The sequence below is a fragment of the Haematobia irritans genome, chromosome 2 (assembly GCF_050003625.1).
Source record: "Haematobia irritans isolate KBUSLIRL chromosome 2, ASM5000362v1, whole genome shotgun sequence".
Classification (NCBI taxonomy): Eukaryota; Metazoa; Arthropoda; class Insecta; order Diptera; family Muscidae; genus Haematobia; species Haematobia irritans.
In genome coordinates this window covers 143,868,843-143,940,931 of record NC_134398.1, presented here as the reverse complement: position 1 = coordinate 143,940,931, position 72,089 = coordinate 143,868,843, and the positions used below count along the sequence as shown (strand labels likewise).

General features: G+C 34.8%; 2 protein-coding genes and 1 long non-coding RNA gene across 3 annotated transcripts; 1 reads left to right on the top strand and 2 right to left on the bottom strand.

The window, feature by feature from the left end:
• Positions 1–3,605: 3,605 nt before the first annotated feature.
• Positions 3,606–4,308, bottom strand: LOC142224145 (uncharacterized). The gene is made up of 2 exons (XR_012719053.1): positions 3,902–4,308; positions 3,606–3,836 (listed from the first exon to the last, which is right to left on the bottom strand). It is a non-coding gene; the product is annotated as an uncharacterized LOC142224145 (long non-coding RNA).
• Positions 4,309–20,091: 15,783 nt separating this feature from the next.
• On the top strand, positions 20,092–43,426 carry LOC142226421 (short-chain dehydrogenase/reductase family 16C member 6-like). Its single transcript, XM_075296438.1, has 6 exons — positions 20,092–20,263; positions 31,171–31,370; positions 36,730–36,883; positions 39,432–39,586; positions 42,647–43,007; positions 43,074–43,426. The coding sequence occupies exons 2-6, from the start codon at positions 31,345–31,347 to the stop codon at positions 43,329–43,331; spliced, it is 954 nt and encodes a 317-aa protein (XP_075152553.1). The 5' UTR covers positions 20,092–20,263; positions 31,171–31,344; the 3' UTR covers positions 43,332–43,426.
• Positions 43,427–47,451: 4,025 nt separating this feature from the next.
• LOC142226422 (WD repeat-containing protein on Y chromosome-like) lies at positions 47,452–71,067 on the bottom strand. Its single transcript, XM_075296439.1, has 10 exons — positions 70,327–71,067; positions 69,929–70,257; positions 69,669–69,863; positions 64,132–64,307; positions 61,203–61,739; positions 60,617–61,146; positions 60,358–60,556; positions 48,242–48,442; positions 48,000–48,174; positions 47,452–47,937 (listed from the first exon to the last, which is right to left on the bottom strand). Exons 1-10 carry the CDS (start codon positions 71,009–71,011, stop codon positions 47,467–47,469), a joined length of 3,498 nt encoding a protein of 1,165 aa, XP_075152554.1. The 5' UTR covers positions 71,012–71,067; the 3' UTR covers positions 47,452–47,466.
• Positions 71,068–72,089: the final 1,022 nt, after the last annotated feature.

Here is a 72,089-nt window from a genome sequence, read left to right as displayed (position 1 = left end):
AATAAAATCGGTTCGTGAATGTGCGTGAATAAAATTTCTGCAAAATCACGCTCACGAAAAAATCAAGATTTAATTCATCAGGGCTGTGGAGCCGGAGTCGGAGTCTTGGAGTCGGAGTCAGAAGATTTTGCTGGAGTCGGAATCGTAAAAATTTTGCTCGACTCCGACTACGGCTAAACCAAATTTTTTAAACTAAGCAAGTTTTTACGCAAATTAGTTTCCATTGCGTTATTCATTCGATCATTGTACAGCATGATTGTAAATGAAAATCAACATCCAATTACGACTATCTTTTTATGTTTCCTAGAATGTTAGACTATCAGATGGCCTGGATCGATCCATTTTAATGCCCATATCAATTTATTTAAAATATTTCGAACAATCGATATTATTTTTATTTTAATTTTATTTTAAGGCCATATACATATGTGGAATATTGACAGAAAATTTTTTCAAAGTTGTTTTTTATAGAAAATTTTGTCAAAATGTTATTTCTATAAAAAGATTTGTGAAAATTTTATTTCTATAGCAAATTTTGTGACAATTTTATTTCTATAGCAAATTTTGTGAAAATTTTATTTCTATAAAAAATTTATTCAAAATTTTATTACTATAGAAATATTTTTTTCTATAGAAAATTTAGTCAAAATTGAGTCAAAATTTTGTTTCTATAGAATATGGTGCAAAATTTTATTTCTATAGAAAATTTTGCCAAAATTTTATAGTACTAGATTTTTTTATTAGAAAATTTGGTCAAAATTTTATTTCTATAGAAAATTTAGTCAAAATTTTGTTTCTGTAGAAAATTTTCCAAAATTTTGTTTCTATAGAATATGGTGCAAAATTTTATTTCTATAGAAAATTTTGCCAAAATTTTATAGTACTAGATTTTTTTATTAGAAAATTTGGTCAACATTTTATTTCTATAGAAAATTTAGTCAAAATTTTGTTTCTGTAGAAAATTTTCCAAAATTTTATTTCTATATAAAATTTTGCAAAATTTTATTTACTAGACAAAAATGTTTCCAAAATTGTATTCAGTGAGCATACAATTTTGGAAAAATTGCTGCTAAGTCGAAAACTTGTAGAAATGACTCAAATTTTCAAATTTTTCAATGAATGAATCATAAATGCATTTTTGCGAAATTGTCTAAACAATTATAAATATTTCCCAAATATTGCCCGAGTTTTGTAGAAGTCTGATTTGAGATTTTATCAAAATGTAGATCTAAATACAAAGTTGTGTATATTCTAATCGGCCCGCCCGAATTTAGACTTTCCTTGCATTTTTATTTTTTGTTAAAATTGTGTTACGTCCCATAACGTTAGATTTAAATTTTAAGATTCATGTTAATTCCAAGTTAGATTTTGTAGAACTATATAAAATTTTGTCTAAATCGATTCATATTCAAATTCATGCATATGGGAATATAAACCTTTATATACACGGATGAAAAAGACTGTTTTTCATATGTTTGGCTATAAACATTATATGTTTGGAACACAAATTGTTAAACACAATATTTTTGAGTGCAAGCATATAATGTTCATAAACTAGCATAACATGTTTGGGACATATATGTTAATATGTTAGAACATATTATGTTTGGGACATAAAATGTTTGTAAATATAATATGCTTGGATGCAAACATATATTAATTTAGAAATAGCCTATAAACATATATGTGTTTAGTAGCTTGGAGCGCTATTTAACAGGGAGCGATATTGAATTAAGTTGGTGGTTGTTGCTTGTTATTACAAAATAAACATTTTATTTTTCCTTGGGCAATTGATCAGCTACTTCTTTGATCCTTACAAACTGTGTGGTCTGCTGTTCGAATCCCCGTCCGGCAAAAGGTAAAATTAAAATAAAATAAATCATACAATTGAATAATTTCTTCTACAATGTTTGTATTACAGAAAAATGTGCTAAGAACTAAAAAATCTCGTGGAAGTGAGAAAGATGTGAGGGAATATACAATTAGGCAGAAACAAAATTTTGAGCATTCAGGTCGAAAACCTATGTTGTTAGCACCTATATTACCTGTTTATTTTCATAATTCATTATGATTGTAAATATATAAATAAATAAATAAAATTTTGAGCACAATATTGTTTGGGAGAACTTTTTTTAAGCATATAATATTTTTGGGTACAAAATGCTTCCAAACATATTATATGTTCACATAATAACATATTGTTTTTTGGAAGACAACATTATTGAATTTGGATGCAAAAATACAAAATGTTTGGAACTTAGACTACCCAAACATATATTGTTTAGACCAATATGCTTTCAAACATATTATATATTGGAAGAGATCAAACATATAAATGTTTGGGCAATACCCAAAAATGTATATGCTTGAAGCAAAATATGTTTGGGAGTATATGTTACAGAAGCGATTTTTTGTGAGGGTGTAGCTCGCAACAAATTTAAGGATTTGAGATAGTATCAATAATTTTAATCCACAAATACATATACTCTTGGTATCTTCTCATATTATGATAGGTATTTATATCATTATTTTATTTATTAAACATTGCCCTAAATTTGAAATATAGAGTTCAATTGGCATCTAATGTGAAATTAAGACCTTTTTTTGCACACATAAATAAATACGATACTTTATATCGATCCACTTACGGTACCCCCACAATAGAACTACAAATTAGTGGTATTAAAATGAGATTTAGTTATATTACCCGGAATCGACTACGGAGTCGAACTGATGAAAAATGCTGGAGTAGGAGTCGGAGTCGAGCAAAATTGGCTCGACTCCACAGCCCTGTAATTCATACTCGTATGTTAACTGAAATTAAGCTAGCTCTCGAACTATATTCCATTTTTGAATTTCGTTACCTTTGCTAATGCCCGTTTGGAAAATGTCATGAGTCTCGTGAATTTGTCGTGAATTGTCGTGAATCGTGCGTGAGCGCGAGTCTTTAAAAGTAGTTCGTGCATGAGCGTCCGTGAGTACTGGTTTACATTTCGTGAATGTGCGTGAGTGTGACTGAAATTTCAAGTTACGCGCACACCTCTAGGTATAAGCATGTCCGTCTGGCCCTCTGTCTGTCTGTTGTAATCACGCTACAATCTTCAATAATGGCGCTATGAAATTTGGCATAGATTCGTCTTTTGTCTGCACGCAGGTCAAGTTCGAAGATGGGCTATATCGCTCCATATAAACCGATCCCCCGATTTGGGGTCTTGGGATTCTAGAAACCGTATTTTTTATTAGACACCGAAATTTTTATCCGATTTACCTGAAATTTCAAATCTGGAGATTTGACCTCTTAAGTGTGTAGACATCTCAGCTTTTATGCGATTTGCCTGAAATTCAAAATCAAGAGATATTTTGGGCCTACACACACAGAGAATACAGATTGATTGTGATAACCGAATTTATTGCCAACCTCCTTTTGGCAGTTGCAGCAACCTTCTGTTAGCAGTTGTGACACCCGACAAATTCGGTCGACACAATCGAATTATGGAAAATCCAACTAATACTATATATAGAGTTGGTTGTATTAGACGATAGAATTGGTCGTTGCTCCTTTCTTTATATGGTTATATCACCCACCTTAACCGAATTAAAAATGATTTTTTCCTTCAGAATATTGTATTTTATTCATATTTTTTTGAATAACAGAAAAGTACATAAAATTACAATACATTAACAATTAAAAAATATACACCTTTGAAAGTACACCCTCCAGCATTGATTGCAGAATTGACAGGCAATGGTAGTTAAATCTTTGGAACTATTAGTATACAAGTATTTATAAGTGGCGTCCGAACTGAGCACATGATAAATGGGATGACATAGCCAGTCTAAAAACGCAACAAATTAAATCAGAAAATTAGTGTGGAGTTTTAAAAAATAAATAAGAACATACTCGCCACCATTACTTCCTTATGTGTTCCATAGATAAAGACAGACGTGGAGATGAATTTTCCCATTAGAGCCGCTTTAAATTTGTAACATGGTTCAAACTTTTACCTTTTAACACTATAAAATTGTTCCACATCTAAAACTCGATCCCAAACAATTGAAGATAGGAACTGTTTATATGACTCGTATCGAATATGGTGTACTTAGAACTTTCACACTGCGCGAGTTGTTCATGAAATATTTGATAGGCAATCCACCAAGAGTTCAAATAAACTGAAGCTGAAGATACTCTGATTTCAGTAATTTTTATTGTTTTAAATTGAAAAAACACGTTTTCCTTCAACATTGAATAATTTTTAATAATATTAATGACATTTGAGAAATATTTCCAAAGGAATTCGGTTGTGAATATCAATTGTAAGTTCGGAATACTAAATGACAGTTATGAAGGTTTTTTAAGGTTGGTTGCGCGTATCGAATTCAATCAAATTTTTTAAAAAGAGAGACATTTAGTTCAGACAACTATTTGACTTGTATTACAAACAAAACTCTATAATAATAATCGTCAAATGGTAGTAGGAACGAATTAAGGTTGTAAATAATGTAAATTGATTGACACAACTGTTTTTTCATTGTAGATGCAGAATTTTTATTACAACAATCAATTTTCAACTAATATGTTCTCTGTGTGCATAAGTAAGCCGAATATGTGGCGAATCGATTTTGATTACACATATATACCGATCTCCCGATTTGACTTCGAGACACCGCAATTTTTATCCGATTTGCCGGAAATTCAAAATTTTTAGGTCCGTAAATAGGTTTAGCGAATATGGCGTGGATCGGTCCATGTTTTGGTATGGATTCCATTTCTTTAGTCTCCCGATTTCTATGTTGGTTTATATGTTTGCTTGGAAGAGTATCTGTCAAATCCACCTGATATAGTCGAAGCTCTGTTTAAAGAATATCCTATTTAGCGAAAATCCAATTTAACGAACGTTCAAATTCTTAACATTGAATATTCTAAATAACGAACGGTTGAACAAAATTTACTTTTAATTTAACGAAAATGCTTTTAATCTTAAGAAAATAAACACCAAGAAATCAAATATTGTGAGGCTTGAGCCTTAGGAAATGTCCACAAATGTATGGCATTCCAAAGATATTTAAATTCCCTCAAATGTTTGGAAACACATATTCAATGGTAAAGTTAGACCAAGTACATAGTAGAAAATGTTCCAACTGACACCGGTATAGTAAAGTGCAAAATTGAGTACATGCGAGTATTTTTTGTTATGTTTATTTATCTCTCTGAATTCCTTACTTTTTGTTTTGAGCTTTTTGTTGTTTTATTTAGAAATGAAGAAGGAATAAAGGAAAAATAAAATTATTTTGAGTTTCCTTATTACTGCTTATTTTATTCGTTTAGATATGAAAAAAAAATAATTATGTACTCATTTCTGCACGCCATTGTATGTATTTTCAAGTAACCTGAGGAAGAGTTTTTTAAGGAAACAATTATATTTTTTGATTCATGGTGATTGGTATTTAAGATTCGACCCGGCCGAACTTAAGTCCGTATATACTTGTTGTAAATATAATATGTTTGGATGCAAACATATATTAATTTAGAAATAGCCTATAGACATATATGTGTTCAGAAAGAGAGACCTAAAGAGTAAAAGAATGGAAGCAACCAATTGGTGCCTTAAAAAATGTATACACAAAGGAAATTTCATTAAAATTTTTTTCCACCAGTGTGTGCTTATGGTAAAAAATAACATGTTTGAACAATACAAACAATATTTTGTTTGGACTAACCTTGAAAATATATAGCTATGACAAACCTATGTCCAGATTTGATTTCCCGCGCTTCCTACAGTTGCGTATTCATTCGAGATTGTTGAAATTTCGCCCTCTAATTACCATGTGAAAATTGGTTCATATAGGTTCATTATTATGTATTGACTCCTCTATATAAACCGATCAAGAACTTAATCTGCATCCATGTGAACTAAACAACCCAAGTAATACTATTGTAGATGACAGTCGTTAGCAGAACTTTCTACGCAGTCCATGGTGGTGGGTACATAAAATTCGGTCCGGCCGATATACTTGTTTTTATGTAAATAGCTTTTGTTTGTTTTTCTTCATCTGAGTTCACCCAAATAATTAAAGTACTTGAAAATTTTAGCCTTGATAAGAATGTGCATGCTATATTATAAACTTATACAATGTTCAATCTAATCTTTGTGTTTACTATCATATTTTCCAAACTAACCTTTTTGGCCGAGAAAAAGAAATTGTCGCTATAGATGGTCAACCGTTTACGGAGAAATTGAATAAACAACAAATCACACAATATTTAAATTTAACATAAATTCTTGAATATTTCAAGTACTACAGGGTAGCTGATATGTATTGCAACCAATTTCATGTTTACTATCATTTCTAAAACGTTCATCTGACAGCGGACAAATTTATTCCAGTGACAGGTTATTTTATTGTTTGCAAGCTTATAAAAACGATACAAATTATTTAAATTTTGTCCAAAAAAAATGCTAACTCCATTCTAGAAAATTGCTAATTTTTAAAAATATTTGATTTCAAACGTTTTAGATAAGCCTTAGAATGCATTAAAAATCATAAAAAAAATTATAAAAATTATTTATTTGACCAAATATTACATTTTTTTTAATTCACATCCAAAGCATTGAATTCAGATCCCACTGTAAAAAAGTGATGCAATTTCAGTGCAGCGCTGTTCGTTTCGGTCTCCCGATCAGTGTTGTCAGATTAGGGGATTTTCCCCAAACTGGGGATTTTTTCTCGTCGTTGTGGATATTTTTTTCACTTTGGGGATCTGGGGATTTGACTGGGGATAAAGTCGTGATTTGGGGATTTTTCTAGGGATATTTCCACTCCACAATCGCAGTATTAAATTTGTTATAGAAAGTATAAAAGCGAAGTACAATAACGTTTATGGGCTTTGGTAGATTTTGCAAAATATTCCTCTCCAACTAAGAGGTAATTCACAAACTTTCTATAGAAATAAAATTTTGACAAAATTTTCTATAAAAACAAAATTTTGATAACATTTGTTGTAATTTTTTTTTTTTAAATTTTCTATAGAAATAAAAATTTGACAATATTAGCTATAGAAATAAAATTTTGACACCATGTTCTCTAGAAGTAAAATTTTGACAAAATTTTTTAAACGTATAAAATTTTGACAAAAATTTTTATAGAAATGTAATTTTGACAACATTTGCTGCTATAGAAATAAAATTTTGACTACATTTTCTATAGAAATAAAATTGTGACAAAATTTTCTATAGAAATAAAATTTTTACAAAATATATAATTTTCTATAGAAATAAAATTTTCACAACATTTGCTATAGAAATAATTTTTTTAAACATTTCTTGTAGAAATAAAATGTTGGTAAAATTTGCGCTATATATAAAAAAATTTTGACAACATTTGCTATAGAAGTAAAATTTTCTATAGAAAAAAAACAACAACAATGAAATAAAATTTTGACAAAGTTTTCTATAGAAATAAAATTTTAAGAAAATTTTCTAAAGAAATAACATTTTGACAAAATTTAATGCTCTGTTGTACTTTTTAACTGCAGTTCACGAAATTATACCCTCTTATAGAAGAAGAAATGAACTAAAATTTAAGAATAAAATCAATGGCGGCAAATCATGACCATTTTAACCATACAGTAGTTCATTCTAAATATTTTTGGGAATCGTACGAAAATTTTCATTTGCTTTAGTTCATATTGAACTTATATGTACGGTCACCGAACTTTATACGTTTAGTTCATAAAATATTTGAGACATACTTAAAAAAACGAAAATTTCATTGGTCTGTGGAAAATTTCGCAAAAAATAATAAAATTTAACTACTAACAATTAGTTTTTTACAATAAAAATAAGTTAAATTTAGTGTTAGTTTATACCCTAAACCACATAGTGGTCAGGGCATAATAATTTTAATCTGCAAAAAAAAAATGTGCCTATCACAAATATTAAGCCCCATAAAATATAAACCGATCGACTCAGAATCATCTCCTGAGTCGATCTAGCCGTTGTTATCCGTCCGTCTATCCATGTATATGTTGTTCACAGGATTCCAGTCGCAATTATTAACCGATTTTTACGAAATTTGGTACCGGGTGTTTTTGGGCACAGGGACGATGCAAATGAATTTGGAGAAAATCGGATCAATTTTAGAAATTTACACTCAAAAAAAAGTGAATCCTCTATTTCACTAAAGCCAATTTAACTTTATTTTAGTTCACGGAATTATTATGTTTGGAGAAATTTTAGTTTACTCTAATAATTTTTTGCGTACGTTAGTTAAATTAACTAAAAAAACGAGAAAAAATTATACACAAATGAATTATAAAAATTTACTAAATTCGTACTTCTCACAAAATAGTTCACTATTTCTTTAAATTTGTAAATTTTACTACAAATGACAATGACAGACATTCTTGCAATTTTGAACTACAATTTTTCCTTTACAAGTGAAAAAAAATTAATTATGTCTAATAACACTAGTTTACACTGAAAATGTAAATTTGATGAGAGGTGACTTTTCTTATGTATTTTGATCTGCTGAATTCGCAAAAAATGTAAAAATTGTTTTTTAATGAACAGTTTTTGAGATATCCCGTTATTTTTAGTTTTTCGCTCTTTTTTCACTGAACAAATTATGTTTATTGACGAACAATAGTGTTTATTGACGAATCCACTGACGTGAAAATGTGCCTCATCACCGAAGATGATTTTCTTCGAAAATTTATCATCCACTGTTGCCATTTCTTGGAACCATTCTGCCCATTCACGACGTCCATGGTTCAAATTGAGTAAGTCTGATATAGAGAAATGTCAAATAAAATTCGGAAAAAAACTTGGCGTATAGGTGTGGTTCACATTCAACATCGGCCCTTACAATTTAACCACCCTTTATATATCCAAGCAAAAAAAATTGGAAGTTGTTCCACAAACATTTCTTTTAAAGCCCATCCCAGAATCCCCCATCGAGTTTTTTTCAACTTCCGATGCAGTCCTTTTGGACAAGTCCACAAACATTTCTTCTAAAGCGCATCGTGGGATCCCCCAATGGTTTTTTTTCCACTTCCGATGCAGTCCTTTTGGACAAGTGCACAAATATTTCTTCTAAAGCGCATCTTGGGATCCCCCAATGATTTTTTTCTACTTCCGATGCAGTCCTTGTGGACAAGTATTAGAAAGAACGCAATCAGGCTATTTTAAGTGCAAATTTTGTACAATTAAATTTTACAAAAAATAGAAAACTTATAAAAAACTAAAAAAAATAGAAATTCATAAAAAAGTAAAAATATAATTAAAAAAATAAATTTCATCCCCGCTGGGATTTGAAACTATGCCGTTTGACTTTTTCGCTTCCATGGAAGTACTTTTGAGAAGGTTTTAAATTACGAGAATTTTTAATTTTTTTTTTGTTGATTTTTAATGGAATAAATATATTTATACGAAAATATATGCTGAAAATAAAAAATGAAAACGATGCATGACATAAAAAAATATTTTTTTAGAAAAATATTAAAACAAAAATTGCCGCTGGTGAGAGTTGCACCTGCGTTTCTTATTTTTTCGCTCATACTAATAAAGAACATCTCGAGAAGCAATTAGAATGTTATTCCTTGGTGCCTTATTACAATCGTATCACAAACATTTGAATTGACCTTTCGACGCTTTATGTTCAATGGCGTTTGTGGCTGAGTGTGCTAAGGCGTTCTGTTATGGTGCCAGCAAACCCAGGTTCAACCCCTGGTCGGAGCGAAAAGGTTTTTCAAATTGTAAAAATTAGATATCAGGAAAATGATTGTATAATAAAACATATGGATGAAAAAAAGTGAAATTGGTTGAAAAAAAATTGTATTTCTTCGCTTTTTAAATTTCTTCATTCAAATTAACTTCTAGGGCACAACTTCTAAAGCAATGCAAAGGATCCAAAAAGGGAGTACTTCCGTCCTATGACAAGCCCATGTAAAATTCATTGGAGATGATCCAAGTTTGCACTACTTCCGGATCACAGATTGGGGATCCAAACTACTTTTTAGGAAGTTATTTTTTTGCTGGGATGTATCGATCTATTTTCCCCAATGCGGCCGTATTACTCTTATTTATTAATCAATGTTACTCAAATTTCATATTTTGATGTATTAGCCGATCTTCCACATATGCTTATATTTACTAATTCAGTAGTGGTGGTTAGGGTATGATATAGTCGGCCCCGCCCTACTTTCTACTGTAATTACTTGTTTTTATCCAACATAGAAGGAAAGAACTGTTACCACAACCCAAGTAATTCGATTGTGGATAATAGTTTCTAGTAGATTTTTGCACGCAATCCATGGTGAAGGGTACGTAAGATTCGGCCTGGCCGAATTTTCGGCCGTATATACATATTTAGTTCATTTAAATAATGTACAAAAAAATCTTAAATTCAAGGAAACTTTTTCATAAAATACCTTTTCACCCTTTTCAGAGTGTATCGTCTACTACTAAAGTTTCCCCACACGGAACGATACCTCACACAGAACGAAAAAATAATTTTATTTGATAAAAAAAAGAAGGATCCAAATGAGTTTATCGGGGGAAAGTTGATAAATATAACTTTCCCGCAATAAACTTTTTAAACGATTCAACGACCAAAGTTGTAGTTGCTTTAACGTAAATATTCTATAATTTTAAAAAAGATCCACTATTCAACAAACATGTCGTAGGTATTTTATCACTTACAAAACCGTTAACGAAATTCAATATTCAACAATTATATACCAAGCAAAACAAAATTGGAAGTTCTTCTAAAGGCACAACTTTAAAGGCACATCCAAAAATGTCCTCTCGAAGATGTTTTTTATTTTAACCACTCAGAAAGTTGTTTTAATACAATTTTTTATAACTCTCTCTTTTTATATGTTCAATGGGTAATTTTAAATTCTTTTGTTTCAAATAGGTTTAGAACAGAGTAAGAATTAATAAAATGAGCCAAATTATTCAAGTTTTGTCGAAAAAATGCTAAATTCATTCTAGAAATATTGCAAATTTTTGAAAATATTTTAGGTTAAACGTTTCAGACAAGCGTTAGAATGCATTAAAAAATCATAAAAATTATTTATTTGGCAAAATATAACAAAATTTTTTTAATTCACATCCCAAGCCAAAAAGAAAAGTTTTATTAGATTTATTTAGAAATATTTTTTAAACCAAAATTAAATAAAAATAATAATAATAATAAATTAATTGGGCCTTTGCCCAAATAAATTTGACAAGCATACTTTTCCTCTGTTGGTTAAGCTACACTTATAGTTTAGCCAATGCACGGTTTTAAGCTGAAATCAAAACAAGTAAGTAAAGCAGAAAGTCGGGCGGGGCCGACTATATCATACCCTAAACCACCCTTACTGAATCAGTAAACATAAGCATTTGTGGGGTAACATTGATATAGGTATGGGAGATAAACCGCAGTTGCATATTTAAGAAAATTAAGGGGTACATGTTTATGGGTGCCTTGTATCAATCTGACTATAGCTCATAGTCAGTGTTGCCAGGGAAAATGTTCGGTTTACCCTACAAGGACAAAAAAAGTCCTTGTAGGGTATACATTCCCAAACAATTTTCCCAAGTATATTTTTCGTTAGATTTAAACAAATTTTACTAAACAAAAATGGTTCTAAGTACTTTATTATCTTAAAACATGACTATGCAACGTATATAACTTTGTATTACCACCACGGTTGCCACCGTTGGTAGAATTCTACCCAAAATAGTATTTTTTTTTGTTAAATCTCTATAAAAATTAAATTTTGGATAAAGTTTCTATAAACAAAATTTTTGTGAGAAATTTTTCTATAGAAATAAAATTTTGACAATAAATTTTATAGAAATAAAATTTTGACAATAAATTTTATAGAAATAAAATTTTGAGAAAAATTTTTATAGAAATAATATTTTGAAAAAAAATTCTATAGAAATACAATTTTGACAAAATTTTCTATAGAAATAAAATGTATGTATATAAAATGGTAAATTTGTGGTAATCTTCAAATTTTGTTAGATTTTTTTTTTGGCACGAGTGGTAACTGTTGTTACCACACATTGTTAAAGATCAAGCCTTGCCGTCTTCTAATTTCCTCCTCTAGAGCCACCAAAATGTTAAAATTATTACAAATTGTGTAGAGTGAAAATGTCTCTACATTGTGGCCCTACGTCCCTACAAGACGCTAAGTATTAGAAAAACTCTACATATAGGGAATTTCCCCTACTTCTAGCAACACTGGCTGTAGTTGATATTGCACCTACGGAGTTATTATGCCACTAATATTAAGCCCATTATTAAAAAAGAGCAAATCGTTTAATTAGGGTGGGTAATAAATCCAAATTTGTAAAAATCGAGCAATATTCTTATGTAAGAGCATAAAAAATTTAAATTTGAGTAACATTAGTTAATAAATAAGAGTACTATGGCCAAATTTGGGAAAATCGAGCGATGCATACATATATATGGAAGCTATATCTAAATCTGAACCGATTTGCATAATATTTTGCAGGTTTGATTAATACCACAAAAGGTTACCTTGTGCAAAATTTGAGTAAGATCAGTTAAGAAATGAGGCCTGTATGGTCAAATATAAGGTTATTAGGGGCGAATTTTTCAAAATCGGGCGATACATATATGGGAGCTATATCTACATATGAACCGATTTCGATGAAATTTTGCACATATAGTTAGTACTATAGAGGACTGGTTCTAGCCAACGTTGAGTAAGATTGGTTAAAAAATAAGGATTCTATGTCCAAATTTAGAAAAATCGGGCGGTACCTATATATGGGAGCTATAGCTAAATCTGAACCGATTTCAATGATTTTTTGCACATATAGTTAGTGCTATAGAAGATTACATTTATACAACTTTGAGTAAGATCGGTGAATAAATAAGGGGTTTGTGGCCAAATTTGGGAAAATCGGGCGATACATATATATGAGAGCTATATATAAATCTGATCCGATTTGGATGAAATTTTGCAGACTTGAAGGGTGATGAAAAAGATTACCTTTTGCCAAATTTGGTGACGATCCGTTTGAAAAAAAGCTCAACGTGACCCCATTTGTCGAAATCGGGCGATACATATATATGGGACCTATATCTAAATTTGATCCGATTTCTTCCAAATTCAATAGCGTTCGTTCTTGTGCCCAAAAAAACTCCCTGTACCGAATTTCATCAAAATCGGTTAATTATTGCGACCGGAATCCTGTGACCAACAAATACATGGGCAGACGGTCGGACGGACACCAAGCGCTACATCGACTCAGGAGGTGATTCTGAGTCGATCGGTATATATTTTATGGAGTCTAAAATCAATATATCTGGTAGACACATTTTTTGGCAGATCAAACTTATTATACCCTGACCACTATGTGGTTTAGGGTATAAACAACAATTTTGAATATTTTTAGAAAATTTTAACTAAACAGTGTTACAAACACTGGCATCACGCCGATATCACAAAAGAAGTATGTTAAATATTTTTCGACAAATTCAAGAAAATTTATTAGATATAAATAATTTTTTCACTTGTTAAAGAAATTTTTGTAGTTTGAAGGAAACTATTGGAGTTCAAGATAGCAAGAATGGTTATAGTGACATACGAAGTTCATGATGCACGCAGAGAAGAAACATGATTGTCACAATCATATTCGAAGAGCAAAATAATATGATAGCAGCTATTTTTGCGGCGACCATGTAACATTTTAACCTGCAACCATGTTGGCTCAGTGAACATGGTTCTAAGAAAAATACTATTGTCCTCATCTAAAATGTTATTATATTGATAAAAAGAATTTTGTTTCCATTAAAAGACAATGGTCACGATCTAAAATGTTATGTTATTCGTCAAAAATGTTTTTCTTCTAGTTAAAAGAATGTTTTGATTTTTATGAAAAAACTTTTTTCGTCGTCGACAAAAGGACGCCACTTGAGAAAAGAAAACACAAAATCAACTTTGTTTATTTGTTTTTATATATTTATATATTTATAAATTAATTCATTGTTTATTTGTATTTATAATGTCGTGCACACAAACATCACATATTTTTACACACTCTAGTTTGGTTCAATTTCAACAATAAGTAATCATTCCATATTTACTTCGTGCCCATCAAATGTACAAACGCAGACATTATGTAACTGCAAATAAAAATAAATTATACCATATATCAAAATGCAGAACAAAAACCAGATACATTTTTTTCAATTACACTTTCCTTTTTTGTATTCACATAAAACCACGTGCCATTTCTGAATAAATAAATTAACACAAAACACAATAATTCCGTATTCTCCGTCCATTCCAAGAAACAATCAACACACGACTGACGCGCAAAATGAAAATCGTGTGTACCTTTTTTTTTATAAAATTCTTGTCGGTGCAAAAAAATTAAACAATTAAATGGTCACGAAAACAATGTACATGGTCTTTATGGCCATGTAATGTTTGTAGACATGTCTATACGTAAACTATAAAAATACTTTTTTCTCTGCAAAAAGTAAAAAAAATTGAATGGTCAGGTACATGATTTTCCTGACCATATAATGGTGTCAAATTATATCATTTAAATAATAGAACATGTTTGCGGCATTTGAGAACCATTTAAATGCTTATTGCCAACATATATTTTTTTCCGCTCGAAAATTATTTTTACAAAGACAAAATACATGGTTTTCGCGACAATTACATACTCTAAATAAGCATTAAATGGATGCGGCAACCATGTCCAAACATGTTTTTCTGTGCGTGTGGACGCATTTATAGTAGAGGTGTGCACGTGAGTAATAGTTTACTCACGCTCACGCACACTCACGACTGAAAAATCATACTCACGCACACTCACGCACGATATTTTTTGGTAGGACTCACGCTCACGCACACTCACGAAAAGAAAATTTGTACTCACGCACACTCACGCACGAAAACATCGTGACTCAGGAAAAATACCGTGACTCACGAAAAATATCGTGACTCACGAATAATTTTATGACTAATTTACCTTACCGAAGTGAGCATTATTAAAATCGAGAGTGTTATTAAACTCTTAACATCCCAGGTGTCACTAAAATTGTAATTGAATTTAACTCTTAAGCGTTTTATGTTAGTGAGCAGGAATATTTTCGTGAGTGTAATTCGTTACTCACGCACACTCACGAAGATATTATTTTCGTGACTCACGCTCACGCACGACATTTCGGTTTGTTAATCACGCTCACGCACACTCACGCTGTTGTCATGAGTGTGACTCACGACTCACGCACGAATCACGAAAATTTTCGTGAGTCGCGACAATTTCGTGTCACCTGCACACCTCTAGACCATATACTATACATATACATACCAAATTTCAACCGGATCGAATGTATTTTGCTCCTCCAAGAGGCTCTGCAAGCCAAATCTGGGGGGTCGGTTTATATGGGGGCTATACGTAAAAGTGGTCCGATATGGCCCATTTGCTTATGCCAAGTTTCAAGTCGATAGCTTGTTTCGTTCGGAAGACGGACGGACGGACATCGATCATTTCAAAACCACGCTTCATCGGGAATAGGTCAAAATACCGCAGAGCAACTATCGTTCAGCGTGTGATGCTTATGTCGGCCATTTTTAAGCCATTATTCGTACCAAAGATAAGGTAATTCTAAAATTTAATGTTATTTTTGCTGGCGGGGGTCGAACTTGCCTTACGATCATTTGCCCGACTTACATACTTTGGACAAGAATCTCAGTTCTTAGGGTTCAAAATTTCACCATTACCCCGTTACCAATAGTAGACCTTTTTAGCATTTACGCATTACAGCATCCCATTGTGCGACACAATGGCATAAAACTCGCTTAATGTTAAGTTTTAGCCATTGACGTTGCTATTGTGTACAGATTCCTTTTCTTTGATGCATTCATTTTGTAAGTTGTCGATGTCAAGGTTAAGGTTCAATATTCGCTTTGTTTAAAACAACATCATCCCATTCTACATGATTACGATTATGCCGGCTTTTGTTTGTTTATATCAGAAGGCTTTGTTATGAAGAAGTTTTTGTTTGAGTGATAAACCAGTTCAGAGATCTCATGTTGTTTGTTTAAAATTGAACTTCCTTTATGCTTTCATTACAATACAGATAACAGGATTTCTTACACGTAGTAGGTTCTCTGAATAATTTTAAGTGAAGGTGTAAAACACTTTGTATTAAGAAAAAAAAAATAAGTTTTGTATTGTAAAAAAGCAGGAAGGAATTATGCACAGAAACAGAAAAATATACATTAAAAATATATAACATTTTGATAAATACAGTCAAACAAAAGTGGAGTCTCTATTTCACTAAAGCCAATTTAACTTTATTTTAGTTCATGGAATTATTATGTTTGGATACAGTTTCCTTAACTCTAATAATTTTTTGCGTACATTAGTTAAATGAACTAAAAAACGGGAAAAAATTATACACAAATTATGCATAAAGATTTAGTAAACTCCCATTTCTCACAAAATAGTTCATTATTTCTTTAAAATTGTAAATTTTCCCAGCAAAAAAAGCGTCGCCAAAAAAGTAATGAAAATGTTCTTTTTGGATACGGAAGTGGTGCAAAATTGACGCAGAAGCGATGATTTTATCATGGGCTTGTCATAGGACGGAAGTCCTCCCTTTCAACAGCCGTTGCACTGAATTTGCATCAATTCTTTAGGTGTGATCCGAATTCAATGTTTTGGATGTAAATAAAAAAATTCTGTTATATTTTGTCGAATAAATAATTTTTATAATTTTTTTATAATTTTTAATGTATTCTAACGCTTGTCGGAAACGTTTAACCTCAAATATTTTCAAAAATTCACAATTTTTTCAGATTGGATTTAGCATTTTTTTCGACAAAACTTAAATGATTTCTACCATGTTATGAATTCTTACTCTGTTTTTACCTATTTGAAACAAAAAAGTTAAAATTACCCATTAAAAGTATGAAACAATCATGTTATAAAAATTGAATTAAAAGAACTTCCTGGGTAGTTAAAATAAAGAACATCATTGGGAGTGCATCTTCTGGAAGTGCTTTTAAAGTTGTGCCTTTGGAAGAACTTCCACATTTTTTTGCTGGGTTACTATAAATTAGAGGTGTGCACGTGACACGAAATTGTCGTGATTCACGAAAATTTTCGTGATTCGTGCGTGAGTCGTGAGTCACGCTCATGACAACAACGTGAGTGTGCGTGAGCGTGATTAACAAACCAAAATGTCGTGCGTGAGCGTGAGTCACGAAAATAATATCTTCGTGAGTGTGCGTGAGTAACGAATTACACTCACGAAAATATTCCTGCTCACTAACATAAAACCCTTAAGAGTTAAATTCAATTACAATTTTAGTGATACCTGGGATGTTAAGAGTTTAATAACACTCTCGATTTTAATAATGCTCAGGTTTTCAGGCACTTCGGTAAGGTAAATTAATCATAATATTATTCGTGAGTCACGATATTTTTCGTGAGTCACGACGTTTACGTGCGTGAGTATGCGAGAGTACAAATTTTCTTTTCGTGAGTGTGCGTGAGCGTGAGTCCTACCAAACAATATCATGCGTGAGTGTGCGTGAGTATGATTTTTCAGTCGTGAGTGTGCGTGAGTAAACTATTACTCACGTGCACACCTCTAGTATATAGTCTCTCATAACCAAGCAAAAATTGGTCCATATTGGTCCATAATTTATATAGCCCCATATAAACCGATCCCCAGATTTGACCTCCGGAGTTTCTTGGAGGAGCAAGTAAATGGTATTTAAAAACCATGCCACAATTGATCCATATCGGTCCATAATCATTTATAGCCCCCATATAAACCGATCCCCAGATTTGGTTTTGGAGCCACTTGGCTCCAAACCAAATCTGGTACATTGGTACATTGTAGTATATGGCCACTAACAACCATGCCTAACTAAGTACATATCGGTCTATAGTTATATATAGCCCTCATATGAACCGATCCCCAATCACACAAAAATTGGTATATATAGCCCCCATATTTCAATTCTGGCTCTCAAATTACCGCGCAAAAATTCATATCGGTTCGTAATTATTTGTGGACTTTCCTATATGTAGCGGCCAAGAACTGAATTATATACGTATTTAATCTGCCTTTTTTGTCTAATATATACCACGTATGGACTAACTTACAATTTAGAAGACGGTGTTAAGAAGTTTTAAGATACCTTGCTATCGGAAAGTGTTGCCGCAACCCAAGTATTTCGATTGTGGACGACAGTCTTTAGTAACAGTTTCTACGCAATCTATGGTGGAGGGTGCTTAAGATTCGCCCTGGCCGAACTTACGGCCGTATATACTTGTTTTTTCATTCATACTAATAAACAACATGCCGAGAACTAGTTAGAATGTTATGCTTTGGTGTCTCAAAACGATCATAACATTGTAATTGACATTTTGACGCTTTGTTTTCAATGGCGTTTGTGGTTGAGTGTGCTGTTATGGTGCCAAAAAACCCATAATATATATAATTAAATATAAACAAGTAAGACCAGAGTTAAGTTCATCCCGGCCGAAGCCAACATGGAAATGCATAGAAATTATATTAACATTGAGTTTTTGTTTATTGAAAAATTATATATATATATATATATATATATATATATATATATATATATATATATATATATATATATATATATATATATATATATATATATATATATATATATATATATATATATATATATATATATATATATATATATATATATATATATATATATATATATATATATATATATATATATATATATATATATATATATATATATATATATATATATATATATATATATATATATATATATATATATATATATATTACATGTTAGCCTGAAACCGAAACAGGCAATTGACGTCCAAATGCATTATATCTAATTATACAATTATTATTCGAGCTTTATGGACAGATATAGATTAAGGAACATGGTTAATAGAGCAATTGAAAAGAAAACGCCAGATACCAATCTATACACGCCTGGACTGTACATGTTTCGGTTCGGGCGAATGAACCTTTCCACAGCCTTTAGAATAGATCTGGCTGGGAGAGATAACTCAATTTTGGGCCCTTTATGCTAACTCCTTATGGAGAAAACATTGAGTTATCTCTCCCAGCCAGATCTATACTAAAGGCTGTGGAAAGGTTCATTCGGCTGTGGAAAGGTTCATATATATAAATGTTTGTTTATATTTATTTGACATTTAAGAGCGCAGCTCAGGTCAAATGTTAAGCAAATCGGATGACAATGCCCACAAGAAGTTTAATCTGGAGACCGGTCTATATGGGAGCTATATAGAAACATGGACTGATGTATACCAAATTGTATCGGTTTATATGGGGGCTATGTCGCAACATGGACCGATATATCCTATCTTCGAACTTGACTTGGCTTGGAGACAAAAAACGAGTTTGTACAAAAATTAAGCAAGATAGCTTTATTTTGCTGTAAATGTGATTACAACACACATCTAGACAGCCAGACGGACATCGTTATATCGCGTTGGAATTTCTCCCCGATCATATATACTTTATATAGTCGGAAACCGATATTTCGATGTGGTACAAACGGAACGGCAAACTTATTATACCCCCATCATTATCCTATGGTGGTGGGTATAATTAATTGTTGTAATTGATTTTTGTTTCAATTAAAAAATTGAAACAAAAATCAACAAATTGTTAAACAAATTAAATTTTTAATTGATTATTTTTATAAAATTCAATTAAATCTAAATTTCAAAAGTAAAGGGCATATACTGACATCACATACTAAATTTCAATCGGATCGGATGAACTTTGCTCGTCCAGGAGGGTCTAGAAATCAAATCTCGGGGTCGGCTTATATGGGGGCTTTTCAAACTTAAAAAAAAAATCAATAGCAAAATTCCATATATCCCACAAATGAGGATACAATACCACAAAACAAAACACAATTACCAACTTTATCAGCCATTTTTATGTTTGTATTGGTAAACGATGATATCGTCATTCAAAATACATAGCTTTCAGCTTTTTATAGATAGATGCATTCATAAAAATCAGTCAGTGTTTAAAAGCGAAACGATACGGTTGAGTTTTTTTGTTTGCAGGGCAATCTCTAAAGCAACTCGTAGTAATCGTAGTACAAAGTGTTCCTTTGAAGATCGTGGTAAACAATTCGAGTAGACGGTAAACGGCCAAAGTGCAACTAATTCGGTACAGAGGCTAATATTATTAGCCAACGTAAAAGGTAGCTGCTAATGCCACTTGCAACATTAGTTTGTTATTTGCAAAATATGCATTAAGTTGCGATGCAACATGTGTTGGAAACCATATGTAACATGTTGCTGAAAGCAAGGCCTATATTGTAGCCCATATTGTGATCATCTCATAGTTAAAGCAAGTGAATTTTGTTGCCCGTGTAGTGTGGTTGTTGTTGATTTATGTTTGTGGTACAAATGAAAATGAAAGTAGACTGTGGCACAAAAATACTGTATATAAAAAAAATATTCAATTCCGCAATCAGTCGTTGTTTGTTTTGTTGCAGTTGCATTTTATGGAGCATTACATACCGATTATGAATGTTGTCAATGACCTCTATAGTTTATACACAGGAAAAAAACGTCTGTAGTTAAACTAACGTCGATTGTAACTTATTTTTTAATTGCAAAAAATTATTTGTTTGTAGTTAAATTTTATTATTATTTGCGATATTTCGACAGACCAATGAACTAAATGTCGGTATAAAGTTTAATGACCATACACATAAGTTCATTATGAACTAACACAGAAGAAAAATTTCGTATGATTCCCAAAAACAGTAAGAAAGAACTACTCTATGATTGAAATGGTCATGATTTGGCGCCAATGGTTTTTTCTTTAATTTTAGTTAATTGTTTCTTCCATGAGAGGGTGTAATTTCGTGAATTGCAGTTAAAGTAAATATTTTTCGACAAATTCAAGAAACCTTATTATACATAATTATTTTGTTTTTTAACTTTTTGAAGAAAATTTCGTAGTTTGAAGGAAAAAATTTGAGCTCAAAATTTGCAACATGCCCAGCAAAAAAAAATCGTTGCCAAAATAGTGAAAATATTCTTTTTGTATACGGAAGTGGTGCAAAATTGGCACAGAAGCGATGAATTTAACATGAGCTTGTTATAGGACGGATGTCCACCATTTCAACAGTCGTTGAACTGAAGTTGCATCACTTCTTAAGGTGTGATCCCAATTTAGTGTTTTAGATGAGAATTAAGAAATTTTGTAATATTTTGACAAATGTAGATTTGCCTTTCAACCTACGCGTTATAGATTGAAAGGGCTTATGGGGGTTTTATATTGAAATGCCTTATTTCACACGTTGATGAACGTAAGGGCTTTTGAGTTTGGTTTCGTTTGGTAACAAAAAATGAAATTTGATAAACTCAAAATTGAAGCAACAAAAAGAGATCTCTCGGAGAGAATGCTGTTCATATAAGATTGAAAGTAAAACATTATTAAATAAGAAAAATCTGAAAATCAATGTAAATTTAATGGATTATTTATATAAGGTAAAAAATATAAATTCGAATCTTAGCACATTTTGATATCGAATCATTTTAATGCAATACGCGTGTCTGGAACGTTTAACATGAAATATTTTCAAAAATTCGCAATTTTTCTAGAAAGGATTTAGCCTTTTTCCAGCAAAATTTTAATAATTTGTACCATTTTATTAATTCTTAATCTTAATGTTTTTAACCTATTTGAAACAAAAAAATTAAATTTCCTATTAAAAATATGAAAAAAAGCGAGTATATACGGCCGTAAGTTCGGCCAGGCCGAATCTATTGTATCCTCCACCATGGATTGCATAGAAACTTGTACTGTCATCCACAATCGAATTACTTGGGTTGTGGTATCTTAAAACTTCGTAACCTCGTTTTCTAAATTGTGAGTTAGTCCATACGTGGTAGAGAGCCAGAATTGATATTTGGGGGTCGCTTATATGGGGGCTATATACATTTATGAACTTGATATGGACCAAGTTTTGTGTGATTGGAGATCGATTTATCTGAGGGCTATATATAACTATAGACCGATATGGACACAATGTACCAAATTTCAACTGACTCGGATGAAATTTGCTCCTCCAAGAGGGGGCTATATATGATTATGGACTGATATGGACCACTTTTGGCATGGCTGTTAAATATCATATACTACCATCACGTACCAAATTTCAACCGAATCGGATGCTATTTGCTCTTCCAAGGGGCTCCGGAGATCAAATCTGGGGATCGGTTTATATGGGGGATATATATAATTATGGACCAATTTCGACCAATTTTTGTATGGGTGTTTGAGGCCATATATTAACACCACGTCCCAAATTTCAACTGGATCGGATGAATTTTGCTCCTCCAAGAGGTTCCGGAGGTCAAATCTGGGGATCGATTTATATGGAGGCTATATATAATTATGGACCGATATGGACCAATTTTTGCATGGTTGTTAGATATCATATACTAACACCACGTACCAAATTTCAATCGAATCGGATGAATTTTGCTCCTCCAAGAGGTTCCGGAGGTCAAATCTGGGGATCCATTTATATGGGGGCTATATATAATTATAGGCCGATATGAACCAATTTTTGCATAGTTGTTAAAGACCATATACTAACACCACGTACCAAATTTCAACCGAATCGGATGAATTTTGCTCCTCTAAGAGGCTCTGGAGGTCAAATCTGGGGATCGGTTTATATGGGGGCTATATATAATTATCGACCTATATGGACCAATTTTTGCTTGGTTATTAGAGACCATATACTCACACTAGATACCAAATTTCAACTGGATCGGATGAATTTTGCTCCTCCAAGAGGCTCTGCAAGCCAAATCTGGGGATCGGTTTATATAGGGGCTATACGTAAAAGTGGTCCGATAAGGCCCATTGGCAATACCATCCGACCTACATCAATAACAAATACTTATGCCAAGTTTCAAGTCGATTGCTTGTTTCGTTCGGAAGTTAGCGTGATTTCAACAGACGGACGGACATCTCAAATCGACTCAGAATTTCACCACGACCCAGAATATATATGGGGTCTTAGAGCAATATTTCGATGTGTTACAAACGGAATGATAAAGTTAATATACCCCGCATCCTATGGTGGAGGGTATAAAAATTAAATTTCCTATTAAAAATATGGAAAAAGCGAGTTGTAAAAAATTAACTCAATTGAACTTCCTGTGCAGATAACATAAAGAACATCTTTGAGAGGACATTTTTGAAGTGTTTTTAAAGTTGTGCCTTTTGAAGAACTTCCAATTTTTTTCTGTGTGTCGTTAGGGCCTTACGATGTTCACGATGCGCGAAATTGTAGTAAAATTTACAAATTTAAAGAAATAATGAACTGTTTTGTTTTTACAGTGAAGAAAATTTTCTCCAAACATAATAATTCCATAAACTAAAATAAGTTAAATTTGCTTTAGTGAAATAGAGGGTTCAATTTTTTGAGTGAACATATCAGCCACACTGTGCATACAATGAAAAAATATTGACCTAATATTAAAGATTACGCAACCTAAATTTAGCACACGCAATCCTTAAGGAAAGGTCAAAATCTCTGGTTCCAAGTAATCTGTTTATTTGAGTGTACCATCTAAGTGGAGCATACAAAGTTCCACTAAAGACTGTCATACACAATCGAAATACTTGGGTTGTGGTCACAGTTGCCGATGGTAAGGTATCTTAAAACTTTTTATGATTGTCTTTTGAATTGTATGTTAGTCCATATAGAGTCTATGTTAGATAAAAACCCGATTAAATACCTCGCACTCTCGCCAAATTTCAATCGGATCGCATGAAATTTGCTCCTCTAAGACGTTGAGGAAATAAAATATGTTCCAAATTTCAAGCATATCGGATGAAATTTGCTCTTCTAGCAAAACCTTTCAAGCCGATAGCTTGTTTCATTCGCACATAAAAAATTCCATATTTGGGCTAATGCTAAATTTAACTTATTTTCATTGCAAAAACAAATTATTTGTTTGTAGATAAATTTTATTTATTTATCTGACTAATTTTATTTACTTTAATCACGTTAAATAAGATTATATTGAACAAAAAATATATATTAAATTTAATTTAATTAAACTTCATAAATTCTTTCTCAAGAATTATTCTTATAAGGTATATACAACATTTTGTAAAACAGTGTTATTACTCAATGATTATGCCATGTCTGCCTCTAACAATATGACGTAGTCGCGCCCCATGCTCGCTCTACCCAATATTATCGTACGCTTATACAGGTCCCCTTGACCGGCAAAAACCAGCAAGAAAGCATGTTACCAGTATTAGCAAATAAAAACAACAACACAAACTTACATATGACAACGAAGAGGCCTACGACAAACGAAAGTGCAAGTATTTTTTGTTTGTTGCAATGATATCTGCCATTTCCTCTTGCCATTTACAATTACCATAGGGATGCCGTAGTCAAATGGGAATATAATTAGCCCACGAAGGGAGCCACCGTGGTGCAATGGTTAGCATGCCCGCCTTGCATACACAAGATCGTGGGTTCGATTCCTTTAGTTTAATACTCGAACCAAACGCGTATACGACAAGTATTGACATAGCATTAAAATGCAAATAAAAAGAAATTAAGAGCACGAAATAAATTTCCATAAAGGGGAAAATTTAATTTTTTTGTTGTTGCCTAAAATGTAACATTGTTTCATTAAGAAATTTAATTTTTTCATTTAAAAAATAAAAACGAAAAACAACTAAAAGATTACAAACATGTATTAAACTAATCTGGTAAATGCAACATTTGGTATGACGCAAGCCAATCTCCCATCTTCCTCAAATCTATAATCTTTGGATTATCCCACCTCAGTAATGCTGGTGACATTTCTGAGGGGTTCAAAGCTTCTCTAAGTGGTTTCACTGGAATGTGGAACGCCGTTCGGACTCGGCTATTGAGCTTAACATGGAGCTTAACATGGAATCGGGCAGCACTCAGTGATAAGAGAGAAGTTCACCACTGTGGTATCACAATGGACTGAATAGTCTAAGTGAGCCTGATACATCGGGCTGCCACATAACCTAACCTAACCTAACCTAACCTAGCCCACGAATTCAATGAATTAAATCAGAATTCCTTTTTGGATATAAAAGATTTTGATAAGTACACAGAAGTAAAAAATACTTTCCTCATGGCCGAAATTCTCCTTTGTCATAGGAGAGTAAACGAGAACTTATGAGATGTGTTGAAACTTTTGTCTCCAATTGTATTTAGTTGCTATAAAAGAAAATTAATTACAGTCAAAAGAAACTTTTGGTTGTCTAAATTTCCTACGTCAGAAAAGAAAAGCCTATTACTTCCCTGGTATTTAGTCTCATGACATAATAATACATTTAGTCTCACGACATAATAATATCACCAAAATATTTCCAATTAAAATTTTAATTGAATTGTAAATAATTAAATTCCAATTTAATTGGTTCAACAAATTTTTAATTAATCACAATAATTCATTTTATCTATTAATGTTTTAATGGGAACAATTAATTTTTTTATTGGCTTTGGTGATTGATACTATAATTTCTGTGACTGAAAACATTTCAATTAAAAATTAATTGGTTCAATTAATTTCATGATTGAAAGCAAACAATATTTTTTCTGTGTACACAGAAGGCACGTAGGCAAATGGGAATATAATTAGCCCACGAATTCAAGGAATTAAATCAGAATTCCTTTTTGGATATGAAAGACTTTGATAAGTACACACAAGTAAAAAATACTTTCCTCATGGACGAAATTCCCCTTTGTCATAGGAGAGTAAACGATAATCTATGGGAAGTGTTGAAACTTTTGTCTCCAATTGTATTTAGTTGCTATAAAAGAAAATTAATTATTAATTATATTAATTATATTTTTTATTAATTATATTTTTTTCTGTGTACACAGAAGAAAATTTAACGGAAATATTTCCAATAAAAAGATGTTTTAAGCTGAAAAATTTTTCAATTAAAAAATTATTTGATACAATTAACATTTTAATCAAACTCGGAAGACTTAGTAAGTTTAAACAAGTATATACGTCCGTAAGTTCGGCCAGGCCGAATCTTATGTACTCTCCACCATGGATTGCGTAGAAACTTCTACTAAAGACTGTCATCCCCAATCGAATTACTTGGGTTGCGGTAACACTTCCCGATGGCAAGGTATCTTAAAACTTCCTTAACACCGTCTTCTAAATTGTAAGTTAGTCCACACGAGGGATATATTAAACAAAAAACTAAAGGCCGATTAAATACGTATATAATTCAGTTCGACAAAATTTTCTACAGAAATAAAATGTTGACAACATTTTCTATGGAAATAAAATTTTGACAAATTTTTCTATAAAAATAAAATTTTGACAAAATTTTCTATAGAAATAAAATTTTTACAAAATTTTCTATAGAAATAAAATTTTGACAAAATTTTCTATAGAAATAAAATGTTAACTAAATTTTCTATAGTAATAAAATTTTGACAAAATTTTTTATAGAAATAAAATTTTGACAAAATTTTCTATAGAAATAAAATTTTGATACAATTTTCTATAGAAATAAAATTTTAACAAAATTTTCTATAACAATAACATTTTGATAAAATTGTCTATAGAAATAAAATTTTGACAACATTTTCTTTAGAAATAAAATTTTTATAAAATTTTCTATAGAAATAAAATTTTGATAAAATTTTCTATAGAAATAAAATTTTGATAAAATTTGCTATAGAAATAAAATTTTGATAAAATTTTCTATAGAAATACAATTTTGATAAAATTTTCTATAGAAATAAAATTTTGACAAAATTTTCTAAAGAAATAAAATGTTGACAAAATTTTTTATAGAAATAAAATTTTGACAAAATTTTCTATAGAAATAAAATTTCGGTAGATTATTTTTAGCGATATGGGCAAATTTTTGTGTGATTGGCCATTGGCTATATATAACTATAAACCGATATGGACCAATTTTTTGCATGGCTGTTAGCGGCCATATACTAGCGCAATGTACCAAATTTCAACCGAATCGACCGATGAATTTTGCTCCTCCCACAGGTTCCGGAGGTCAAATCTGGCGAACGATTTATATGGGAGCTATATATAATTTAGGACCGATATGGACCAATATTTGCATGGTTGTTAGAGACCTTATACTGACACCACGTACCAAATTTCAACTGGATCGGATGAATTTTGCTCCTCCAAGAGGCTCCGGAGGTCAAATCTGGGGAACGATTTATATGGGGGCTATATATAATTAAGGACCGATATGGACCAATTTTTGCATGGTTATTATAGACCATATTCTAACACCACAACCAAATTTCAACCGGATCGGATGAATTTTGCTCCTCCAAGAGGCTCCGGAGGTCAAATCTGGGGATCGGTTTATATGGGGGCTATATCAATAACAACTACTTGTGCCAAGTTTCAAGTCGATAGCTTGTTTCGTTCGGAAGTTAGCGTGATTTTAACAGAGGGACGGACGGACGGACATGTTTAGATCGACTCAGAATTTCACCACGACCCAGAATGGGGTCTTAGAGCAACATTTCGATGTGTTACAAACGGAATGACAATGTTAATATACCCCCCATCCTATGGTGGAGGGTATAATTAATAGGATTAAATAATTTCTTAATTGAATCATAATTTTTTTTTATGTGTTTAGGATAAGGTCGGTTTTAAAAAAATCGAACTATTTTCTAAAACCGGTTGATAGTGTATTTTTAGAATAATAACCTACATGGCCGGTACAGCCTGTTTTCTCGAAAAACGCAAAAAAAATGTAATTTGGAAATGAGTGTCTAATTTTATCGAAAAAGATGGACACATTTTTTTTATTTAATTGGAAGTTGTTTTATTGTGGTTTATCAATATAACCGGTTCTAAATTCCCACATCTGTTGTTAAATTGGTAATATTACATTCAGATTACAAAAACCAAAACGAGATTTTTGGGACCTTGAAAATACCGGCTCTACCGGTCCAAAGAAAATGGAATTTTCACTAAAACATTTCACTAAAACAAGTTAAACAAATATTAACCGGTCCATCGGATTTGATCATTCCAAAAAAATGTTTGGGGTGAAAATATTCCTCCTCTGGTTGTACGCGTTCCCAGTAAAAAAGAGCTGAATCCCCAACTTGTGATCCGGAAGTAGTGCAAATTTGGATCATCTCCAATGGATTTTACATGGGCTTACCATAGTGCGGAAGTACTTCGTTTTCGAATCCTTTTTACGCCCTGAAAACAAATTGTCTCTGCAATATGTTATATACTACCAAACATATTCTGCTTCAAGCATATATATTTTTAGAATTTGTGCAAACAAAAATTGTTTGTACTGTGCAAACATATTCTATGTTTCACCCTAAGCATATCCTTCTTAAGGCTCCGAATACACAATTTAATGTGCAACTTAAATAATGTTTAGATTGATGTTTATGAATTCAAGCTCATTTATCAACATAAAAAATATGTCTCTCAAGCAGAGCACCATTCTTATTTAATTTTCTCACTGTGTTACGTTGATGTCTTTCGTTGATGGATGTTGGATAGCATCTTTATCTTTTTTATACCCTCCACCATAGGATGGGGGTATATTAACTTTGTCATTCCGCTTGTAACACATCGAAATATTGCTCTAAGATCCCATAAAGTATATATATTCTGGGTCGTGGTTAAATTCTGAGTCGATCTAAGCATGTCCGTCCGTCCGTCCGTCCGTCTGTTGAAATCACGCTAACTTCCGAACGAAACAAGCTATAGACTTGAAACTTGGCACAAGTAGTTGTTATTGATGTACAAACTACTCAGACAATAACTTAAGATTCAGCACTAGCATATCAAATAGAGACCTACTTTCCTCTAATAAACCTGTACCAAAACAGTACTGGTGGCTAATGAATTAAAATTTATATAAAATTAATTTAATTTATATTAATTAAAATTAATATAAAATTTTAAATCCTTTGCTTTTAAACTTCTGACTTAACCTTTAAAAATAAATCTAAACGTGATGTTTTTTGCAATTACTTTTCATTACAAAAAATTTGCAATAGATTTACTAACATGAAAGAATAAAACTAATATCATAAATTTTCAAATAAAAATTTCAACAATAATTATTGTACTCGAGAGCCCGACTAGGGGACTAAGTATTAAGAGACTAAATATTATATACTATTGTTTATTGTAGTTATATATTATATAGTTAATTTTGAATAAACACGACAAAAAAAAAAAAAAAAAAGGATCCTCAGATTTGGCTTGTGGAGCCTCTAACAGAAGCATATTTCATCCGATCCGGCTGAAACTTGGTACATGGTGTTGGTATATGGTCTCTAACAACCATGCAAAAATTGGTCCACATCGGTCCATAATTATATATAGCCCCCATATAAACCGATCCCCAGATTTGGCTTGTGGAGCCTCTAACAGAAACAAATTTCATCAGATCCGTCTGAAATTTGGTACATAATGTTGGTATATGGTCTCTAACAACCATGCAAAAATTGGTCCACATCGGTCCATAATTATATATAGCCCCCATATAAACCGATCCCCAGATTTGGCTTGTGGAGCCTCTAACAGAAGCATATTTCATCCGATCCGGCTGAAATTTGGTACATGATGTTGGTATATGGTCTCTAACAACCATGCAAAAATTGGTCCACATCGGTCCATAATTATATATATCCCTCATATAAACCGATCCCCAGATTTGGCTTGTGGAGCCTCAAAGAGAAGCAAATTTCATCCGATCCGGCTGAAATTTGGTACGTGGTGTTAGTGTATGATTTCCAACAACCATGCAAAAATTAGTCCACATCGGTCCATAATTATATATAGCCCCCATATAAAACGTTCTCCAGATTTGACCTCCGGATCCTCTTGGAGGAACAAAATTCATCCGATCCGGTTCAAATTTGGAACTTAGTGTTAGTATATGACCGCTAACAACCATACCAAAATTGGTCCATATCGGTCTATAGTTATATATAGCCGATCTCCAATCACACAAAAATTGGTCCAAATCGGTTCATAATCATGATTGCCACTCGAGTCAAAAATAATTTACCAAAATTTTATTTCAATAGAAAATTTTGTCAACATTTTATTTCTACAGAAAATTTTGTCAAAATTTTATTTCTATAGTAAATTTTGTTAAAATTTTATTCGGTTCATAATCAAATTTTCATCATTGTCAAAATTTTATTTCTATAGAAAATTTTGTCAAAATTTTATTTCTATAGAAAATTTTGTTAAAATTTTATTTCTATAGAAAATTTTGTTAAAATTTTATTTCTATAGAAAATTTTGTTAAAATTTCATTTCTATAGAAAATTTTGTCAAAATTTTATGTCTATAAAAAATGTTGTCAAACTGAATTATATACGTATTTGATCGATCTTTTTTGATTAAATATAACCACGTATGGACTTACATACAATTTAGAGGACGGTGGTAGGAGGTTTTAAGATACCTTGCCATCGGCAAGCGTTACCGCAACTTAAGTAATTCGATTGTGGATGGCAGTGTTTAGAAGAAGTTTCTACGCAATCCATGGTGGAGGGTACATAAGCTTCGGCCTGGCCGAACTTAGGACCGTACATACTTGTTCTCTATTCTCTCTTACACTATCTAACGTTTCTAAACATATATGTGTTTATACGAAAATTCTCATTAATTCTCATTAATATATGATGTCCCAAACATAAAATGTTCTAACATATTAACATACATGTTCCAAACATGTTATACTAGTATAGTTGCAGTTAAAAATAATGTGCTACAAATTTGAGTGGCAAAACATATAATTTTTACACCGAAACATACGAAAACCAGTCTTTTTCGTCCGTGTATAGCTTTAGAAGTGCCTTGGAAGTTTATTTGAATGATGAAATTACAAAAAGAAATAAATTTTATCAAAACTGGAAAGATTTTCTGGAAATTCTTTAAAAAAGAGAATAGGAATGAAAGATTGTTAATACCATAATGACATCCCTATGCACAACGTGTTTGACTAGGCCATTGCAACAACGATTTTGTTTTTTATTTCTTTTTTTTTCATTTTCCCCATTTTCCAAATACATTACAGAGGAAACAGTGCTGTGCCTTTTGTGGCAATATTTCAGTTGTTCGTGTCCGTCTAGCGGAAGAGATTGGATTGGAAGGAAGCTTTACAAGTTAAATAGAAAACAAAAGAAAATTTATCACAGAAATTCATTTTGGATTAAAATTTTCATCGTTATCTCGAAGGAATTTTTGAAAGATGACCAACCAAGATATTATGTCAAGGTATGTATCACAAAATAACAAAAAAAATGAATATTAAAAATTTTCAGTTATATTTAAGCCCAGTTTGTTTATTCATAATCAATGGCCTAAAGGTCCAATTCCCAATGAGGTGTGAAATGTTTTGTATTTTGATGCCTTATCAATATTTATCGATTAATAAAAATAATTTTCATAATTGATTATTAGAAATAATTAGGTGGTTTTCCACTAATACTTGTTTGTCTTTGCAATTACTAAAGTTGCTGTGACGTCGTTAAAATTGTTAGATAAACGAGTTTTAAGGGTTTACAGTCTAAGAAAAAATTACCGCTTTTGATTTCTCACATTTTTTTTTGGTTAGGCGTGAGTGAGCCAGAGCAAGACTCTGTGGTATCATTTATTTTAAAAGGAATGCATACCCAGCAAAAAAAGCGTCCCCAAAAAGTTGTGCAAATGTTCTTTTTGGATTCGGAAGTGGTACAAAATTGGCGCAAAAGCGATCAGTTTAACATGGGCTTGTCTTAGGACGAATTTCCACTATTTCAAAAGCCGTTGCACTCAATTTGCAGTGCAAAAAATGAGAATTTTTGAATATTTTGTCAAATAAATAATTTTTATAATTTTGTATGATTTTTAATGCATTATAACGCTAGTCTGAAACATTTGGCCTTGAATATTTTCAAAAATTCGAAATTTGTTTACAATAGAATTAGCATTTTTTGGATTTAAATAATTTATATCATATTAATAATTATTACTCTTTTGTTTAACCTATTTGAAACAAAAAAGTTAAAATTACCCATTCAAAATATGAAAAAAGCGAGTTATAAAAAATTTAATTAAAATAACTGCCTGCACGCAAAAAAATAATTCTTTCCTCCCAAACGTAATTTTAGACAAACAAAGTTCGTTTCTCATTTGCTTTTCGCTGTAAGGAAGTGTATTTGGAAGAAAAGTATATACTTTTTGTGATAAACGTTTACTCTTTTCCAGGATGTAAAAACAATTTCATAAAGACTAGCTCAAAAAAAGCATTGTTTTCTTGCTAATTGCATTGTCCCTCACATCTTTCTCACATCCACGAGGATTTTTAGTTCCTAACACCTTTTCCTGTAATACCAACAATGTAGGAGAAATTATACGATTTTATAAATTTTTAAAATTTTTTTTACCTTTCGCCTGTACGGAGAATCGAACCGCGGACCATGCACTTTGTAAGCCAACACACTAACCACTGAGCTATGTACCTGTTATGGTCATCAATAGATAAATATCCATATAAGTTATATTTATATAGCATAGCTTGCGGCGCCCACGAACCGAATAAACAAAGTTTATTTAACAGAAACAAACATTTAGTTTGGCACCGTGGAGCAGTGGTTACTACGTCCGACTTGCATGCCAAAGGTCATGGGTTCCATCCCTGCTTCGACCAAAGTTTTTTTTTTTTGCTTTTGTTTTTTTTTTATATATTCCAGATATGTTCGGAAGATTCCGAAAAATGTTCAACATTACATTGTACTATATTAAATTTTGAACTGTAAAATGTGTCTTATTAAAGACCTAAAGTCCGAAAAGAACAGTGTTTGATATAAACGAAATGGACTGTGTTGTTGTTTCAAAAATAAGTTTTTTTATTGAAAAAATAAAAATTTTGTAACAAACGAATTTTTTTGGTGATAAAAGTTTGAAATTTTCGAAGCAATTCAAAAAACTCTAACAAAAGAAAAACCTTTTCGGTACACGTTTTCCAAACGTTTTTTTTCTTTGCGTGTGTGTAGTTCAAATAAAGAACACCTTTGGGAGGACATTTTCGGAAAAGCTTTTAGAGTTGTGGCTTTAGAACAACTTAATTTTTTTGCTTGGTATGTATGGGCATACGTTGAATGCGAAGATGTAAAATTTTCCTTTTCAATCGCACTTCAAAAATTGTAAAAAGTTAAAAAGTCGATTTTGAAAAAAAAAAACAAAAAATAGACTTTTTCATACCTAAAAAAGGCCACAATTGTAAAAGAAGACTTTTCCAAAAAAAAAAAAAAAAAACTTCTACTCTAGAAAAAAAACCAAAATGCAGAAATGCCGACTTTTTGATTCTGATTACAATGCCTAATCAATTATGTTAACTTCTTATTGAACTCAAAGAAATGTTCAAAATTGCAAAAATATCTTTAGCGCCATACGAAGCTCACGAAATGTCAAATTTTTTGGAAATTCTGAACTGTATTGTGGGAAAGACGAATTTAGGAAATCCTTGTGCTCCATTTGTGTATAAAATTTTGCCCTTTTTATACCCTCCACCATAGGATGGGGGGTATATTAACTTTGTCATTCCGTTTGTAACACATCGAAATATTGCTCTAAGACCCCATAAAGTATATATATTCTGGGTCGTGGTGAAATTCTGAGTCGATCTGAGCATGTCCGTCCGTCTGTTGAAATCACGCTAACTTCCGAACGAAATGAGCTATCGACTTGAAACTTGGCACAAGTAGTTGTTATTGATGTAGGTCGGATGGTATTGGGGGTCCATATAAACGGACCCCCAAATTTGGCTTGCGAGGCCTCTAACAGAAGCAAATATCATCCGATCCGGCTGAAATTTGGTACATGGTGTTAGTATATGGTCTCTAACAACCATGCAAAAATTGGTCCACATCGGTCCATTATTATATATAGCTCCCATATAAACCGATCCCCCGATTTGGCTTGCGAGGCCTCAAAGAGAAGCAAATTTCATCCGATCCGGCTGAAATTTGGTACGTGGTGTTAGTATATGGTCTCTAACAACCATGCAAAAATTGGTCCACATCGGTCCATAATTATATATAGCCCCCATATAAACCGATCACCATATTTGACCTCCGGAGCCTCTTGGCAGACCAAAATTCATCTGATTCAGTTGAAATTTGGTACGTGGTGTTAATATATGGCCTCAAACTCCAATGCAAAAATTGGTCGGTATCGGTCCATAATTATATATAGGCCCCATATAAACCGATCCCCAGATTTGACCTCCAGAGCCCCTTGGAAGAGCAAAATTTTTCCCATTCGGTTGAAATTTGGTACGTGATGTTAGTATATGGTATCCAACAACCATGCAGGAATTGGTTCCTATCAGCGCATTATTATATATAGCTCCCATATAAACCGATCCCCAGATTTGACCTCCGGTGTCTTTGGAGAAGCAAAATTCATCCGATCTGCTTGAAATTTGGTACGTGGTGATCGTATATGATATTTAACAACCATGCCAAAAGTGGTCCATATCAGTCCATAATCATATATAGCCCCATATAAACCGATACCGAGATTTGGGTTTGGAGCCTCTTGGAGGAGCAAATTTCATCCGAGTGAGTTGAAATTTGGTACATTGTGCTAGTATATGGTCGTTAACAACCATGCGAAACTAGGTCCACATCGGTCTATAGTTATATATATCCCTCAGATAAATCGATTTCCAATCACACAAAAATGGCCCCCATATAAGCGACCCCCATATTTCAATTCTGGCTCTCTACGTACCGTGCAAAAAGTCCATATCGATTCGTAATTATTTGTAGACGTAACTATACATAACTTTTTTGTCTAATATATACCACGAATGGACTAACTCACAATTTAGAAAACGATGTTAAGAAGTTTTAAGTTTTAAGATACCACAACCCAAGTAATTCGATTGTGGATGACAGTCTTTCGTAGAAGTTTCTACGCAATCCATGGTGGAGGGTACATAAGATTCGGCCTGGCCGAACTTACGGCCGTATATACTTAGGTTAGGTTAGGTTATGTGGCAGCCCGATGTATCAGGCTCACTTAGACTATTCAGTCCATTGTGATACCACAGTGGTGAACTTCTCTCTTATCACTGAGTGCTGCCCGATTCCATGTTAAGCTCAATGACAAGGGACCTCCTTTTTATAGCCGAGTCCGAACGGCGTTCCACATTCCAGTGAAACCACTTAGAGAAGCTTTGAAACCCTCAGAAATGTCACCAGCATTACTGAGGTGGGATAATCCACCGCTGAAAAACTTTTTTTTTGGTGTTCGGTCGTAGCAGGAATCGAACCCACGACCTTGTGTATGCAAGGCGGGCATGCTAACCATTGCACCACGGTGGCTCCCCGTATATACTTGTTTTAGTTCATTTGAGTAACGTACGAAAAACTTTCTCAAATCATAATAATTCTTAAAATGTTCTTAAATTGGTTCCTAGAGGTAAAATGTAACAATATAATTTTTTATAGCACTCAAATTTAATTTCATTTCTACTTTAACCCTTTCCATATAAGGGGTCTAAAGTGTCATTATATATCATACGTTGCCTTAATTATCTTACATGAGATCTAGATAATTTCGTAAATTGTGTATATGAATATGAGCCTATGAATGAATAATGAATTGTTTATAATGCAAATGTGTTAATTGTTTATTGGTTAAACTACTTAACAAAATAAATAGTTACGCATACTTGCGTAACTATTTATGGAACGAGAACTTTGTTGATTGTTTAAATTGAATGCAAATCTGTACACCCAAAGAAATTTGTTAGTAGGGACAGCAGAAAAGTCTGCTGAAACAGCAAAAAGTCTGCTGAAAAAGTGACAGCAGTCACTGTTTGTTGAAATAGCAAACATTTTCTGCTATTTTTTAAGTTCGATTACACTAAAACATGTTTTATTTTGGCTAAAACAAATAAAAATGTCAACATAGGAGCTATCCTAACATAATTAAAACAATATTTTAAGAATATCTATAGTATTTCACCAAAAATCTGAATATTTATCGAATTGAGGCATAACAGCAAACAAAATGTTTGCTGATGGTATTTTGGAGCTTGTAAGTATATTACAGGGCAAAAATATACCAAAAACTACTTTTGCTTCTTAACTATGCTTTGGGGAAAAATGTATAACCTAAATATTTTATAAATTGTTGTTCATTAGGCCCTGAAGTACAAAAATATAACAGCAGATATCGACTGCTGTTTTTAGCAGACTTTTTTCTATGAGTGTAGGCAAATGCCTAAAAGATTTGCCAATTTGAAAATTAGTAAGTTCGATTTTCACTGTGAAATAAAAAAAAATAGTTGAGAAAAAAGGCTAAGGTATTCTTGGCGGCAAATGGGATAGAGTTGCCATTGATTTCTAATGTTTTTAACACGCCGCTAGGCCTTGTTATTACTTGACTAAGTTCCATTTTTTTAACTTCGGATATAAAATCAAATAATAAAAAATTTCGTCGGTTTATTCTATTGTAAAAGTGGGTACCGTGTTCGGGGTTTCCACAATTAGAATATATATTTCAATATATATTTCAATAAAAGGTTTTTCCTCTAACATATAATGTAACGAATACAAATGGTTTTGTTATTTTTTTTCAGTACCAATCCTGTTGCCAAGCGAATATTTGATATTATTCAGGATATATTTGACTTGTTGGTTCTTCTCATACAAATCATATTGGATATATTTAAGACTACGATTGATAAGATTTTCCCCAAGGAATTGAAAGATGTTAGTGGAGAAATTGTACTGGTATGTATATAAATTACCTGTATCTGTATACAATTACGATAAATGGATGACGTCTCTATGAAAAAAGACAAACAACGACACTAGAATCAGCTGATTGGATAAATAACAAGTATATACGGCCGTAAGTTCGGCCAGGCCGAAGCTTATGTACCCTCCACCATGGATTGCGTAGAAACTTCTACTGAAGACTGTCATCCACAATCGAATTACTTGGGTTGCGGTAACACTTGCCGATGGCAAGGTATCTTAAAACTTCCTAACACCGTAATATATACCACATAGTCCATACGTGGTATACATTAAACTAAAAAAGGCCGATTACATACGTATATAATTAAGTTTAAAGTTTCTATATAAATAAAATTTTGACAAAATAAAATTTTGACAACATTTTCTATAGAAGTAAAATTTGGAAAAAAATTTCTATAGAAATAAAATTTGGATAAAATTTTCTATAGAAATAAAATTCTGACAAAATTTTCTATGGAAATAAAATTTTGACAAAATTTTCTATAGAAATAAAATTTTGACAAAATGTTCTATAGAAAGAAAATTTTGACAACATTTTCTATAGAAATAAAATTTTGACACAATTCTCTATAGAAATAACATTTGACAATATTTTGGTAGATTATTTTTGGCTCGAGTGGCAACCATGATTATGAACCGATAAGGACCAATTTCTGTGTGATTGGGGATCGCCTATATATAACTATAGACCGATATGGACCAATTTTGGCATGGTTATTAGCGACCATATACTAACACCACGTTGCAAATTTCAATCGGATCGGATGAATTGTTCTCCTCTAAGAGGCTCCGGAGATCAAATCTGGGGAACGGTTTATATGGGGGCTATATATAATTATGGACCTATATGGACCAATTCTTACGTGTTTGTTGGAGACCACATTCAACACCAGGTTCCAAATTTCAACCGGATCGGATGAATTTTGCTCCTCCAAAAGGCTCCGGAGGACAAATCAGGGGATCGATTTATATGGGGGCTATATATAATTATGGACCGATATGGACCAATTCTTGCATGGTTGTTAGAGACCATATACTAACACCACGTATCCAATTTCACCGGATCGGATGAATTTTGCTCCTCTAAGAGGCTCCGGAGGTCAAATCTGGGGATCGGCTTATATGGGGGCTATATATAATTATGGACCGACATGGACCAATTTTGGCATGGTTGGTAGAGACAATATACTAACTCCACGGACCAAATTTCAATCGAATCGGATGACTTTTGCTCCTCTAAGAGGCTCCGGAGGTCAAATCTGGGGATTGGTTTATATGGGGGCTATATATAATTATGGGCCGATGTGGACCAATTTTTGCATGGTCATTAGAGAACATATACTAACACCATGTACCAAATTTCAGCCGAATCGGATGAAATTTGCTTCTTTTAGAGGCTCCGCAAGCCAAACCGGGGGATCGGTTTATATGGGGGCTATATGTAATTATCGACCGATATGGACCAATTTTTGCATGGTTGTTAGAGACCATATACTAACACCATGTACCAAAATTCAGCCGGATCGGATGAAATTTGCTTCTCTTGGAGCAATCGCAAGCCAAATTTGGGGGTCCGTTTATATGGGGGCTATACGTAAAAGTGGACCGATATGGCCCATTTTCAATACCATCCGACCTACATCAATAATAACTCCTTGTGCCAAGTTTCAAGTCGATAGCTTGTTTCGTTCGGAAGTTAGCGTGATTTCAACAGACGGACGGACGGACGGACATGCTCAGATCGACTAAGAATTTCACCACGACCCAGAATATATATACTTTATGGGGTTTAGAGCAATATTTCGATGTGTTACAAACGGAATGAAAAAGTTAATATACCCCCCATCCTTTGGTGGAGGGTATAAAAATCAGCTGGACACTTATAAGGTAGAATTAGAAGCCAGGTGATTATAATTTTTTTATTGAATCAGCATTCTTCCTTTCAACAGCACAAGAGTGCTATGCAGATTACAGATCTGTACTCTGCACACATAACATACATAGAAGAGAAAGATGTTTTTGTTTTATTGATTCTACCTTATAAGTGTATTTACCCTGGGTTTTAGTCCAAACCAAAGATAATACACCTAGGAAGATGGGGAAATTGGCATGCGTCACACCAAATGTTGCATTGACGGTGCTAGTTCCACACATGTTTGTAATTTTTTTTTTTTGTTATTTGTGTTATGTGTCGTTATTTTTTAATTAAAAAACTTAATGTTCTTAATGAAACACTGTTAAATTTTAGGCAACAACAAAAAAATTACATTTTCCCGTTTATGGAAACTTATTTCCTGCATTTAATTTCTTTTTATTTGCATTTTAATGCTATATCAATGCTTTTCGTATACGTGTTTGGTTCTATAAACGAAATGTATGAGCCTACCACGGTAAATGGTTTGATGTGCTCAGCAGCCAATTTCCCATCTTCTTCTCTCTATTATCTTTGGTCCAAACGAAGTCGGAAATTTTTTTAAAGTAATTTTATTATAATTATAATTTTTTTATGTTCTTATAGATTACCGGAGCTGGACATGGCATTGGTCGTGAATTAACTTTACAGTACATTGCTCATCACAGTACAGTGATTTGTGTCGACATCAATGAGAAAAATACTGCGGAGACAGTCAGAAAGGCCAAAAATTTAAACAAAGGAGTAGTACACAGTTACATGTAAGTTATGAGAGATGACAGAAAATGTCACACTAATATAGGAAGGAAACCAATCTGGTAGATCTGAGATAGCGATACAAAAGTCGAATATCGAGTAAAAGACTTTCTGTCAAACAGAAGTTGACTGTGTGTAATTGCAAATTTGTCGAAATCGACATGAGATGAAATGTGCTCATGTCGTGATGAAAATTCGTCAAAAATCGGAAGTCGCGATGTCAAAAGTAGACTTCTAAAGTTTATCAAATTGTCGACTTTATAAAAATGTTCGACTTTTGCCAAAATAGTTAAAACAGCGCAAAGTCGGCTATTCCAAGTTTTGACAAAATCAAAACGTTTTAAAGTGGACTTTTTCGTCTTCATTCAATCACATCTAATACTATACTACTCAAAGTTGATTTCGACTGAAATCTCGATTGTACAGTACATTTACAACGAGAAAATATCAGCTGTCTAGTAGTAGATTTCTAGAAAATCTCTTTCAAAATTCACTACTATGCACACTATACTCGTACACGCAAAAAAATAATTCTTTCCTCCCAAACGAAATTTTAGACAAACAAAGTTCGTTTCTCATTTGCTTTTCGTTGAAAGGAAGTGTATTTGGAAGAAAAGTATATTTTTTTTGTGATAAACGTTTATTCTTTTCCAGGATGTAAAAACAATTTCATAAAGACTAACTCAAAAAAATTTTTTTCTGGCTAATTGCATTTTCCCACTTCCACGAAGTTTTTTAGTTCTTAGCACCTTTTTCTGTAACACAAACAATGTAGAAGAAATTATACGATTTTATAAATTTTTAAATTTTTTTTTTACCTTTCGCCTGGACGGAGAATCGAACCGCGGACCATGCAATTTGTAAGCCAACACACTATCGACTGAGCCATGTAGCCGTTATTGTCATCAATAGACAATTACCCATATATCTAAGTTATATTTATATAGCATAGCTTGCGGCGCCCACGAACCGATTAAACAAAGTTTATTTAACAGAAAAATACATTTAGTTGGTCAATGTGGAGCAGTGGTTGCTACGTCTGACTTGCATGCCAAGGGTCGTGGGTTCGATCCCTGCTTCGACCAAAGTTTTTTTTCTAGTTTTTTTTTTTTCATATATTCCAGATATGATCGGAAGATTCCGAAAAAATTTTCAACATTACATTCTACTATATTAAATTTTTACTATGAACTGTAAAATGTGTCTTATTAAAGAACTAAATTTAGAAAAGAACAGTGTTTGATATAAATGAAATGGACTGTGTTGTTGGTTCAAAAATAGCTTTTTTACTGAAAAAATAAAAATTTTATAACAAACGAATTTTTTTGGTGATAAAAGTGTATGCTTTTCGAAGCAATTCAAAAATCTCTAACAAAAGAAAAACGTTTTCGGTACACGTTTTCCAAACGTTTTTTTTTTTCTTTGCGTGTAGAGTCGCTTTTAGTAACCCTTACAAAAAAAGGTTTCGTGCCTAATCCTAGCACTAAGATCAGGTTTTTTTTTTCAAAAGAATTACAATTTTGACAAAATTTTCTGTGGAAGTAAAACTCTGACAATGTTTTCTCTGGAAGTAAAATTTTGACAATGTTTTCTCTAGAAATAAAATTTTGACAAAATTTTCTCTGGAAATAAAATTTTGACAAAATTTTCTACAGATTTTGAAAAAATTTTCTGTAGAAATAAAATTTTGACAAAATTTACTATAGAAACAACATTTTGACAAAACTTTCTATACAAATAAAATTTTGACAAAATTTTCTATAGAAATAAAGTTTTGACAAAATTTTCTATAGAAACAAAGTTTTGACAAATTTTTCTACAGAAATACAATATTGACAAAACTTTCTATAGAAATAAAATTTTGACAAAATTTTCTATAGAAATAAAATTTTGACAAAATTTTTCATAGAAACAACATTTTGACAAAACTTTCTATACAAATAAAATTTTCTGTAGAAATAAAATTTTGACAAAATTTTCTATAGAAATAAAGCTTTGACAAAATTTTCTATAAAAATAAAGTTTTGACAAATTTTTCTATAAAAACTTTCTATACAAATAAAATTCTGACTAAATTGTCTTTAGAAATAAAATTTTGACAAAATTTTCTATAGGAACAACATTTTGACAAAACTTTCTATACAAATAAAATTTTTACAAAATTTTCTATAGAAATAAAGTTTTGACAAAAATTTCTATAGAAACAAAGTTTTGACAAATTTTCTACAGAAATAAAATTTTGACAAAATGTTTTATAGAAACAACATTTTGACAAAGCTTTCTATACAAATAAAATTTTGATAAAATATTCTATAGAAATAAACTTTTGACAAAATTTTCTATAGAAATAAACTTTTGACAAAATTTTCTATAGAAATAAAGTTTTGACAAAATTTTCTATAGAAATAAAATTTTGACAAAATTTTCTATAGCAATAAAATATAAAAATAAAATTTTGACAAAATTTTCTAAAGAAATAAAATTTTGGCAAAATGTTCTACAGAAATAAAATTTTGACAAAATTTTCTATAGAAATAAAATGTTGACAAAATTTTTTATAGAAATAAAATTTTGACAAAAATTTCTATAGAAATAAAATTTTGACAAAATTTTCTAAAGTAATACAATTTTTACAGAATTTTCTATGAAAATAAAATTTTGACAAAATTTTCAATGGAAATAAAATTTTAACAAAATTTTCTTTGTAAATAAAATATAGAAATAACGTTTTGCAAAATATATTTTTTTTATTTTTTTCGATGAAATTTTCGTTAAATTTTAGTAGATTATTTTTGGCTCAAGTGGCAACCGTGTTTGGGACTCAATGTACTGTGATAAATGCTGATATCCGTTTTCCGCAGAAACGAACTTAGTACTAAGCATTAATGTGCATGTAGTATAAGATTTCTCGTAACTTGCCTTGTAAAAATTAACGCGAAATGAATTTAATGAGCCTGAGTCTTACGCGAGCTTGCCTGTAACCAAGCTCCTCACAGACTTGGTAGATAAACCCAACACTTTGTTTATTTTATTTCTAATCCCATTTCCATGGCCTTCATCCACAGCTGTGACGTGACGAACCGCCAAGCCGTACTAGAACTGGCTTCCAAAATCAAACAAGATATAGGACCAATTTCCATTTTAGTTAATAATGCTGGAATTATGCCCACCAAACCATTTGAGAATCAATCAGAGGAAGACATTCGAAGAACATTTGACATTAATGTGTTTGCTCACTTTTGGACATTGGAAGCATTTTTGCCACACATGAAAGAACAAAATCGAGGACACATTGTTGCCTTATCATCGATGACTGGTATCGTGGGTATGCCAAATTTAGTACCATACTCAGGAACAAAATTTGCTGTACGAGGTATAATGGAAGCTCTTCACCTGGAATTACATGAAGGGCCCTATAAAAATTTGGTAAGTGTTATTGGATTATTTTAGAAGCGAATTAATTGTGAGATTTTTGTTGTTGTTCTTGGTTAGATTAAATTCACCACCATCTATCCATATGCTGTGGATACTGGTCTATGTGGTAGTCTCAAATCTCGATTCCCCTCATTGTTGGCCATGTTGGATCCCAAATATGTGGCTTCAAAAATTATTGAAGCTCAACGTTCGGATGTCGTGAATCTATCGCTACCACCCTATATGCAACACATGAACAATTGGGCACGTCTAATGCCATACCGATGTAGCATTCTATTGTTCGATTACATGAACTGTGGTATTGGGAGTAAATAATAGGATAAGCGATTGCATTTAATTAAGTTATTTTGGGCGTATGATTTAAGTAATAATAATAAAATGTGTTTTTTACAAAGGGAAATTGAAAACAATATCTGGCTATTTTTTGAAAATACTTTGAAAACTTAGGGAGAGCGTATAACATAATTCCAATCACGACCCATTTTTGTCGGCGGCGGCTTGATGGCTAAACCGATATAAATTTGTCTATTCGGCGGCCGACAATTATCCATTATAAAAACAAGTTGAAGTTATCCGAATGGTAAGGTGATTAGTTGTACAACAAATCTTGTAATCAAATTTACATTTCATTAAAAATTTCTACGGTAAAAATTTTGGCAAATTATTATAGCAACAAATATCAATTCCATATTTTTGATTTATTGGCGGCTAAATTTGAGTCAAGATGAGTCGATAGTAATGTACACGTCGATAGCCTGGTGAACATCACTGCACAGAAACAGAGAATGAAGCCGACCCATTTTTGTCGGCGGCGGCTGACACTATAGTTTTACCTCTGGCGGCGGCGGCTTAACGGCTAATCCGATATAAATTTGTCCATTCGGCGGCGCACAATCATCCATTATAAAATCAATTTGAAGTTATTCGAATGGTAATGAGATTAGTTGTACAACCAATCTTACAATCAACTTTACATTTATGGTGTTTTCTTTTCTGAAAAAAGTGCTTTGCCGTCATTTTGTCTGTACAGAATGCGCATTTTTTAAATGTTACCAGCAACCTAAAAAAATGCTATCATTTCAGCGGGCAGAAAAGAATTCAAAGAAGGAAACAGGGCAATCGCAGCACTCTCGTTTGTTGGCAGTGCTGAAAATGCCCGTAATTTGTCTCTATGCGTGGCACTATTTTCACAACAGAATTCGAAGCCTTTTCGCACTTTTGCCTGGTTTTTTTAGAAAAGAACCTAAAAAGTACATTTTCCGGGCAAAATGCAAAAAAAGTGCACATTTTTTACAAGAAAAGAAAACGCCATTAGTTAAAATTTTGTTAGCTAAATATTTGCAAAAATGTTATAGGAGTTTGAAATTGATTGTGGATGGAAGGTTCAACATTTTGGCAAAAATACTACAATTATTATTATATTTTTCTGATTTAAATCGATATTTTTGATTAATTGGCGGCTTAATTTGAGTCGACATATTCGGCGGCGGAGTCGACTGGCAAAAAATGGTCGGCGGCGACTGAAATCAGCGGCGCGACTCGGCGGCTTCATTCTCTGCACAGGAAGTGTAACATAGGAATTGTACAACAAGTCCAACGGACATGTTGTCTGGGCTTAACTGGGGCAATGAAGACCACGTTAACCAGAGCTTTGGAGACGAAACTGGATTTAAGACCTATAGAGATTCAGAGCGAAAGTGTAGCTGCCATGGCTGCGATGAGATTGAAGATGTTGGGAGATACACGAAACATGGCGAACCATCAAAAGGAAATGGCGGATTCGCCAACAAACCATGATCGACCATGGGTGCCGAGTGTGACATGTGAGATTGGCCTGGGAGAATGGGAGCCCAGAACAGACACCGGAAGGAGAGTAAGAGAACCTCTCTGCCGGTTTATTAGGCCGGTTTGACGATGAATGGAAGAAATATCCACCACACCACGTTCAAATCGAGCATATCGAATTTCTGAAGATGTGTAAAAGAATCAATGATCTGAACGTTGTGGAATATTAGGCCGACTAAACGTTGAATTGAAACAGTGGCCCCACTTGGTGACATTTCACTGTGATGGTCAAATCTGTCTAAAAACCACTGTTCTGCTGAATTAGCCCAAAACGACTTCTTTTCATTTCGAAACTTTAAACAAGTCTTCGGTGAGCCGTCAAAAATGAAGGTTTGGAAGTATACACATAGGCTTATCAGAGTTAGATTCAATCTGTAATAAAATCTTTGGACTCTATATTCAACTGGAAAACGATCATAGACTGTCACAAATCTAACAGCGAGATGGCTGAGCTGTTCAATATTTACCATATGTTCAATATTTACAATATGAGCGTCTGGAGTGATCGCTGGAATCCCTGCTTCGACCGAACACCAACAATTTTTTCAGTGGTGGATTGTCCTCCCTCAGTAATGCTGGTGACATTACGAAGTATTTCTAAGCTTCTCTAAATGGTTTCACAACAATGTGCTCGGCTATAAAAAGGAGGTTCCTTATCATTGAGTTAAACATGTTATGATGGCGAATAACCGATGAGGGAAAATCAAGAGATGCGAAGTGAACCGCTGGACTTGAAAAATCAGATTGGTTCAACAAAAGCCCATAAGTATCATATTAGTGGATTTTTTAGAAACTCTGAAATAGAAGGTGTTTCCTAATATATGTTGGACTACTGCGCTCGTTTCAACGACGAACTTTCTTTCGGGATTCTGTCGATATTATGTCCACTAGTATTCCACGCTGGTATCACAATGGACTGAATAGTCTAAGTGAGCCTGAAACATCGGGCTGCCACCTAACCTAACCTAACCATAGTTAAATTGTAGGTTTCTGCGTTGTATCTGAAAGGGCATATGTCCGTGTCGTTTGTGATGATTCTGTTTCGGCTCAATTGATATATTTCAAAGTAGTGTAGCTCCCTTGAATACCCTGTGTCGGACAGATCTTTGCAAATCCATTCGATCTCAAGACTGCTGTAGGTCTTGAGCGTGTCGTTTGGATTTACTTTCTAGGAGTTTTATAGATCTTTGACATGCATCGCGACATGCGAACATGCTCTGTCGCAAGATCCCACAAATTGCAGACTTCATAGAGGCATTTGGAAAAGGGTTCGCTTGTGGTTATTAAAAATGATTACCTTCCACGGAATTCATGGCGTTTAGGACGAATGTCCAAGACATATCCAGGTCCAAATAAACGTGTGAGTTTAACTGACATTGGAACTCTACGAGGAATAGTTACCTGACCCCTTAGCAAACTCATTGTTCTTTTACTGGGGGAATAGCAGTTTCGATTCTCCCCTTTCACTTCTACAGTATCGCTCCCAAATCGCCATGTTCACGTCCGAAAGAAAGGTAATCAAACCAAATACCTATATACATGCCATCTCCGTTACGAACCAGTAGGAAGTTTTTAAAATTAATGTTCGACGAACGCATGAGTGTAGTGCAAAAAGAGGGTTTTTCTTCAAATGTTTGACCCATTAGCGGAAGATGTTTTTCTGCAGGTTTTTCCATTCCCGCTTCACCATACACTTCTTCATTCTCTTTAACATGGAAGAATAAAGCTCGCACGAAGCGCGCCAAATCGCTCACTACCGTTCCTCTCCAGCTACCTACCACCTCCACAACTCGGTCTTCAAGACTCATTCCGGGTCAAGAGTGAACGTCCCCCTTCTCCCTAATGAGGCATCCTGTTGCTACATACCATGCTAGTGCGAATCGAATGATTGACAACGGATTCTCTTTTCCAAAGCTTGCTGGATTCTGATTCGACTTTTTGTCTGGTGTTGTGATTCCCTTTCGAGTCCAGTATCCAGAGAGAGGCAATTTTAGGAGTAGCCTACCGCATTGCCATGAAGATTCCATTCTAGTCCTTTTCGGAACCCTTCAAAGGGAAATTTACGAACCTCTTGCTGGCAGATTGGATATTTTTTGTGTCCTCTGCCAAAGACATAATTCTCCTTTTCTCGGAAGGTTCAAGTGTAGAGAGAAACCAACAATGACAACAAAACGAATGAAGAAGAGGAAGCACGCTCAAAAACAAACCCAGCCAACTACATTCAAATCGATGATTTGAGTTTGGCAAAGGAAAAGAGATATGCTTGCAAATTTGTTTAGGCAGTAGCCGACTATCAAACCTTTTTTCGGAAGGTTCAAGTGTAGTTAACTTTGGGTTGAGTGAATTACCCGAATTTATTCTGATAATTGATTGATAGTTTTGCTGAAAGTAGAGGATGCTGATGAGGAATGTGGTAATTCCGAAACAGCTCTACATCCAACCATCTTGCAGTCTATAGGGCTTTGCCCAAATAAATTTGACAAGCATACTTTTCCTCTGTTGTAGTTTAGTCAATGCATGGTTTTAAGCTGAGATCGAAAACACTGTTTTTTAAAGAAGATTAAAAATATGCATTAAAAATCCAATCGAATTTTAAACATTCTCTTCACTTCATCTCTTGGAACCCTTTATTCTGCTGCTCAGTGTTTCCACTAAAGACTACCGAGCCCTTAGCAGTACTTCGCCTATTAGATTTAAATAAAGGATCTTCAGACTTTTCTTGGACTCCATCACCACCACCAGCGCCACCATGTGCAGGTTCATAAAAATCCATATAGCTTTCATTGGCCACACGCCGTATGACCGGTGGTGTTGAAGGTCTATTCAATTCACCTGCTTCATGTATCTTAAGATGGGTGAAGACGGGTATATACGATGCGGTTACATCTAAATCGATGCGTTGTTCAGCTGCACTACGTCCTGGCAACTGGAAATGTTTTCCTAATATGGGATCACGTAAAGGTTTGCCATATAAACGTAAAGTATCATCTTCTTCCATTACTTCATTCTTGAGATCTTCAGTTGATTTGCGATTATAGGTCATGGTGAAATTCTCCAATTGAGTTCCAGTGATAACCTACATAACATGGCGATGGAGGTTAGGGAGATATTTTCGAAAGCAATTTCTCAAATGTTTACCTTCATAGTAGTTGCACTAGCCACTTTTTGTATGTCAGGAGGCATACGGTATTTTCCAATATCCTCTTCGATTGGTTCAAAAGGAGACAGTTTTGCCCAAGGTAAAGGAGTACCCAAAGTACCCAGATAACGACCACCCAAAGACCATAGGCGACAAGAGCAATCGTGGCTTCCTCTGAAATATTTAGATGACCATCTCTCGCTAATCTCCACAAAGTTATTTTTTGTATACAAAGACTTACGTTATTAAAATTTTCACCTGATTTATATAGGCAATCGAATTGATGGCTTTCAAATGTCCTTTATATGAACTGACTAACAATGGCTCTGTCTGATGGCGTACTGCTCTCTTAGCTCTTGTTAGAAATTTATCATTCCGTAAAAATATGAATTGTAACCGCAGTAATGGCATGTTCACTTTTACCTTTTCCATTTCTGGTACGCTATGGGTGGGAAATTTTGTAGTCAACAGGTTTAGCAATGTGCAGAAGGAGTGATTATAGGCACTAGTGGGTGGTGTAGGAAAAACCAAGAAACTTAACCAACTAAAATTCATAAATATGTCATTAAATTTGTCAGTCTCTTCCTTTTTTGTAGGACATGTTGTTGTTGTTACATGTTTGTTAGTCAAAGTTTGGATAAATTGACACAACTGGTTTCCTAATGGCCTTATTTCCGCAAAGAAACCCAATGGTAACAACATTTTCTTTCCGTATAGTTGCTGTAGTATTTGTCGAGGATAGGTAATGAAGTAAGGGACAGAGGCCTTACGACTGAGCTAAAGTTAGGTTAGGTAACCGTTTGTTATAGCCTCACTTAGATACTTCAGTCCATTATGATACCGCAAGTGGTGAACTTCTCTCTTATCGATGAGTGCTGCCCGATTCTATGTTCAGATCAATGACAAGAGACCTCCTTCTTATAGCCGAGTCGGAAAAACGTTTTAAATTGCGGTGAAACCATTTAGAGAAACTTTGAAACACTTTGAAATGTCAGCCGCATTAGTGAGAAGGGACAATCCACCACTGGAAACCTCTTGGTGTTCGGTCAAAATTGTATGTAAGTACGATTATGCAACATCGGGCATATCGGGCAACACTGATTAATTACACAGAATTTCACCACATATACACGGATGAAAAAGACTGTTTTTCATATGTTTGGCTATAAACATTATATGTTTGGAACACAAATTTTTAAACACAATATTTTTGAGTGCAAGCATATAATGTTCATAAACTAGCATAACATGTTTGGGACATATATGTTAATATGTTAGAACATATTATGTTTGGGACATAAAATGTTTGTAAATATAATATGCTTGGATGCAAACATATATTAATTTAGAAATAGCCTATAAACATATATGTGTTTAGTAGTTTGGAGCGCTATTTAACAGGGAGCGATATTGAATTAAGTTGGTGGTTGTTGCTTGTTATTACAAAATTAACATTTTATTTTTCCTTGGGCAATTGATCAGCTACTTCTTTGATCCTTACGAACTGTGTGGTCCGCTGTTCGAATCCCCGTCCGGCAAAAGGTAAAATTAAAATAAAAAAAAATTTGAATAATTTCTTCTACAATGTTTGTATTACAGAAAAAGGTGCTGAGAACTAAAAAATCTCGTGGAAGTGAGAAAGATGTCGGGCAATATACAATTGGGCAGAAACAAAATTTTGAGCATTCAGGTCGAAAACCTATGTTGTTAGCACCTATATTACCTGTTTATTTTCATAATTCATTATGATTGTAAATATATAAATAAATAAATAAAATTTTGAGCACAATATTGTTTGGGAGAATTTTTTTAAGCATATAATATTTTTGGGTGCAAAATGCTTCCAAACATATTATATGTTCACATAATAACATATTGTTTTTTGGAAGACAACATTATTGAATTTGGATGAAATACAAAATGTTTGGAACTTAGACTACCCAAACATATATTGTTTACACCAATATGCTTTCAAACATATTATATATTGGAAGAGATCAAACATATAAATGTTTGGGCAATACCCAAAAATGTATATGCTTGAAGCAAAATATGTTTGGGAGTATATGTTACAGAAGCGATTTTTTGTGAGCGTGTAGTAACAACGGACTGAGCGGAATCCTAACCTAAAGCTGAGTACTATGTTCAGTTTTCAAGCTAAAAACCAGCTTGTTTTCACGGTTACTTTTTTTAATTAATAGATTTAGAAATATAAGATTATTTGCAACCAATTTCTTGGATCTTTTCCATCCATTATTTGGCAAGACTTGATCACAATATAATCGTCTTCATAAATACATATATTTGTACTTTTAATTTAGTGTTTTGGTGAAAAAACCGAAGAAACTCACCTTAAATGAAAGAAATACAAATGGCCGAAAGTTCGGCCAGGCTGAATCTTATGGATTACGTACAATGTTGTACTAAATACTGTCAACCGCAATCGAATTACTTATGTTGTTGTAAAAGTTGCCGATGGCATGATTTCTTAAGCCTTGGAGTCTATATTAGATAAAACAAGTCATTATGTTCGGCCCGGCTGATCTTAAATACCCACCACCATAGGTTAAAGTGGCAGCCCGACTAAGATTCAGGCTCACTTAGACTATTCAGTCCATTGTGATCAAATACAATAGTTTCCTTTAAAAACTCATCAACGTAGCTGGAATTTCAAGTGGAGTTGATGACATTGATGATGATATTCTCCCGAGCGGTTGAGTTCAAATGGTAATCTCCCGATGTTACATATACAGATTCTACATATGGAGGCTACAGCAGATTCTGGATTTATAGGAACCAGTTTTGTTTGAGTTTTAAAGGAATCATAAATGTATCGTCAAAATGTGCTCGAAAATCCGATAGAATAACGAGTTCCATATCATTTGAAATATAAATACGGATGTCACATCAAAATATAGACCGTGGTCGGCCTATGTGGGGTCTATATAAAAACATGAACCATATTCGGTACACCTCTTTGTGGGCCTAAAGAATTTCCAGATTTCTAATTTCAGGCAAATCGCATGAACGTTCCGGTAAAGGGTGATACGGTCAAAATTTGGTCAATATAATCTTGACGTATTTCTTTCAATTTTGCATTTAAAAAACTGAACACCCCTCATTTTGAAGGTGTGTGTGTGTAGAATGTTGCCCCTAGTTTGATTTTGGAATTCACTCTTCAGTTGTCAAAATGCCGTCCAAGCAAGAAGAGCAGCGTATCAAAATTTTGCTCGCGCATCGCGAAAATCCGAGCTACTCGCACGCAAAGCTGGCAAAATCGCTAAAAGTTGCCAAATCAACCGTTACAAATGTAATTAAAGTGTTTGGGGAAAGTTTGTCGACAGCCAGGAAGTCTGGATCGGGGGGAAATCGAAAACCGGAAGCCGCTGAGACGACAAAGAGAGTTGCCGGTAGTTTCAAGCGAAACCCCAACCTCTCTCTCCGAGATGCCGCAAATAAGCTGGATGTATCGTCTACAACCGTGCATCGAGCCAAAAAACCAGCCGGACTATCGACTTACAAGAAGGTAGTGACTCCAAATCGCGATGATAAACAAAATACGACGGCCAAAGCGCGATCCCGGAGGCTGTACACGACGATGCTGACGAAGTTTGACTGCGTGGTAATGGACGACGAATTCTACGTCAAAGCCGACTACAAGCAGCTTCCGGGACAGGAGTTTTATGCGGCAAAAGGAAGGGGAAAGGTAGCAGATATTTTCAAGCACATAAAACTGTCAAAGTTCGCAAAGAAATATCTGGTTTGGCAAGCCATCTGTACCTGTGGCTAGAAAAGCAGCATTTTCATAGCTTCCGGGACTGTCAACCAAGAAATTTACGTGAAAGAGTGTTTGAATAAATGTCTGCTGCCTTTCCTGAAGAAACACGGTTGTTCCGTACTGTTTTGGCCGGATTTGGCATCTTGCCATTACGGTAAAAGGGCCATGGAGTGGTACGCCGCCAACAACGTGCAGGTGGTTCCCAAGGACAAGAACCCTCCCAACACGCCAGAGCTCCGCCCAATTGAGAAATACTGGGCTATTGTCAAGCGGAACCTACAGAAGACCAAAAAAACTGCTAAGGACGAGCAGCAGTTCAAGGCAAACTGGCTTTCTGCGGCGAAGAAGGTGGCTGTACAAAATCTGATGACAGGTGTCAAGCGTGAGGCCCGGCAATTCGGATTTAGAAAAGCGAAAGCCTAACTGAATATTTTCCTGAATTTTATTCTAATTGAACTTGAAAAAGAAATTTAATTTGATTTTTTAAATAAACGATTTCACCGATTTACACGCGTTTTCCCTTGACCAAATTTTGACCGTATCACCCTTTATATAGGCGCTCAAGACCCAAATCGGAGGATCGGTTTATACGGGAGCTATATCAAAGGCGGGACCGGTATACACCATATTCGACACATTTCATTATTGACCTAAAGTACCATAAGTCAAATCTGGAAATCGGTCTATATGGGGGCTATACCAAAACGTGGACCGATACACATCATATTCGCTACAACTGTTTGTGGACGTAAAATACCTTTACGTTTTGAATTTCAGTCAAATCGGATAAAAATTTGGGTCTCTAGACGCTCAAGAAGTCAAATCAGAAGATCGGTCTATAAGGCGGTTATACCAAAAACATGGATCGATACACAACATGTTCAGTACACCTCTTCATGGACATAGAATATGACTAGATTTTTAATAGGCACACGGACGAAAAAGACTGTTTTTCATATGTCTGGGTGTAAAAATTATATGTTTGGAACTCAAATATTTTAACACAATATTTTTAAGTGCAAGCATATAATGTTCATAAACTAGCATAACATGTTTGTAAATAGCCTATAAACATACACTGGTAGAAAAAATTTTAATGAAATTTTCTTTGTGTATACTCGTATATATTTTTAGGGCGCCAATTGGTTTCTTCCATTCATTTATTTGCAGCATACTCTCTAGGTATCTCTTTCTAAACACATATATGTTTATAGGCTATTTCGAAATTAATATATGTTTGCATCCAAACTTATTATATTTACAAAAATGTTGTGTCCCAAACATAATATGTTCTAACGTATTAACATATATGTCCCAAACATGTTATGCTAGTTTATGAACATTATATGCTTGCACTTAAAAATAATGTGTTAAAAAATTTGAGTTCCAAAAATATATTTTTTCCCCCAAACAAATGAAAAAAAGTCTTTTTCGTCCGTGTACCATACGTCGAGGAAAATATGCCACTTGTTTGGAGATTTCAGCAGGATAACGACCCAAAACACTCATCAATGTTGGTGAGTGCATGATTTTGGGGAGCATAATTCGAACGTTGTTGAGTGACCAAGTAAGCCCACCGACCTCAATCCCATTGAAAGCCTTTGGGTTGAACACAAGAGACAACTCTCTTAGCTTCCCTACAGCTACAAAAACAATTGTGGGAAAATATGCAAAAAGTATGGTATAATATACAGGTAGAGATTTGCCATAAGTTAATTTCATCCATGCCTAAGAAAATTGGAGCTTGCCTTAAAAAATCCCGGTGAATATACAGGATATTAACGATCTGGTTTGATTTCTTATTGCAAACACTAACTTTTATGCACAAATTCTTATATTATTTTTATGTTTTTATACCCTCCACCATAACTTTGTCATTCCGTTTGTAACACATCGAAATATTGCTCTAAGACCCCATAAAGTATATATATTCTGGGTCGTGGTGAAATTCTAAGTCTATCTGAGCATGTCCGTCCGTCTGTTGAAATCACGCTAACTTCCGAACGAAACTTGGCACAAGTAGTTGTTATTGATGTAGGTCGAATGGTATTGCAACTGGGCCATATCGGTCCACTTTTACGTATAGCCCCCATATAAACGGACCCCCAAATTTGGCTTGCGGGGACTCTAAGAGAAGCGAATTTCATCCGATCCAGCTGAAATTTGGTACATGGTGTCAGCATCTGATCTCTAACTACCATGCAAAAATTGGTCCACATCGGTCCATAATTATATATAGCCCCCATATAAACCGATCCCCCGATTTGGCTTGCAGAGCCTCTAAGAGAAGCAAATTTCATCCGATCCGGCTGAAATTTGGTACATGGTGTAAGTATATGGTCTCTAACAACTATGCAACAATTGCACCACCCCGGTCAATAATTATATATAGCCCCCATATAAACCGATCCCCCGATTTGGCTTGCGGAGCCTCTAAAAGAAGCAAATTTCATCCTATCCGGCTGAAATTTAGTACATGGTGTTAATATATGGCCTCGAACACCCACGCAAAAATTGGTCGAAATCGGTCCATAATTATATATAGCCCCCATATAAACCGATCACCAGATTTGACCTCCGGAGCCTCTTGGAAGACCAAAATTCATCTGATTCAGTTGAAGTTTGGTACGTGGTGTTAATATATGGCCTCAAACACCCATACGAAAATTGGTCGAAATCGGTCCATAATTATATATAGCCCACATATAAACCGATCCCCAGATTTGACCTCCGGAGCCCCTTGGAAGAGCAAAATTTATCCGATTCGGTTGAAATTTGGTACGTGATGTTAGTATATAGTATCCAACAACCAACATAACATATCAGTCCATAATTATATATAGCCGCCATATAAACCGATCCCCAGATTTGACCTCCGGTGCCTTTTGGAGAAGCAAAAATCATCCGATCTGGTTGAAATTTGGTACGTGGTGGTAGTATATGATATTTAACAGCCATGCCAAAAGTGGTCCATATCAGTCCATAATCATATATAGCCCTCATATAAACCGATACCGAGATTTGGTTTTGGAGCCTCTTGAAGGCGCAAATTTCATCCGAGTCAGTTGAAATTTGGTATATTGTGCTAGTATATGGCCGTTAACAACCATGCCTAACTAGGTCCATATCGGTCTATAGTTACGTATGGACTAACTGACAATTTAGAAAACGATGTTAAGAAGTTTTAATATACCACAACCCAATTAATTCGATTGTGGATGACTGTCTTTCGTAGAAGTTTCTATGCAATCCATGGTGGAGGGTACATAAGATTCGGTCTGGCCGAACTTACGGCCTTGTTTTTTTTTTCATATACACCTATTTTATTGTACACATAAAATTCGACGAATTTCTTGAATTTGCTTTATTTAATATTCAATAAAAATCATAAAATATAAAAACCATGTACTCGTTAAAAAAAATACGTATTTTTCTGTCCACATGTGTAATTTTAGATTAACACTATTCTTTGGGTGGATGGTAAAAAGTGAACAAGCGGTGTAAAATTTGGACAACACCTTTTCACAGAAACGCAGTCGCCATTAGATTAATATGATGATGATTCCCAACTAAATTCAGAAGTTAGGTATTGATGTCTACTACAAAAATTCTGGAACTTTATCACTTAATTTTTTATTAGCCATAAAAGCGGTAAGAGGTAAGGTTGAAAACTAATGTTCCAACAAATATTGGCATAAATATATATTTTATCATATGTATTTAAATTTCCTTGATTTTCCTTTTCCTCTTTTCTCATCCTCGTATGAAAAACACAGCAAATTGCCAATTTTTTGTATCCCACAATCCATAATGAACATGCAAATATAATTTTAATAAGTTTTTTTTTGTGCAATTCTATATTAGTTTGTTAACATTTATCTTCATATGTCGTGACAGGAACACCCACCCACCAAAGAATACGCCGATTACTGTCAAATTATTTACTATCATAAACTAGAAACATTAGAGTGGAGTGAAACTGGGATTAGTATTAAATACTAAGTCACAATGTGAATTTTTCGTATTCTAATAGATGGGAAACTCTGAAATCGCAGCAGCATGAGTTCGCTCGTGGATGTAATAACGAATCCAGAAATGATACAAATGGCAATCTCCAAAGGACAATATCAAACTCCATCAAAATGTGGTGATCAAAGATGACCAGTTTCCTCGTTGTGAGTGGAACTGATTGTGTTGTTCGAGATGTAGATGCCCGGATAAGCAATAGTACCATCACCAGAGACATAACTAACATCTGTTCAATAGTTTCGGAGCAGTATTTAAGTTCATAAATTCCCTGAAGAGAAAATCATACTAAAAGGATTGTCTTTTATATTTCAGAATTAGAGAACAAACAAATAAATCATCGAAAACCGCTTTGTTGTTTTTCAAACTATTCCCCATTAAGATTTATACACATGCTTTTGAACCTATTATAGAAGCACTTTTGTCACTCTGATTGAGGTTTCTTCAAAATATGCATTCGGAACGCATCAACCGCTTCGGTCAAATAGTCGACAGCTGTTTACTTTAGGGCTCATGCGATGTCATCGACATGTTTCAAAGCACCGTGATCGTATTTTTGGAGTATTTCTTTCGGCCAATCGAAAAGGGTGTTGTTTGAGCGATGGACAAATTATGTGGGATCTAACGCGAACAAATTTTTTTGAAGGTCAAATGTTCATGCATTATTGAATGTATGCTGATCCCAATAATACTTAAGGTTGTCTCAATCTAACAATAGGTCACATGACGATTTTTCAATATCAGTTGGTGCACAGTATCAAATGGTTTCCGGAACCACAACCGATTTTAAACGACCTTCACGAAATTCGTCTTGGAGTAAACTACCACCTCGATTGAATTCACCGTACCATCGGTACACACTGATCCTTGATGGAGATTCACCCAAAAAAATTGATTTAAGATAATCGATGCACTGTTGTTGTGTTAAGCCACGTCGGAGCCACCGTGGTGCAATGGTTAGCAGGCCCATCTTGCATACATAGGGTCGTGGAATCAACCCTCAGTGAATATGTCAAGGCTTTTCTAAGTGGTTTCACCGTAATGTGAAACGTCGTTCGGACTTGGCTATAAGAAGGAGGTCCCTTGTCAAAGCGAATCGGGCAGCACTCATTGACAAGAGAGAAATTCATGACAATGGACTGAATAGTCTAAGTGAGCCTGACATATCGGGCAGTTGTATAAAAATAATCGGAAATGTTCACGGTTTATTTTCATTTTATTGGTCGAGATAAATCTTTCAAGTTGATGTCAACCACACAAATAGTTTTAAGTGTGTATAACCTAAAAATGTCAAGCTTTACGATCAGTTCGCAACACTACGGAGAGAGAGAGGTGTGAGAGGTTTCACTCCCTTGGTTTTCGTGGTAAGTTTTTGGCTATGAACATAGGGGCTCGACGCTGAGAGCTTCGTATGATGGTTTACTGTTTCAATGGCCTAGGCCGTTCAAAGAGTCCACCTTCAGGATATTGAAAGAGGTCAAAACCGCGACAATTCAGTATTCACGTGATGATCTCAACCGCCACCAAGCTGGGCTGCAGAACAGACGAGACATGTACTCACAGACCTATACTGCAGCTAACTCTTCGGATAACAGAGCTCTAAGAAACTTGAATGGGGGCCTAGACCACTAATTGATCCATTCGTCCAAGCTGGATAGGTCGTTTAATGTAGTTTACAATTAAAAATCCGATGAATTAAGAATTTAACATGAATTTGATGTTTGAAGCAAATTAAGATTAACAAGTAAGGAAAGTCTAAAGTCGGACGGGACCGACTATATTATCCCCTGCACCACGTTGTAAATTCACATTTTCGATACTATATCAAATCCGTCAAATGTGTTGGGTGTTATATATAAAGGTTTTTGTCCCAAATACATACATTTAAATCTGACTCCATCTGAACAAAATTTATAATCTATAGACTTAAAATTTAAGTCGGTTAATGCCCTGGGATGGTACACTATGTTAGTAAAAAAACAAGTAAGGAAAGTCTAAAGTCGGGCGGGGCCGACTATATTATACCCTGCACCACTTTGTAGATCTAAATATTCGATACCATATCAGATCCGTCAAATGCGTTGCGTTACATTTAAATATCACTCGATCTGGACAGAATTTGATAGACTTCAACAAAATCTATAGACTCAAAATTTAAGTCGGCTAATGCACTAGGGTGGAACACAATTTTAGTAAAAAAAATATGGAAAACATTTAAATCTGAAGCAATTTTAAGGAAACTTCGCAAAAGTTTATTTATGATTTATCGCTCGATATATATGTATTAGAAGTTTAGGAAAATTAGAGTAATTTTTACAACTTTTCGACTAAGCAGTGGCGATCTTACAAGGAAAATGTTGGTATTTTGACCATTTTTGTCGAAATCAGAAAAACATATATATGGGAGCTATATCTAAATCTGAACCGATTTCAATCAAATTTGGCACACATAACTATACTACCAATTGTACTCCTTGTGCAAAATTTCAAGCTAATCGGGATAAAACTCTGGCTTCTGGGTCCATATAAGTGCATATCGGGCGAAAGATATATATGGGAGCTATATCTAAATCTGAATAGATTTCAACCGAATTTGGCACGCATAGCTACAATGCTAAATTTACTCCCTGTGCAAAATTTAAACCAAATTGGGCCAAAACTCTGGCTTTTAGGACCATATTAGTTCATATCGGGCGAAAGATATATATGGGAGCTATATCTAAATCTGAACCGATTTCAATCAAATTTTGCACACTTGACTATACTACTAATTTTACTCCTAGTGCAAAATTTCAACCAAATTCGGCCAAAAATCTGGCTTCTGGGGCCATATAAGTCCATATCGGGCGAAAGATATATATGGGAGCTATACCTAAATCTGAACCGATTTCAATCAAATTTTGCACACTTGACTATACGCCTAAGTGTTATGTTTGTACAAAATTTCAAGCAAATCGGTATAAAACTCTGGCTGCTGGGGACCCACCCTGAGCATTATTGCCAAAGACACCATGTGTCTATCTCGTCTCCTTCTGGGTGTTACAAACATATGCACTAACTAAAAATATGGGAAACATTTTAATCTGAACCAATTTTAAGGCAACTTCGGAAAAGTGTATTTATGATTTATCGGTCGATAGATAACAGGTTGGCTGATATGTCTCTGGTCTGACACATAGATGGCGTCGCTAGTATTAAATGCATATTTTTTATATAGTACCAACCTTCAAATGATTCGTGTCAAAATTTGACGTCTGGAAGTCAATTAGTTTGTGAGATAGAGCGTTTTTTGTGAAGCAACTTTTGTTATTGTGAAAAAAATGGAAAAAAAGGAATTTCGTGTTTTGATAAAATACTGTTTTCTGAAGGGAAAAAATATGGTGGAAGCAAAAACTTGTCTATTATAATGAGTTTCCGGACTCTGCCCCAGGGAAATAAACAATAATAAAATTCAAGCGTGGAGGACGGAGGACGGTTACCGACGAAAACATCAAAAAAAAATCCTCAAAATGATTTTGAATGACCGTAAAATGAAGTTGATCGAGATAGCAGAGGCCTTAAAGATATCAAAGGAACGTGTTGGTCATATCATTCATCAATATTTGGATATGCGGAAGCTCTGTGCAAAATGGGTGCCGCGCGAGCTCACATTTGACCAAAAACAACAACGTGTTGATGATTCTGAGCGGTGTTAACAGCTGCAAGTTAACTCGTAATACACCCGAGTTTTACCGTCGATATGTGACAATGGATGAAACATGGCTCCATCACTACACTCCTGAGTCCAATCGACAGTCGGCTGAGTGGACAGCGACCGGTGAACCGTCTCCGAAGCGTGGAAAGACTCAAAAGTCCGCTGGCAAAGTAATGGCCTCTGTGTTTTGGGATGAGCATGGATTGGGCTTCGAATTGCTTCCCCACCCACCGTATTCTCCAGATCTGGCCCCCACCGACTTTTTCTTGTTCTCAGACCTCAAAAGGATGCTCGCAGGGAAAAAATTTGGCTGCAATGAAGAGGTGATCGCCGAAACTGAGGCCTATTTTGAGGCAAAACCGAAGGAGCACTACCAAAATGGTATCAAAAAATTGGAAGGTCGTTATAATCGTTGTATCTCTCTTGAAGGGAACTATGTTGAATAATAAAAACGAATTTTGACAAAAAAAAATTGTTTTTTTTTGTTAGACCGGGGACTTATCAGTCAACCTTTTACTATTGTTTTTCCAAGCTTCAGCAGAAAAATCCCTCCATCAACCTTCAAGGCATCAGGTGCAAAGACAAATTGATGAGTCTCATCAAGTACTAAACTCAGCATCGAGATTCTCTCGGGAACCCACCCTTCTTAGAGTTTTCGGCGGTGGTCTCCAACTTACCTGTACTTGAACATAAGATACAATGATTCTGTTGCTCTAGACATTAAGTACGTTTTTTCAATCGATTCTGTTCCCTAATTTTGGAATCACTAGGATCAGTTCTTACGTGTTGAACCCAAAATGCAACAATCTATATTACATTTAATAATGGTACTGGCCTATTTGGTTGATTTTATACGTACCACAAATTTTCTATGTACCAAATCTTGATATAACCAAAGGCAGTTCCCGTGAATAGATAACGATTCTTACGATCCGTTGACATCGCCAAAACACAATCTCCAGTTTTGTGGATGGCATTGAATTGTTTTAAAAATCCACCACGATAATGATGCGAATAGACTTGTATAATTCCCGTTTCAAGTGATACCAGAACACTTCCTGTGGAAATCAATAAATGCAAAAAAGCAAAAACGATATTATGCATACATGGAAACTCACCATGCTCCTTAGTCATGGGTCGAGTTTGCAAATATAGAACAGATTGTACAGACATTGGCAATGTTTCCATACGCTTGCGTAGGTGTTCCTCTCCTTCTCCATCGTCATCGTTTATGTTGACCTTCAGTTGGGGTTTTTCTTTTCTTCTTAATTGCTGCTTGGCCATTTCCCCAATATGTTGGGACATAGATTTACGCACAAATTGGTCTACATTGATATTAGAAGATCGGCGAACTTCCTTATCCAGCTGATCCTCATCATCTTCATTGGTAGCATGCTGATTCAGTTTAAGTTCAATAAATGCTTCTGGAGTTGCTACATTATAGCGACGATATGGTTGACCTGTCTCCAATTTCCAAAAGATCAATTCACCCGAATAGGATGCAGTAACAACACCTTCACCCAATTTTACATCGGCACAGGTAACATCGTCCGTATGAAACATGGGCCATTTCTTGGGACTACCATATTCTCGACCTTCAACATCATTGAATTCAGTGACTTGTTGGTCCCAACCAACAGCAAGGATCCTTGAATAAAGGAAGCAAATTATTGCTTGCATTAGAGCATTCTAAATCTCCTTTACCTTTCCACCACCCAAATTACCGATGTAACCTCATGTTCCGCCTTTATACTCATATTACGTACACACACTGCATTATTATAATTCCATATCTTCAATGAACCATCTCGGGCTCCCGTCAAGAGAAATTGTTCCAAGGGATCAAAACACGCTGCTGTTATTTCAATATCAATATGCTCTCCATACAATTGTTTGGTGTGACAATTCTTCATGATGAGCTTTCGACGACCCGTCCATGGATCCCAAACAATTATATAGCTATCGAGTCCACAAGTTACCACATTGCGAAATAGTCGGTTGTACAGAACTACAGAAACTGGAGCAGCATGGGTATTGCCATCGGTGAGATCGACTCGTACTCGAGGATTACATTTAATCATGACCAATTGACGTCCTCCAATCAGAAGTGTCCTCATATGTGAATGATAGCAATATACCAAATCAGTTTCGCCTGGTATTATACGATTCAAATCGCCAAATGTTTGTAGTAAAATATATTCGCTCAGATCCCAAACTTTTATGATTTTCTGATAGTCAATGCTGCAGAGTAGAACGGATATCATCTTAAATATTAGCAACTTTCCAATATTAGGACTATGGTTTCTACATAAAGGGTGATACGGTCAAAATTTGGTCAAGGGAAAACGCGTGTAAATCGGTGACATCGTTTATTTAAAAAATCAATTTAAATTTCTTTTTCATGTTCAATTAGTATAAAATTCAGGAAAAATATTCAGTTAGGCTTTCGCTTTTCCAAATCCGAATTGCCGGGCCTCACGTTTGACACCTGCCATCAGATTTTGTACAGCCACCTTGTCCACCTTCTTCGCCGCAGAAAGCCAGTTTGCCTTGAAATGCTGCTCGTCCTTAGCAGTTTTTTTGGTCTTCTTTAGGTTCCGCTTGACAATAGCCCAGTATTTCTCAATTGGGCGGAGCTCTGGCGTGTTGGGAGGGTTCTTGTCCTTGGGAACCACCTGCACGCTGTTGGCGGCGTACCACTCCATGGCCTTTTTACCGTAATGGCAAGATGCCAAATCCGGCCAAAACAGTACGGAACAACCGTGTTTCTTCAGGAAAGGCAGCAGACGTTTATTCAAACACTCTTTCACGTAAATTTCTTGGTTGACAGTCCCTGAAGCTATGAAAATGCTGCTTTTCAAGCCACAGGTACAGATGTCTTGCCAAACCAGATATTTCTTTGCGAACTTTGACAGTTTTATGTGCTGGAAAATATCTGCTACCTTTCCCCTTCCTTTTGCCGTATAAAACTCCTGTCCCGGAAGCTGCTTGTAGTCGGCTTTGACGTAGGTTTCGTCGTCCATTACCACGCAGTCAAACTTCGTCAGCATCGTCGTGTACAGCCTCCGGGATCGCGCTTTGGCTGTCGTATTTTGTTTATCATCGCGATTTGGAGTCACTACCTTCTTGTAAGTCGATAGTCCGGCTCGTTTTTTGGCTCGATGCACGGTTGTAGACGATACACCCAGCTTATTTGCGGCATCTCGGAGAGAGAGGTTAGGGTTTCGCTTGAAACTACCGGCAACTCTCTTTGTCGTCTCAGCGGCTTCCGGTTTTCGATTTCCCCCGATCCAGACTTCCTGGCTGTCAACAAACGTTCCCCAAACACTTTAATTACATTTGTAACGGTTGATTTGGCAACTTTTAGCGATTTTGCCAGCTTTGCGTGCGAGTAGCTCGGATTTTCGCGATGCGCGAGCAAAATTTTGATACGCTGCTCTTCTTGCTTGGACGGCATTTTGACAACTGAAGAGTGAATTCCAAAATCAAAATAGAAGCAACATTCTATACACACACACCTTCAAAATGAGGGGTGTTCAGGTTTTTTAAATGCAAAATTGAAAGAAATACGTCAAGTTTATATTGACCAAATTTTGATCGTATCACCCTTTACATGGAAATACATGTTCTTATTCCCCGGTGAGAATGGGTAGTAATCGGAGAGAACCCCTGTCGGCAAGAGTTTCAAATTTTCTTTTTTACCAGATTGTGATATAAACATAGTTTTACGTTAGGTTGAAATGGGGATTCAAGTTTCCCATGGATCCATCTAACGCATTGTTCCTACAAAATGTATGTGTCTGAAATACATCTTAGTGTGTAAATATAACCATAGCGATAGGCGAACACTTGTTTACGTGCATTTCTTTTGGGAAGACAAAATCCGCGACGGAATACCGCGACCGCTAGGTAAAAAAATTAACTCGTGGCAAAGCAACAACATATCCTAGTGGTAAGTTTAAATGGCTACCATTAATTATGATATTTATTTTATACCAGTCAACTTCCCATCCCAGCCGAGATTGATGGAATTCACCGTATAAATCCTGTTCTTCATAGAATCAGAGATGTTACTCATCGATGAGTACGACGGAATTCAATTGGTCATACTGAAACTAGAAAGGTTGAGAACGCAATCTGCTCACACAACTTATGCTTCAACTACGTCCGTACACGTGGGAAAACGCGTTGCGCCTTGAACTACATTTTCGTAATGCGCTTTACAGACTATCAGTTATTCCGGACGGTATGTCGGTGTTTGTAAAGAATCTTACAGTGTGTCGGATCGGTACGACTTGTCGGCGATTACTAAATAATCGGTAAATGTGTTATCGATCTCATAAACATGCAGCTGTATCGATTATGGCTTCGGACTTAACTTATAATGAACATATGGGATATGTTCGACACGAGCACTGTCGTCCGGAATAACTGATAGTCTGTAAAGTGCATAATGAAGGAGTAACGTTTGTGGAATTAAAAAACAAGATTTGCAAGCCGTGGAGAATCAATGGAGTTTCCTACAACCGAGCAATGTCTCCGACATTTATTAGCCTACATATAGCCATCGTCTATTCCACTCTCTCCGGTAAATGCTATACCTACTCTCATCGGTAGTCCCAAGTATACTTACCTGTAGACTTTCTTTTCATCCGGTTGGACAAAAACCTTTACAATACCACCATTATGGCCAGTCAAAACTCCGGATGGTTTACTTGGAATATAGACATCCCATACACGAACAATTGAATCTGGTCCACCCGTAACAACAATGTTATTCTTTTCATCCACACAGAAAGTGGTAACACCCTTGAGAAGAAAAATTAATTGTATTTTAATGCCATGACACTGTACTCTTGTCTGTAGTCAGTTCTTGTCTGTAGCTGGCATCCATAGGATAAATAGATCGCAAAATGCAAAGCAATAGGTTCGATATCGTTTTGTAGTAGACCTCTGGAATAATATGTGATTTAAAAGGCTATCGGCTATGACTACAGACTTAAACATTATGCTGCCTGCCAATGAAAAATGTTACCCTCTCCCAATTCAATCCCTTTATCCTTCATTGGCAGAGTTTCCCTGACAACCTGCTAAGAATCCTCATCCTTAGAGCCAACGACATTGAGAGCAATTCAGCACAAGCGAAGATAAAGCTGCCAGATGATGTTGCCGAAATCCGGGACATTGCGCCGTTCATTTCGGGATTTGTCGGGACAAGCCCATATTGTATCACTTGGTATTTCTTTTGGTAAATTTGCGTAAACCCCATGTCGTAGTCGTTATTGCCTGCAGGCTTTGAAATTCCTAAATATCAGTTATTCCGAACGGAATGTCGGTGTTTGTAAAGAATCCTGCAGTGTGTCGGATCGATACGACTTGTCGGCGATGACTAAATAATCGGTAAATGTGCTATCGATCCCATAAACATGCAGCAGTATCGATTATGCCTTCGGACTTAACTTATAATGTGCACAATATGTGGGATATGTTCGACACGAGCACTGTCGTCCGGAATAACTGATAGTCTGTAAAGCGCATTAGAGCCTCTAAAACTTTCTCCCAAGATGGCTGCGATGATTCTATATCAAGTTATCTCTTGAAAGTCGGAAGCCTAAACTCGTATTTACTGGCAATCACTTTCGGTTATGGCAAACCAAATTTAGATCTAAGGTGGCATTCGCTGTTTCTTTCGTAGTGCCTTTCGATACTAGGAATTTGGGTATCGCCATGGACATGAATTTGGGTATATTTCGCATCACAGTTGGCGATCGTTATAAAGGGTGATACGGTCAAAATTTGGTCAATATAAACTTGACGTATTTCTTTCAATTTTGCATTTAAAAAACCTGAACACCCCTCATTTTGAAGGTGTGTGTGTGTAGAATGTTGCTCCTATTTTGATTTTGGAATTCACTCTTCAGTTGTCAAAATGTCGTCCAAGCAAGAAGAGCAGCGTATCAAAATTTTGCTCGCGCATCGCGAAAATCCGAGCTACTCGCACGCAAAGCTGGCAAAATCGCTAAAAGTTCAAATCCAAATCAACCGTTACAAATGTAATTAAAGTGTTTGGGGAACGTTTGTCGACAGCCAGGAAGTCTGGATCGGGGGGAAATCGAAAACCGGAAGCCGCTGAGACGACAAAGAGAGTTGCCGGTAGTTTCAAGCGAAACCCTAACCTCTCTCTCCGAGATGCCACAAATAAACTGGGTGTATCGTCTACAACCGTGCATCGAGCCAAAAAACGAGCCGGACTATCGACTTACAAGAAGGTCACTACATACTCCAAATCGCGATGATAAAGAAAATACGACGGCCAAAGCGCGATCCCGGAGGCTGTACACGACGATGCTGACGAAGTTTGACTGCGTGGTAATGGACGACGAAACCTTCGTCAAAGCCGACTACAATCAGCTCCGGGACAGGAGTTTTATGCGGCAAAAGGAAGGGGAAAGGTAGCAGATATTTTCAAGCACATAAAACTGTCAAAGTTCGCACATAAATATCTGGTTTGGCAAGCCATCTGTACCTGTGGCTTGAAAAGCAGCATTTTCATAGCTTCCGGGACTGTCAACCAAGAAATTTACGTGAAAGAGTGTTTGAATAAACGTCTGCTGCCTTTCCTGAAGAAACACGGTTGTTCCATACTGTTTTGACCGGATGTGGCATCTTGCCATTACGGTAAAAAGGCCATGGAGTGGTACACCGCCAACAACGTGCAGGTGGTTCCCAAGGACAAGAACCCTCCCAACACGCCAGAGCTCCGCCTAATTGAGAAATACTGGGCTATTGTCAAGCGGAACCTAAAGAAGACCAAAAAACTGCTAAGGACGAGCAGCAGTTCAAGGCAAACTGGCTTTCTGCGGCGAAGAAGGTGGACAAGGTGGCTGTACAAAATCTGATGGCAGGTGTCAAGCGTGAGGCCCGGCAATTCGGATTTGGAAAAGCGAAAGCCTAACTGAATATTTTTCCTGAATTTTATACTAATTGAACTTGAAAAAGAAATTTAATTTGATTTTTTAAATAAACGATTTCACCGATTTACACGCGTTTTCCCTTGACCAAATTTTGACCGTATCACCCTTTAGTGTCACTAAAGAGTGTATGGCAGTGATAAGGATAAAATCGATTTTGAAATGTTGGCAGGGAATTTTATTTTGTGAACTGATAATTATAATTTGTAAAAGAACATTTCACAGAAAAACGTGAATTTGAAATAAAATTAAATATGTGCGTATACTTTTCTACATTTACAGCACAAGTGACAGCTGATAATTCGAAAGACATTGATCGTCATTTGATTTGTTTCTGCTAGTTATGAGATTGAATGTAAAAATCTGAGAGACATTTAAAAAGTATGAAAATCCAAAACCAAAAATATTTTTGAAAGCGATTTAATTTCAAATTTCGGGATTTTTTGACAAATTTTGTGAAAGATTCGGGAAACTTCCTGGAGACGACATTCCGGGACAATCCAGGCGAATCCTTGCCAGCTGTCAAGCCTAAGTGAAGTACATATGGTAGGGATGCCAGACGTGCTCTTTTAAAGAGCACATGTACTCTTTTTTACAAAATGTGCTCTTAAAACAAGACAGGCCAAAAGAGCACGCAAAAGTGCTCTTTTTTTGCATCACAACACATATTAATCAAACGCGATTCAATAAATGGTAAAAGTAAACTGAAAATACGTAAATGTCGCACTAATAGATTTTCCTAGCCGTTATTTTCTAATTAAATAGTGTTTTACTTTATATAACTGAGTCGTATAAGATGTTGCTTCTTCACTTTGTATTCTGTTCTAAATGTAAACAAACTTCTTCAATAACGTTTTTCACAAAAACACCAAAAAATGACATACAAAGTATTGTAAGAAAATTAGCTTGAGTTGAAAGTGGGTTATTTTATGTTTATGGCATGAACTTTTTGCTATGTTTAAATGAATTATATTTCAATAAATTGGAATTAAATGTTTTTCTTTTATTTGAAAAAGTGTGCTCTATTCTTTTCGTATGTGCTCTTTTTATAAGCTGAATGTGCTCTTTTTGCCTCTTCAAAATCTGGCATCCCTAATATATGGTCAGTCTGTTCGTGACCAGTCACGAGCGGAAGTAGCTCTTGTAATGTTCATCGAGTGTCGCACTAGGTGCACTTGCAATGCAGGGGACTCAAGAAGTATGAATACTACACACCCGGCCCGCTGCCCGTGTCAGAACTGCAAAGAGTCTGACCGCAATTCGTGCATAGTTTATCTACGAGGGTGTTGAAGTCCATTGGAGAAAATGGTACTAACACCTTCATTGTGCCAAAATCTCCAATGTTTGCTTTAGAACCCTTGATATCTGGTTTATGTGGAAAATAGAGAATTTTTTTCGTTTCTGAAATGAGGGAAACAGGCACACCTTGGAGACTCGAATCGGGCGATTATTCTACTTACCCCCGTTCCAAACATTCTGAACGCTATTTTACTGACCTACAGTGGGGAGCAAACCCCTGTGCATCTTTTCACTTTTTGCATTCTTTATTGAATAGAAAATGTTTAGTAAGTCCCACAAAGATTGGGTCGTTGATGACTGGAAATAAGTTAAATGGTCAGATGAAACAAAACTAAACTGTTTTTAATCTGATGCAATAGAACATTACTGGTAATGACCTCCGAACATTACTGGTAATGACAAAGTCTCCAAAAGCACCACATCACACAAACCATAAAACATGGACGGGGAAGCTACATGGTAAAGGGATGGTGACACACTTGGTCGTTGTTTAGGAATCATGAAAAAAGGAAACAACCTTGACATTGTGCAATCAAATTTGCCTGAGTTTGTGGAGGTTTGCGCCTACTTTGAGGTTCAAGTTATTTTTCAAAAAGACGGTAAATCCAAGCATACTCACAAAAGAGTAAGGAAATGGTTGCCGGAACACAGTTCTCAAATGCTCAAAAGGCTACCACAAAACAAGATTGCAGAGGGATTGAATTGTTAGACTCCGCATAAACGTTCGTTTCTCGCAACATTCGATTTGTCTAAAGCTTTGGATACGGTAAGCCATACCACCCTCTTGAGCGATATTATTATAAAGGTGTCAAGAAGCTTGTGGTGAAGATTGGTGAATACCTCCCCGCACATAGGAACTTCTTTGCCGGAAGAATTCTGAAACTTTCTGCCCCGAAATCGACAACTTTTCCAAATGGTGGACTAAATAACATAGATGAATCAGGAACTAAATATTCACATTCTTGGCCAGAAAATTCCCATGTGCAAGAACCCCAAGGTTCTTGGAAGTAGGAATAAGATTCTATAGGAAATAGCTGGCACGTTACTGGTAGCCAGTATTTTAGGTTCAATTAAACTATTCGGTTCATTGTGACACCACAAGTGATGAACTTCTCCCTTAGTAATGAGTGCTGTCCTTTTCTATGTATAGCTCAATGACATGAATCTCATTTGTATAGTCGAGCCCGAACGGCGTTTCACATTGCGGTGTCAGCATTACTGAGTGGGGATAATCCAACGCTGAAAAAGTTTTTGGTGTTGGGATTGAAACAATGACTCTATCGGCGGAAAGAGACTGTAAGACAAAATGGCCTCTCGTTTGGTCTCACAGTATAAGCAAGACCCAATGGGGGAACCTCTAGACGGTGCAGAATATTGTCCTGCGGATTGTCTCTGGATGTCGATCAGACACCGGAAGAGCATGGGCGTAAAATACTTCCTGTTAGACAACACTGCGACCTCTTCATCCACCAGCATCAGACGAACTACTCGAGATAAACCACCCATGTCATTTCCAGGATGATACCCTCTGAAAGAGGGGTCAATTTTAGAAGGGACAATCAATTAGTCACCTTGTAGGCGTTGATAATGATGAGGGAATAAAAGCGGAATTGGAGGCCACACAGCAGCCATGCGGAAGGCGATCTCTTCGTATTAGTTTAGCTTTGTACTGGGGGGAAACCCTCTTCTAAACCCGGCAATTCGAGTTGAATATCTGAAGTGTATTCAGCGAAACCAATAGACCTGACACCTACCTCAATCTGGACTTTTCCAGTATATATCCTAAGGGCTACTACAACTCAGAAAATCAACTCTAATTTGGAAAACATACAGATGTGTCACGACTAGGAACACGTATAGATAGCACTATGATATATTGTCATGTGCCTTCTTTACCTACCAGGGGTATACGGAATATTGTTCTATCATCCCCATTAGCCAAAATTAAGCCAGGACAAAGGCCCCGATATTTTCTAGTGTTTCGATATTCCGCCGCACAAAATAGAGAATTCAAACGAAATGAATAAAACGTGTCTTGTATAAGTTCAGAATGGATATTTGGATACTCATGGACCATGAACAAAGGTAATTTGCCCTGGAACAAAGAATTATACATTTTTTTTTGGCAATATCAAGTGTGTGTAACACAACTAAACTAACCTTAAGCATATCACTCCAGAATACCTCAACCAAGGCAGCTCCAGGTTTTGATTGAAATGGCCCTCTCAAATGGGGATTAAATTCCAATATACGAACATTACCACCATAATCTCCCATAATCAAACGGGAATTAGTCCTGCCATTGGGATAAAAGCTATAGGACATACAACAAACAGCATATGGCATACTACGTATAACAATGCGCAAAGTGAATGTAGAAGCTACTGTCTCATGGAAACGTAATTCTCTCTCAGTGGAAGCAGTGCAAACAATGCTAACATCCGATAATGCTTGAATGGCTAAAATCCATGTGGACATTTTTAAATGCACTACTCGAAAAAAAAACAAAAAGAATAATTTGTTGATATTTTTGTGTGGTTTTTATTTTATTTACTTACTGCTCTCCGACATGCCACTACGTAAAGGCTCCAAATGTGGTGACCAAAATCTTATTTGACCCTCTTTACTTGCAGTTATCCATACCCCAGTGTTATCAGGAGTATCAATCACTGCTAAATCTGCCAATTTACGTTTTAGTTCTTCAGTTCCTTCATCTATCTCCTCTATGTCATCCTTATTTTCATGGTCCTGCTCCTCGACCTCCCCTCTATCTTGAACTTCATCATCAACTATGAAATCGGATTCATTTTTCATTAAACTTAGACAACATACAGCCGATCTATGCTCAGATTTTTTTACAATAGGCGGCGACGAAATTGGCAAAACTAAGGACTCCTTTTGGCCGGCAGGATCATCTTCCTGGAATCCAAATATCAGATACGATACGAATTCATTCCAATCACATTTGAAATCTCGATTTTGATTGATTTTTAAAAATAGCCGATTATATTCCAAGTCATTGAAATGAATATCAAGATCGGCCAACTCCTCACGTAATTGATCATAGTTTAGTTTCTTCTTCTCCACAAATCTTTGGTGAAGCATTTCAATTTCATGAGGTTGCAGCCATTCATGCAAACGCTCTGGTCTTTCCAAATCTTTCATGTGTGAACATGTGGAGGATATTGATTGATATTCAACCAGAGGACGATCCTTGTCGCCAGTATATTCAATGGCATCCATGGTGGCAAAATAGTTGGACTACTTTTATTTTATATTGTTTTTTTTTTTCAATAATTTTCTAACGTCTTCGAATGGCATAAAAGTAAAGAATAAATATGGCACATTTCGATTTTACTAGAGTTGAACTTAGCATTATCAGTTTTTCGTTATTTTATATTTTTATAGTGTAGATCAAGTGACAACCAATTATTGGACCCCCTCCTTAGGAAAAGTTAGGTTATGTTGTAGAGACAGCATGTTATTCCAGTTTCCTTTAGACATTCTCCCCTTTGTGATTTTCTCCTACCAATGAGTGTTTTCTGTCCCTTGGTTATGTTCTCTTAAGCAATATTTCCTTAATTTTCCCTTTTCTAATACAAATTCCAGAAGCTGGAATCTAGGAAGAAACCCCACAACCGCATGAAAATGTTAACCCAAACGATGTGGTTACATCGCTGAATACCAAATAAATATTGAAAATTGAAAACATTCTTCTTATGTCATTCAATTCAAGGAAGCTTCATCGTGTCGATATTTTTAGATTGGCGATGTTAGCAGGTTCTCCGTGTTTGAAAAACATCCCAAAATGTCCCTCTCGAATTCCAGAAAGATACTGCATAGTAAGGGGACACTCAAATACCCTGTAAACAGTTAAGATCATCTCCCTATTTTTCCCACATTCTTCCTGCCAGAAGCTTCGGGATATTTACTAAGAGAGGTTTTTAACAAAACAAAAACAACTTTGGTGTTGCTGTTCATGCGCACGTGGTCTATCCACATATGTGGAAGTTAAATAAATCATTCAGTTTTGATGTTGTCAAAAACTGATTTATATTTTAGTCTTATTTAGACTATTCTGTCCATTGTGATACCACAAGTTGTGTTTAGCTCAATGTCTAAGGACCTCCTTTTTATAGCCGAGATCGAACGCCATTTCACAGCACGTAGAGAGTGTAATTAAGAGGGGACAATCCACAGTTGAAAATTTTTTTGGTGTTCTATCCAAACTGGGACTGAACCCATGTCCCTTTGTATACAAGGCGAACAGGATAACTTATTACTGAGAGGGGTATAATCCACCGCTGGAAAACATTTGTAT

What these genes read in the sequence shown, in the direction of transcription:
- LOC142226422 (XM_075296439.1), bottom strand. Translation starts at nt 71,011, where the DNA reads ATGGATGCCATTGAATATACTGGCGACAAGGATCGTCCTCTGGTTGAA. An exon ending in ACCCATGACTAAGGAGCATG is followed by an intron (nt 60,557 to 60,616) that starts GTGAGTTTCCAT and finishes TGATTTCCACAG; the next exon opens with GAAGTGTTCTGGTATCACTT. An exon ending in CAGGTGAAAATTTTAATAAC is followed by an intron (nt 48,175 to 48,241) that starts GTAAGTCTTTGT and finishes TAAATATTTCAG; the next exon opens with AGGAAGCCACGATTGCTCTT.
- LOC142226421 (XM_075296438.1), top strand. Translation starts at nt 31,345, where the DNA reads ATGACCAACCAAGATATTATGTCAAG. An exon ending in AACCAAGATATTATGTCAAG is followed by an intron (nt 31,371 to 36,729) that starts GTATGTATCACA and finishes ATTTTTTTTCAG; the next exon opens with TACCAATCCTGTTGCCAAGC. An exon ending in TTAGTGGAGAAATTGTACTG is followed by an intron (nt 36,884 to 39,431) that starts GTATGTATATAA and finishes ATGTTCTTATAG; the next exon opens with ATTACCGGAGCTGGACATGG.